At 52.2% G+C, this 60,250-nt stretch overlaps 1 protein-coding gene across 3 annotated transcripts; it reads right to left on the bottom strand.

Moving 5' to 3' along the window:
* Positions 1–25,541: 25,541 nt before the first annotated feature.
* LOC140207243 (uncharacterized) lies at positions 25,542–49,666 on the bottom strand. Of its 3 annotated transcripts, none has more exons than XM_072275678.1 (11): positions 49,596–49,666; positions 43,204–43,345; positions 40,005–40,147; positions 35,205–35,299; positions 34,441–34,512; positions 33,092–33,211; positions 30,045–30,161; positions 29,218–29,589; positions 27,272–27,414; positions 26,651–26,712; positions 25,542–26,345 (listed from the first exon to the last, which is right to left on the bottom strand). In XM_072275678.1, the coding sequence occupies exons 4-11, from the start codon at positions 35,269–35,271 to the stop codon at positions 26,147–26,149; spliced, it is 1,152 nt and encodes a 383-aa protein (XP_072131779.1). In that variant the 5' UTR covers positions 35,272–35,299; positions 40,005–40,147; positions 43,204–43,345; positions 49,596–49,666; the 3' UTR covers positions 25,542–26,146. The 3 variants fall into 3 exon arrangements, with proteins under 3 accessions (XP_072131779.1, XP_072131780.1, XP_072131781.1); XM_072275679.1 differs by having other exon boundaries at positions 35,205–35,294; XM_072275680.1 differs by lacking the exons at positions 40,005–40,147; positions 43,204–43,345; positions 49,596–49,666 and having other exon boundaries at positions 25,543–26,345; positions 35,205–36,822.
* Positions 49,667–60,250: the final 10,584 nt, after the last annotated feature.

Here is a 60,250-nt window from a genome sequence, read left to right as displayed (position 1 = left end):
GGGCAGAAGGGGGCCCTGGGACTGTTTGAAGTCGGTACGAGGTTGTCGGGAGTTGATGGCTCAATGGGAATATTTTGGGGAAGGGTAGAGGAAGTGTAGGGCAGTGGGAATATCCTGAGGTCTGGCAGGAAATCTGGGGAGAGATCAGTACCCTACGATTATTTTTTTCTGACTGACGCAGGGCTGAGGGAATGCAACATGCAGCGGAATTCCTTCAGAGAGTGGCACGAAGTTAAGGGAAGATGGAGGGAACGTGGAACTCAACTGATTTGTGAGAAAAAAAAATGGGCGGCGGGATTACCTTGGTAACTGACAGAGATCTAAGGGGAGAGAGTGGGAGAAATGAATTGGTTTGGAGACTGTGCGCCAAGATTGGGTCAGTGGGAATAGTTTGCGGACTGAAGCAGGCAAGTGGGAGCGCGTTTGCGAGTGGTACAAATTACCCAATTCTCCTCCTCTACTGGCATCTCCATTCACCCCCGCTACTCTCCCTTTCCCAATCTGGCCTACTCTTCTCCCCTCCCTGCCCCGCACTCCCCTCTCCCCCCCATTTATTCCCCCTTTCCACCCCTCTTCTCTGCCCTTCTTCTCCCCAACTCATCCCGCTTCTCCCCCTTCCTCTCCCCCTCGGACTCCATTCTCTGCCTCTCCTCTCTCGGTTCCCTCCACCCACTCTCGCCTCAGTTCTGTGCACACTGTCCCTCAGTTCACCAACCCGGGGGAAAAAGACTGTGCACATTTACCCAATCTGTGCCTCTGCTGGCTTCATACCTACGCTCCAAGGAACAAAGTCCCACCCTTCTTGCTTTCTCTCCAGAACTCAGAGCCACCAGAACTGAACACCGTACTCCCAGCGCGGCCTCACCGACCTTATGTAAAACCAGAACGTGTCTCAGTACGGTGCAAACATGTAAAATTGACGACAGTTGGGAAAATTAATAAATACTGCAAAAAAGATGAATACGGAGGGAGTGTTTAAGTGTTCAGGGAGCGTTCGCAATCTTATGGCGGAGGGGAAGTAACTGCTTGCAAATTGTTGAGTTCCCCGACTCCTGCACCCCCTCCCCGATGGTCCCGATGAGCACAGGGCATTTCCCAGCGGGAGAGGGCCCTCGCTGATGGATGCGGTCTTCCCGAGGCATTCCTTCTTGAACATGTCCTCGATGGAGGAGGGGGTTGTGCCCGTGATGGAGCTGGCTGAGTCTAGAACCTTCTATGGTCCATGGCGACCCTCTGCGTTGCAGCCTCCACACCAGGCGGCCATGCGACAAGACAGAATGATCGACACCCACCGTACATCCCTATATATCTGCGAGTCTGGTTTTGATGTTAAAACCACTATCTTTATTAGTAACCACGTATAACATAGTAACTTTAAAAAGATGAACAAAAGTTAACGGTTTTATGTGTAGATGTGTGTGTAAATATAACTATTGAGCTTGGAAAGGGGTGGGGCGGGGGAAGTCTTAGCGTCTTGAGATGGTAAAGCAGGAATATTCATGAATCTACGATATAAATCATGGGAGAGAGACATTTGTAATCCAAGGTAAAACGTAGAGAAAAGTTAAGTACAAAATATTCCACACGATCACGCTGGTAAAACGAGATGACAGTCGCCGTAGGTCTCGTCCGACCTGACGTTTCAAATGCACACACGAATTATCACCGAAAGTGACCTGTCACGGGAATATTGTCTTCCAGAGGTTACCACACAGCATATCCTGGCAACCTAAAATTCACCCCTATGGATCCTACGAAGTGACAGTCACACATTCGTTGTGCACCGTGTTCCGATGTTCAACCAACCTTTGTGGGCATAACAGAGTTCCAAGTCTTAGCTGCGACAAGCTGAAGTTATCCGTTTCCCCAGTCTCTCTCTCTCTCCCCTCCCTCTCTCTTTCTTTCTCTCTCTCACGCACACACACACACACACACACACACACACACACACACACACTTTGTTTATCCTGCAAAACCCACGGCAGCCAGCGACTGACGTCATGGTCCCGCCTCTCAGTCAAGCGCTCTTAAAGCGACAGTCCACAGTGAGCGAACCATTGGTTTCGCAAAAAGACCGACAGGGTTAGACACAGAGTGAAGCTCCCTCCACACCGACGCGTCACAGACGCCTTGAGTCAGACACAGAGCGAAGCTTCTTCCACAGTGTGGCATCATACAGTACCGGGGTCAGACACTGACTGAAGCTCCCTCCACACCGTCCCATCACACACTCGGGGGGTCAGACATCGAGTGAAGTTGTCTCCGCACCTTTGCATCACACAAGACTGTGGTCCGACACAGAGTGAAACTTCCTCCACCTCTTCTCATCACAGAGTCCCGCGGTGAGACACAGACGAAGCCTCCTCCAGGCCATCCTATCACACAATTTGGTGGTCAGACACAGAGTGCAGCTTCCTCCGCACTCTCCCTTCACGCACTCCTGATGTAATAATCCGAGAGAGGCTCCGTAGATAGTTTTCCATTCTAGGCATTGATGAAAGGAATTTAATTTCACGGAGTTTTGTTACCACGCTAATGCCACCCATATCCATTTCATAATGAATTGGAAAATGCGAAAAAAGGGTAAGATTTGGACTCATCTGTGGGGAGAGAATTCCGGTATGACACGGTACTGATGGAAGAAAATTGGATTAGTTTACGGACTGAAATAGGTTTGCGGGAAGACGGGGGCCATCGGGATTGTTTCAAGTCTGAACGAGGTTGTCGGGAGAGGATGGCACGATTCGGGGGAACGATTCGTGTCTGTCGAGGAAGTGTAGGGCCGTGGGAATATTTTGAGGTGTGACAGGAACTCCAGGGAGAGATCAGTACCCTGGGATTAGTCATTATTTTGCTGACTGACGCCGGGCTATGGGAAATGCAAGAAGTAGCGGAACTCGTTCAGAAAGTGACACGACGTTATGGGGAGATGGAGGGAACGTGGGACTGACATTGATCTGTGAGAAAAAAAATGTTGGGCAGCGCGATCACTTTGCGGACTGACAGAGATCTGAGAGGAGAGAGTGGGACAATTGAATTAGTTTGGAGACTGTGTGCAAAGAGTGGGTCAGTGGGATTAGTTTGCGGACTGAAGCAGGTCTGTGGGAGAGGGTTTGACAGTTGGACAAATTTTGCGGCGGACGCCTGTCTGTGAGTTGAGGGCGGTGTAGTGGGATTAGTTTGTAGGCTGACACGAAGCTGTTGGGAGAAGCTTAATTCGGGGAACGCCAAAGTTTTGCGGGTAGAGAGCAGGCCTGAGGGATTCATTTCGGGACTGTCCTAAGCCTGTGGGGAAAGGGTGGGACCGGGGATTTGTTTGGGGACTGAAACAGATTTGTAGGCGAGGTAGAGTTCGTCTGTTGGATTCGTATGGGGACTGATACAGGACTGTGAAGAGAGAGTGGGTCAGTGGGATTAGTCCGGCGACGGACCGGAGGTTGTAAGGGGTCGGTGGTGTCGTGGGATTAGTTTGGGGACTGACACAGAGCTGTTGAGACCGATTTGCTCAGTGTGATTAGTTTGGGGACGATCTACGGGCTGTGAGGAGAGGGGTGCTTAATAGATTAGTTGCGCGAGGGTCTCCGGTTGACGGCTGCGCTGTTTTGTCTGTGTTGAATTTAACCCTCTTTGAAAGCAAAATGGCCTCTGCTTTCCTGTACTATGTGTCCTACAGAACACCCGTCTATATTGATTGCCGACCGAAAGAAAGAGACTATCGTTGCAATAGTGATCGCTGTTTCATCTGCGAGAAGTCTGCACTTTTGTGCCCGGCTATTCCTGAAAACATCCAGAGTCTCTGTCAACTGCCCGTGGGGGCGACATGAATCACGTGACTGCCACCTCTTTCTCCTCCGCATCTCTTTTCCACTCTCCCTCCATCCATCATCCCAAATTTCCTCCCTTCAATCTCCACCGCTCCCTCCTGCTCCATTCTCCGTCTCATTTCGCACCCCCATTCTCTGGAGAACGACAAACCTCTCACTCATCTATCCCTTTATTTGTATTTATTCCCCCACCCCGCCCGCTCTTCCCTAATCATCCTTGCTCTCTCTCTCTCCACTCACTCGCACATTCTCTTCCCGATCTTTCGCCGCTCGCTCCACCCACCTCTTGCCCCTCTCTCCCGCTTTCTCCCCCCTATCCCACTCTGTCTCTTCCCTCTCGGTTCACTCACACCCTCTGTCTCCCTGATTCCTCTTTCTCTTTCTCCTTTTCACCCACTCTCACCTCCACCCTGAGCCGTCTGGTTGTTGATACCCCGACCCAGTGTAAAAGTCTGTGCGCGTGCACTCTGTCTCTGCCCCTCTTGGGTTTATGGAAATCTGTAAGATTACCACTATGTTCCCGGGAATAAAGGGTCAACCTTCCCTCCCTCTCTCCATGACTCAGTCCCTCGAGTCCCTGCAATTTTTCCGTAAATCTCCTTCTGGAATCTTTCCAGCTCTAAAGCATTTTTCCTGGAACAGGACGACCAAAACTGTGTGCGGCCTCACCGAACTCTTGTGCACTGCAATGTGACCTTCCGACTCCTGTATTCAGTGCCCTGACTGGTGAAGGCCAGCGTGCCAAGTATCCTGCCCACTCGTATCAGATGTTTCCCACCGGAATCGCTATTTCATTTATTATCTGAAACTTATACGGCCTGGATTTTGTTCTTTTGCAGCATCAGTGCGGTGCAAATATTTAAATACAGTGTAAATTACAAATATTAATAAATACCGCAAACACGTCGCTCCTTCGATCGAAGATGGCAATCAATGTAAAATAAAAAAATATTAATAAATACAGCAAAAACGTCGATTTAGTGCTCATTATTCAAATATGTGACGGCTCAGAGGAAGGAGCTGCTCCTGAATCGTAGTGTGTGGGTGTTCAGGCTCCTGTGACTCCTCCTTGTTAGCAGCAACGGGCAGATCTTCTCCGGGGTGATGGGGGTCCTGAGTGATGGATGCGGCCTTCTCGAGGCATCGCCTTGCGAAACTGTCCACGGTGGTGGGGAGGGGTGAGACTGTCAGAGTGTTGGCTGAGCTTAGAACCCTCTGCGGCCTCTTGCGATTCTGTGTGTTGCAGCCTCCACACCAGGAGGCGATCCGATTAGACAGAATGATCTCCATCGCGCATTCATTCAAGTTTCCTCATCTTCAATGAGAGCCCACATCTGCTCAAACTCCTAAAGTTGTGATCCGGTCTGTAACGAGACAGCTATGGATTCCGTTGTGCCCAAATGCAGAGTGAGGTCTAGAATTAACTCAGACTCAGTCTTGAAATAAACTAGGCGGCAAGAATCCAATCGAAAAACATCACGAGCAGTGGTGTAGGTAACGTAATTCTTACGATTGAGCACTGAGTGCTCAGCTAGTGCCTTTTAACGACAGACTGACATAGTATCGTCTCGAATTAACAAATGCATCGACTCAAAATAAACTCGACGGCATGAAACCAATCGAAAGACATCACAAACAGTCGGACTGGAATCGTAACTCTTACGGTTGAGCACTGAGTGCTCATCAACTCTTACGGTTGAGCACTGAGTGCTCATCAAGAGACCTTTAAGTACAGACTTCCACTGCAGGAAAGTGGCAGGGAATAATTGCAAGTCTGAGTCTTAAAAAGAAAGTGACTTCAGTGTACTCTAGGTAATGGAGTTGCAAAAACCCGCATGTCTGTCCTGTTCAGTCAGATACATGACACATTGATGTTTTCATGTACGTGTTGGGCCCACTATAGATCCACTGAGCTGCGGACAGCCAGGAACTCAGGAACTTCAAATAAGGCCATGAGACGTTGGAGCAGAATTAGGCCATCGCATCTGCTCCCCATTTCATCACGGCTGATCCGTTTCTCTTTCCCCCCCAAATATTCCGACTTCTCCCTGTCTCCTTCCACGCCCTGACGATTCAAGGATCTCTGCCTTAAATATACCCAAATGGCCGGAACTCCAAGGCTGCCTACGATTTTGAATTCGGCAGATTCCCCACGCTATGGCTGAGGAAATTCCTCCCGATCTCCTTTCCGAAGATATCCCTCTATTCTCAGGCTGTGTCCTCTGGTCCAGGAATCCCCTGCAATAGGGAACATTCTGTGCACATCCTCTCTGTCATAGCCTTTCACCATCCGAGAACTCTCGATAGCGTCTCCTCTCATTCTTCACAATTCCAGCGAGTAAAGGCCACAGAGATTACCATGCTGCAAATATGGCCTCAAAGTTCCGTAAATTTCCATCCTAGGTTTTACATTCTAGTCCTCTTGAAATGAATGGGTGGAGGGGAACTACACATAACGTCTGAACGTCGAGTGAGTGAGGGGACGGTGACGAAGAAGTTTCACTCTTTGTATGTACCAGGCAAATTCTGAAGAGACCGTGTAGGGGGAGCTTCGCACTGTGTCTGACCCGGGAGTGTGTGATGAGATGGTGTGGATGGAGCTTCACCTTGTGTCTGACCCCGGGAGTGTGTGACGGGACGGTGTGGAGGGAGATTCACTCTGTGTCTGACCCCGGGAGTGTGTGATGGGACGGTGCGGAGGGAGATTCACTCTGTGTCTGACCCCGGGTGTGTATGATGGGACGGTGTGGAGGGATATTCATTCTGTGTCTGTCCCCGGGGGTGTGTGAGGGTAAGCTGTGGACTGATTGAATCTATGCTAGACCCCGGGAGTGTTAGATTGTTATAGATATCTCTTCTCACGGTGTGAGACATACCTTTTCCTCTAACTAGGAACTAGGTGACAGTCAGGAGGATCGAAGGAGTTAAGCAGCCAGTCCCAGTGTAGAGTGGCCCCTGTGGTCAAAGCCTTCAATACCAGGTATACCACTTTTTATACTTCCGGGCCGGGGAGAGGGGTGCAAATGACCGGGTAGATCCAAGTCTGACAAATGCCGTCTCTGAAGTTGGCTCTGTGACTCAGAAGAGAAAGGGACGGACGAGATGAGGTCAGCTGTGATGACAGCGGATTCATTCTATAGGACAGAAAAGAGGTTCTGTTTGGTCGATTTTAAATATAGGCGACAACGCAGCTTGGGCTGTTCGTCCACTGACTGCCACTGAAATCCGCAGAAGACCAGAACAGAGCTTGTCATCTGCCGAGCGAACACTGGGGGGCAGCACATACTCCTGCCCGGAGACCACGTGACACCACCCCACATTGCGCAGTTCCTTCATTTTCTCTGCCCCGAGCAACTCTCTCAGTTTACACCTGAACTGGACGGGAACCAGTAACCCAGCGGGAAGTTTTCATATAAGAGGGGGAGTGAAACGGTTTAAACGAGAGATGCAGAGGGATGTAAAGCAGAATGCCAAAACTGACAGTGGAGTGGTTATTGGGACAGATGTTGTTAAGATCTCAGATCAAGTCAGGAAGTAAAAGGTTGAGCCTGTTGGGTCTCATGTTATGAGCTGAGTGCGTTTCAATGCTGAAAGTATTGTACGAAAGGCAGATGAGCTCAGTGCATGTTTCTATCCTGTAATTTCTAACTTGTAGCTGCCGACGAGTAAATCATGTTCTATCTCTAATCTATCCTGCCAAAAAACCGCTGTAATATTTTCTCTGACAAGCAAAGCAACACCTCCCCCTCTTGTCCCTCCGATTCTATCACACCTGAAGCAACGAAATCCAGGAATATTTAGTTGTCAATCACACCCCTTCTGCAACATGTTTCGCTAATAGCAACAACATCATATTTCCATGAATCAATCCAGCTCTAAACTATCCACCTTGTTCACAATGCTCCTAGCATTAAAATAGATGCATTTCAGAAACTCTCCACATGTTACTCTCAGTTTATCCCTAATAGTGCAAAACAACTTTGCTATCTTTTTGTTCCTCCTCCCCTACATCTTCGGTCTGTGTGTTCCCCTTCGCTCTCCCCTGTCTATCCTCCCTCACACACTGTCTACTAGTTTTCTCTAATTGTGAACTAACCTCCTCTATCCTAGTCTCTTCAATTAGACTCCTACCCCCTAACCATTCTATCTTAAAGTCTCCCCAGTAGCCTTCGCAAATCTCCCCGCCAGGATATTGGTCCCCCTAGGATTCAAGTGCAACTCGTCGTTTTGGTACAGGTCACACCTGCGCCAAAGAGGTCCCGCTGCCCAACGTTTTTCTCACAAATCAGTTCAGTGCCACGTTCCACCCATCTCCCCATAACTTCGTGTATCTCTCTAAACTAATTCCGCTGCGTCTTGCATTCCTACAGCCCTGCGTCAGTCAGCAAAATAATCCCAGGGTACTGATCCTCCCCAGAGTCCCTGCCAGTCCTCAAGATATTCCCACAGCCCTACCCTTCCTCGACAGACACGTATCGTTCCCCAAAATATTCCCATTGTGCCACCCGCTCCCGAGACCTCGTACGGTCTACAAACAATCCCGATGGACCACTTCTTCCCACAAACATATTTCAGTCCGTAAACTAATCCAATTTTCTCCCGTCAGTATTGTGTCATTCCCTAATTCTAACCCAACAGATCAGTCCAAATCTTACCCTTTTTCGCATTTTCCAATACAGTATGCATGGATAAGGATGAAATGAGCGTGCTAACAACACTCTGTGAAATTAAATTCCCTTGATTAATGCGAAAATGGAAAACAATTTACGGAGTCTCTCTCGGATTATTACAACAGGAGTGGGGGGAAGGGAGAGTGCGGAGGGAGCTGCACCCTTTGTGTTTGACCACCAAATTGTGTAAAAGGACGGTCTGGAGGAGGCTTCATTATGTGCTGAACGCGGGACTGTATGATGAGACGGGGTGGAGGAAGTTTCACCCTGTGTCTGACCCCGGTAGTGTGTGATGAGAAGGCGTGGAGGAGATTAACTTTGGGTCTGACGCCGGGTTTGTGCGATGGGACAGTGTGGAGGGAGATCAACTGTGTGTCTGTCCCCGGGAGAGTGTGATGGGACCGTGCGGAGGGAGATTCACTCTGTGTCTGACCCCGGGAGTGTGTGATGGGACGGTGTGGAGGGAGATTCACTCTGTGTCTGACCCCGGGAGTGTGTGATGGGACCGTGCGGAGGGAGATTCACTCTGTGTCTGACCCCGGGAGAGTGTGATGGGACCGTGCGGAGGGAAATTCACTCTGTGTCTGACCACGGGAGAGTGTGATGGGACGGTGTGGAGGCAGATTCACTTTGTGTCTGACCCCGGGAATGTGTGATGGGACGGTGTGGAGGGAGATTCACTGTGTGTCTGACCCCGGGAGTGTGTGATGGGACGGTGTGGAGGGAGATTCACTCTGTGTCTGAACCCGGGAGTGTATGATGGGACGGTGTGGAGGGAGATTCACTGTGTATCTGTCCCCGGGAGAGTGTGATGGGACAGTGCAGAGGGAGATTCACTCTGTGTCTGATCCCGGGAGTGTGTGATGGGACGGTGCGGAGGGAGATTCACTCTGTGTCTGACCCCGGGAGTGTGTGATGGGACCGTGCGGAGGGAGATTCACTCTGTGTCTGACCCCGGGAGTGTGTGATGGGACGGTGCGGAGGGAGAATAACTCTGTGTCTGACCCCGGGAGTGTGTGATGGGACCGTGCGGAGGGAGATTCCCTCTGTGTCTGACCCCGGGAGTGTGTGATAGGACGGTGTGGAGGGAGATTCACTCTGTGTCTGACCCCGGGAGTCTGTGATGGGACCGTGCGGAGGGAGAATTACTCTGTGTCTGACCCCGGGAGAGTGTGATGGGACCGTGCGGAGGGAAATTCACTCTGTGTCTAACCACGGGAGTGTGTGATGGGACGGTGTGGAGGGAGATTCACTCTGTGTCTGACCCCGGGAGTGTATGATGGGACGGTGTGGAGGGAGATTCACTCTGTGTCTGACCCCGGGAGAGTGTGATGGGACCATGCAGAGGGAAATTCACTCTGTGTCTGACCCCGGGAGAGTGTGATGGGACCGTGCGGAGGGAAATTCACTCTGTGTCTGACCACGGGAGAGTGTGATGGGACGGTGTGGAGGGAGATTCACTCTGTGTCTGACCCCGGGAGTGTGTGATGGGACAGTGTGGAGGGAGATTCACTCTGTGTCTGACCCCGGGAGTGTGTGATGGGACGGTGTGGAGGGAGATTCACTGTGTGTCTATCCCCGGAAGAGAGTGATGAGACCGTGCGGAGGGAGATTCACTGTGTGTCTGACCCCGGGAGTGTGTGATGGGACCGTGCGGAGGGAGATTCACTCTGTGTCTGACCCCGGGAGTCTGTGATGGGACCGTGCGGAGGGAGAATTACTCTGTGTCTGACCCCGGGAGAGTGTGATGGGACCGTGCGGAGGGAAATTCACTCTGTGTCTAACCACGGGAGTGTGTGATGGGACGGTGTGGAGGGAGATTCACTCTGTGTCTGACCCCGGGAGTGTATGATGGGACGGTGTGGAGGGAGATTCACTCTGTGTCTGACCCCGGGAGAGTGTGATGGGACCATGCAGAGGGAAATTCACTCTGTGTCTGACCCCGGGAGAGTGTGATGGGACCGTGCGGAGGGAAATTCACTCTGTGTCTGACCACGGGAGAGTGTGATGGGACGGTGTGGAGGGAGATTCACTCTGTGTCTGACCCCGGGAGTGTGTGATGGGACAGTGTGGAGGGAGATTCACTCTGTGTCTGACCCCGGGAGTGTGTGATGGGACGGTGTGGAGGGAGATTCACTGTGTGTCTATCCCCGGAAGAGAGTGATGAGACCGTGCGGAGGGAGATTCACTGTGTGTCTGACCCCGGGAGTGTGTGATGGGACCGTGCGGAGGGAGATTCACTCTGTGTCTGACCCCGGGAGTGTGTGATGGGACGGTGCGGAGGGAGATTCACTCTGTGTCTGACCCCGGGAGTGTGTGATGGGACCGTGCGGAGGGAGATTCCCTCTGTGTCTGACCCCGGGAGTGTGTGATAGGACGGTGTGGAGGGAAATTCACTCTGTGTCTGACCCCGGGAGTGTGTGATGGGACCGTGCGGAGGGAAATTCACTCTGTGTCTGACCACGGGAGAGTGTGATGGGACGGTGTGGAGGGAGATTCACTCTGTGTCTGACCCCGGGAGTGTGTGATGGGACGGTGTGGAAGGAGATTCACTCTGTGTCTGACCCCGGGAGTGTGTGATGGGACGGTGTGGAGGGAGATTCACTGTGTGTCTATCCCCGGGAGAGAGTGATGAGACCGTGCGGAGGGAGATTCACTGTGTGTCTGACCCCGGGAGTGTGTGATGGGACCGTGCGGAGGGAAATTCACTCTGTGTCTGACCCTGGGAGTGTGTGATGGGACGGTGTGGAGGGAGATTCACTCGTTGTCTGACCCCGGGAGTGTGTGATGGGACGGTGTGGAGGGAGATTCACTCTGTGTCTGTCCCCGGGAGAGTGTGATGGGACCGTGCGGAGGGAAATTCACTCTGTGTCTGACCACGGGAGAGTGTGATGGGACGGTGTGGAGGGAGATTCACTCTGTGTCTGACCCCGGGAGAGTGTGATGGGACCGTGCGGAGGGAAATTCACTCTGTGTCTGACCACGGCAGTTTGTGATGGGACGGTGTGGAGGGAGATTCACTCTGTGTCTGACCCCGGGAGAGTGTGATGGGACGGTGTGGAGGGAGATTCACTCTGTGTCTGACCCCGGGAGTGTGTGATGGGACGGTGTGGAGGGAGATAAACTGTGTGTCTGACCCCGGGAGTGTGTGATGGGACGGTGTGGAGGGAGATTCACTCTGTGTCTGACCCCGGGAGTGTGTGATGGGACGGTGCGGAGGGAGATTCACTTCGTGTCTGACCCCGGGAGTGTGTGATGGGACGGTGTGGGGGGAGATTCGCTCTGTGTCCGGACCACGGGAGAGTGTGATGGGACGGTGTGAAGGGAGATTCACTCTGTGTCTGACCCCGGGAGTGTGTGATGGGACGGTGTGGTGGGAGATTCACTCTGTGTCTGACCCCGGGAGTGTGTGATGGGACGGTGTGGAGGGAGATTCACTGTGTGTCTGTCCCCGGGAGAGTGTGATGGGTCGGTGTGGAGGGAGATCCACTCTGTGTCTGACCCCGGGAGTGTGTGATGGGACGGTGTGGAGGGAGATTCACTCTGTGTCTGACCCCGGGAGTGTGTGATGGGACGGTGTGGAGGGAGATTCACTGTGTGTCTGTCCCCGGGAGAGTGTGATGGGACCGTGCGGAGGGAGATTCACTCTGTGTCTGACCCCGGGAGTGTGTGATGGGACGGTGCGGAGGGAGATTCACTCTGTGTCTGACCCCGGGAGTGTGTGATGGGACGGTGCGGAGGGAGATTCACTGTGTGTCTGTCTCCGGGAGAGTGTGATGGGACCGTGCGGAGGGAGATTCACTCTGTGTCTGACCCCGGGAGTGTGTGATGGGACGGTGCGGAGGGAGATTCACTCTGTGTCTGACCCCGGGAGTGTGTGATAGGACGGTGTGGAGGGAGATTCACTGTGTGTCTGTCCCCGGGAGAGTGTGATGGGACCGTGCGGAGGGAGATTCACTCTGTGTCTGACCCCGGGTGTGTGTGATGGGACGGTGCGGAGGGAGATTCACTCTGTGTCTGACCCCGGGAGTGTGTGATGGGACCGTGCGGAGGGAGATTCACTCTGTGTCTGACCCCGGGAGTGTGTGATGGGACCGTGCGGAGGGAGAATTACTCTGTGTCCTACCCCGGGAGAGTGTGATGGGACCGTGCGGAGGGAAATTCACTCTGTGTCTAACCACGGGAGTGTGTGATGGGACGGTGTGGAGTGAGATTCACTCTGTGTCTGACCCCGGGAGTGTGTGATGGGACAGTGTGGAGGGAGCTTCACTCTGTGTCTGACCCCGGGAGTGTACGATGGGACGGTGTGGAGGGAGATTCACTCTGTGTCTGACCCCGGGAGTGTGTGATGGGACGGTGTGGAGGGAGATTCACTGTGTGTCTGTCCCCGGGAGCTTGTGATGGGACCGTGCGGAGGGAAATTCACTCTGCGTCTGACCCTGGGAGTGTGTGATGGGACGGTGTGGAGGGAGATTCACTCGTTGTCTGACCCCGGGAGTGTGTGATGGGACGGTGTGGAGGGAGATTCACTCTGTGTCTGTCCCCGGGAGAGTGTGATGGGACCGTGCGGAGGGAAATTCACTCTGTGTCTGACCACGGGAGAGTGTGATGGGACGGTGTGGAGGGAGATTCACTCTGTGTCTGACCCCGGGAGAGTGTGATGGGACCGTGCGGAGGGAAATTCACTCTGTGTCTGACCACGGCAGTTTGTGATGGGACGGTGTGGAGGGAGATTCACTCTGTGTCTGACCCCGGGAGAGTGTGATGGGACGGTGTGGAGGGAGATTCACTCTGTGTCTGACCCCGGGAGTGTGTGATGGGACGGTGTGGAGGGAGATAAACTGTGTGTCTGACCCCGGGAGTGTGTGATGGGACGGTGTGGAGGGAGATTCACTCTGTGTCTGACCCCGGGAGTGTGTGATGGGACGGTGCGGAGGGAGATTCACTTCGTGTCTGACCCCGGGAGTGTGTGATGGGACGGTGTGGGGGGAGATTCGCTCTGTGTCCGGACCACGGGAGAGTGTGATGGGACGGTGTGAAGGGAGATTCACTCTGTGTCTGACCCCGGGAGTGTGTGATGGGACGGTGTGGTGGGAGATTCACTCTGTGTCTGACCCCGGGAGTGTGTGATGGGACGGTGTGGAGGGAGATTCACTGTGTGTCTGTCCCCGGGAGAGTGTGATGGGTCGGTGTGGAGGGAGATCCACTCTGTGTCTGACCCCGGGAGTGTGTGATGGGACGGTGTGGAGGGAGATTCACTCTGTGTCTGACCCCGGGAGTGTGTGATGGGACGGTGTGGAGGGAGATTCACTGTGTGTCTGTCCCCGGGAGAGTGTGATGGGACCGTGCGGAGGGAGATTCACTCTGTGTCTGACCCCGGGAGTGTGTGATGGGACGGTGCGGAGGGAGATTCACTCTGTGTCTGACCCCGGGAGTGTGTGATGGGACGGTGCGGAGGGAGATTCACTGTGTGTCTGTCTCCGGGAGAGTGTGATGGGACCGTGCGGAGGGAGATTCACTCTGTGTCTGACCCCGGGAGTGTGTGATGGGACGGTGCGGAGGGAGATTCACTCTGTGTCTGACCCCGGGAGTGTGTGATAGGACGGTGTGGAGGGAGATTCACTGTGTGTCTGTCCCCGGGAGAGTGTGATGGGACCGTGCGGAGGGAGATTCACTCTGTGTCTGACCCCGGGTGTGTGTGATGGGACGGTGCGGAGGGAGATTCACTCTGTGTCTGACCCCGGGAGTGTGTGATGGGACCGTGCGGAGGGAGATTCACTCTGTGTCTGACCCCGGGAGTGTGTGATGGGACCGTGCGGAGGGAGAATTACTCTGTGTCCTACCCCGGGAGAGTGTGATGGGACCGTGCGGAGGGAAATTCACTCTGTGTCTAACCACGGGAGTGTGTGATGGGACGGTGTGGAGTGAGATTCACTCTGTGTCTGACCCCGGGAGTGTGTGATGGGACAGTGTGGAGGGAGCTTCACTCTGTGTCTGACCCCGGGAGTGTACGATGGGACGGTGTGGAGGGAGATTCACTCTGTGTCTGACCCCGGGAGTGTGTGATGGGACGGTGTGGAGGGAGATTCACTGTGTGTCTGTCCCCGGGAGCTTGTGATGGGACCGTGCGGAGGGAAATTCACTCTGCGTCTGACCACGGGAGAGTGTGATGGGACGGAGTGGAGGGAGATTCACTCTGTGTCTGACCCCGGGAGTGTGTGATGGGACGGTGTGGAGGGAGATTCACTGTGTGTCTGTCCCCGGGAGAGTGTGATGGGACCGTGCGGAGGGAGATTCACTGTGTATCTGACCCCGGGAGTGTGTGATGGGACCGTGCGGAGGGAGATTAACTCTGTGTCTGACCCCGGGAGTGTGTGATGGGACGGTGCGGAGGGAGATTCACTCTGTGTCTGACCCCGGGAGTGTGTGATGGGACGGTGTGGAGGGAGATTCACTGTGTGTCTGTCCCCGGGAGAGTGTGATGGGACCGTGCGGAGGGAGATTCACTCTGTGTCTGACCCCGGGAGTGTGTGATGGGACGGTGCGGAGGGAGATTCACTCTGTGTCTGACCCCGGGAGTGTGTGATGGGACGGTGTGGAGAGAGATTCACTCTGTGTCTGAACCCGGGAGTGTGTGATGGGACCGTGCGGAGGGAGATTCACTCTGTGTCTGACCCCGGGAGAGTGTGATGGGACCGTGCGGAGGGAAATTCACTCTGTGTCTGACCACGGCAGTTTGTGATGGGACGGTATGGAGGGAGATTCACTCTGTGTCTGACCCCGGGAGTGTGTGATGGGACGGTGCGGAGGGAGATTCACTTCGTGTCTGACCCCGGGAGTGTGTGATGGGACGGTGTGGAGGGAGAGTCACTCTGTGTCCGGACCACGGGAGAGTGTGATGGGACGGTGTGAAGGGAGATTCACTCTGTGTCTGACCCCGGGAGTGTGTGATGGGACGGTGTGGAGGGAGATTCACTCTGTGTCTGACCCCGGGAGTGTGTGATGGGACGGTGTGGAGGGAGATTCACTGTGTGTCTGTCCCCGGGAGAGTGTGATGGGACCGTGCGGAGGGAGATTCACTGTGTGTCTGACCCTGGGAGTGTGTGATGGGACGGTGCGGAGGGAGATTCACTCTGTGTCTGACCCCGGGAGTGTGTGATGGGACCGTGCGGAGGGAGATTCACTCTGTGTCTGACCCCGGGAGTGTGTGATGGGACGGTGTGGAGGGAGATTCACTGTGTGTCTGTCTCCGGGAGAGTGTGATGGGACCGTGCGGAGGGAGATTCACTCTGTGTCTGACCCCGGGAGTGTGTGATGGGACGGTGCGGAGGGAGATTCACTCTGTGTCTGACCCCGGGAGTGTGTGATGGGACGGTGTGGAGAGAGATTCACTCTGTGTCTGACCCCGGGAGTGTGTGATGGGACCGTGCGGAGGGAGATTCACTCTGTGTCTGACCCCGGGAGAGTGTGATGGGACCGTGCGGAGGAAAATTCACTCTGTGTCTGACCACGGCAGTTTGTGATGGGACGGTGTGGAGGGAGATTCACTCTGTGTCTGACCCCGGGAGTGTGTGATGGGACGGTGCGGAGGGAGATTCACTTCGTGTCTGACCCCGGGAGTGTGTGATGGGACGGTGTGGAGGGAGATTCACTCTGTGTCTGGACCACGGGAGTATGCGATGGGACGGTGAGGAGGGAGATTCACTCTGTGTCTGACCCCGGGAGCGCGTGATGGGACGGTGCGGAGGGAGATTCACTTTGTGTCTGACCCCGGGAGTGTGTGCTGGGACGGTGTGGAGGGATCTTTACTCTGTGCCTGACCCCGGGAGTGTGTGATGGGACGGTGTGCAGGGAGATTCACTCTGTGTCTGACCCCAGGATTGTGTAATGGGACGATGTGGAACGAGCTTCACTTTGTGTCTGTCCCCGGGAGTGTGTGATGGGACGGTGTGGAGGGAGATTCACTCTGTGTCTGACCCCGGGAGTGTGTGATGGGACGGTGCGGAGGGAGATTCACTCTGTGTCTGACCCCGGGAGTGTGTGATGGGACGGTGCGGAGGGAGATTCACTGTGTGTCTGTCTCCGGGAGACTGTGATGGGACCGTGCGGAGGGAGATTCACTCTGTGTCTGACCCCGGGAGTGTGTGATGGGACGGTGCGGAGGGAGATTCACTCTGTGTCTGACCCCGGGAGTGTGTGATGGGACGGTGTGGAGGGAGATTCACTGTGTGTCTGTCCCCGGGAGAGTGTGATGGGACCGTGCGGAGGGAGATTCACTCTGTGTCTGACCCCGGGTGTGTGTGATGGGACGGTGCGGAGGGAGATTCACTCTGTGTCTGACCCCGGGAGTGTGTGATAGGACGGTGTGGAGGGAGATTCACTCTGTGTCTGACCCCGGGAGTGTGTGATGGGACCGTGCGGAGGGAGAATTACTCTGTGTCTGACCCCAGGAGAGTGTGATGGGACCCTGCGGAGGGAAATTCACTCTGTGTCTAACCACGGGAGTGTGTGATGGGACGGTGTGGAGGGAGATTCACTCTGTGTCTGACCCCGGGAGTGTATGATGGGACGGTGTGGAGGGAGATTCACTCTGTGTCTGTCCCCGGGAGTGTGTGATGGGACGGTGCGGAGGGAGATTCACTCTGTGTCTGTCCCCGGGAGAGTGTGATGGGACGGTGTGGAGGGAGATTCACTCTGTGTCTGACCCCGGGAGTGTGTGATGGGACGGTGTGGAGGGAGATTCACTGTGTGTCTGTCCCCAGGAGCTTGTGATGGGACCGTGCGGAGGGAAATTCACTCTGCGTCTGACCACGGGAGAGTGTGATGGGACGGAGTGGAGGGAGATTCACTCTGTGTCTGACCCCGGGAGTGTGTGATGGGCGGTGTGGAGGGAGATTCACTCTGTGTCTGACCCCGGGAGTGTGTGATGGGACGGTGTGGAGGGAGATTCACTGTGTGTCTGTCCCCGGGAGAGTGTGATGGGACCGTGCGGAGGGAGATTCACTGTGTGTCTGACCCCGGGAGTGTGTGATGGGACCGTGCGGAGGGAGATTAACTCTGTGTCTGACCCCGGGAGTGTGTGATGGGACGGTGCGGAGGGAGATTCACTCTGTGTCTGACCCCGGGAGTGTGTGATGGGACGGTGTGGAGGGAGATTCACTGTGTGTCTGTCCCCGGGAGAGTGTGATGGGACCGTGCGGAGGGAGATTCACTCTGTGTCTGACCCCGGGAGTGTGTGATGGGACGGTGCGGAGTGAGATTCACTCTGTGTCTGACCCCGGGAGTGTGTGATGGGACGGTGTGGAGAGAGATTCACTCTGTGTCTGAACCCGGGAGTGTGTGATGGGACCGTGCGGAGGGAGATTCACTCTGTGTCTGACCCCGGGAGAGTGTGATGGGACCGTGCGGAGGGAAATTCACTCTGTGTCTGACCACGGCAGTTTGTGATGGGACGGTATGGAGGGAGATTCACTCTGTGTCTGACCCCGGGAGTGTGTGATGGGACGGTGTGGAGGGAGATTCACTCTGTGTCTGACCCCGGGAGTGTGTGATGGGACGGTGTGGAGGGAGATTCACTGTGTGTCTGTCCCCGGGAGAGTGTGATGGGACCGTGCGGAGGGAGATTCACTGTGTGTCTGACCCTGGGAGTGTGTGATGGGACGGTGCGGAGGGAGATTCACTCTGTGTCTGACCCCGGGAGTGTGTGATGGGACGGTGTGGAGGGAGATTCACTGTGTGTCTGTCTCCGGGAGAGTGTGATGGGACGGTGTGGAGGGAGATTCACTGTGTGTCTATCCCCGGGAGAGAGTGATGAGACCGTGCGGAGGGAGATTCACTGTGTGTCTGACCCCGGGAGTGTGTGATGGGACCGTGCGGAGGGAAATTCACTCTGTGTCTGACCCTGGGAGTGTGTGATGGGACGGTGTGGAGGGAGATTCACTCGTTGTCTGACCCCGGGAGTGTGTGATGGGACGGTGTGGAGGGAGATTCACTCTGTATCTGTCCCCGGGAGAGTGTGATGGGACCGTGCGGAGGGAAATTCACTCTGTGTCTGACCACGGGAGAGTGTGATGGGACGGTGTGGAGGGAGATTCACTCTGTGTCTGACCCCGGGAGAGTGTGATGGGACCGTGCGGAGGGAAATTCACTCTGTGTCTGACCACGGCAGTTTGTGATGGGACGGTGTGGAGGGAGATTCACTCTGTGTCTGACCCCGGGAGAGTGTGATGGGACGGTGTGGAGGGAGATTCACTCTGTGTCTGACCCCGGGAGTGTGTGATGGGACGGTGTGGAGGGAGATAAACTGTGTGTCTGACCCCGGGAGTGTGTGATGGGACGGTGTGGAGGGAGATTCACTCTGTGTCTGACCCCGGGAGTGTGTGATGGGACGGTGCGGAGGGAGATTCACTTCGTGTCTGACCCCGGGAGTGTGTGATGGGACGGTGTGGGGGGAGATTCGCTCTGTGTCCGGACCACGGGAGAGTGTGATGGGACGGTGTGAAGGGAGATTCACTCTGTGTCTGACCCCGGGAGTGTGTGATGGGACGGTGTGGTGGGAGATTCACTCTGTGTCTGACCCCGGGAGTGTGTGATGGGACGGTGTGGAGGGAGATTCACTGTGTGTCTGTCCCCGGGAGAGTGTGATGGGTCGGTGTGGAGGGAGATCCACTCTGTGTCTGACCCCGGGAGTGTGTGATGGGACGGTGTGGAGGGAGATTCACTCTGTGTCTGACCCCGGGAGTGTGTGATGGGACGGTGTGGAGGGAGATTCACTGTGTGTCTGTCCCCGGGAGAGTGTGATGGGACCGTGCGGAGGGAGATTCACTCTGTGTCTGACCCCGGGAGTGTGTGATGGGACGGTGCGGAGGGAGATTCACTCTGTGTCTGACCCCGGGAGTGTGTGATGGGACGGTGCGGAGGGAGATTCACTGTGTGTCTGTCTCCGGGAGAGTGTGATGGGACCGTGCGGAGGGAGATTCACTCTGTGTCTGACCCCGGGAGTGTGTGATGGGACGGTGCGGAGGGAGATTCACTCTGTGTCTGACCCCGGGAGTGTGTGATGGGACGGTGTGGAGGGAGATTCACTGTGTGTCTGTCCCCGGGAGAGTGTGATGGGACCGTGCGGAGGGAGATTCACTCTGTGTCTGACCCCGGGTGTGTGTGATGGGACGGTGCGGAGGGAGATTCACTCTGTGTCTGACCCCGGGAGTGTGTGATGGGACCGTGCGGAGGGAGATTCACTCTGTGTCTGACCCCGGGAGTGTGTGATGGGACCGTGCGGAGGGAGAATTACTCTGTGTCCTACCCCGGGAGAGTGTGATGGGACCGTGCGGAGGGAAATTCACTCTGTGTCTAACCACGGGAGTGTGTGATGGGACGGTGTGGAGGGAGATTCACTCTGTGTCTGACCCCGGGAGTGTGTGATGGGACAGTGTGGAGGGAGCTTCACTCTGTGTCTGACCCCGGGAGTGTACGATGGGACGGTGTGGAGGGAGATTCACTCTGTGTCTGACCCCGGGAGTGTGTGATGGGACGGTGTGGAGGGAGATTCACTGTGTGTCTGTCCCCGGGAGCTTGTGATGGGACCGTGCGGAGGGAAATTCACTCTGCGTCTGACCACGGGAGAGTGTGATGGGACGGAGTGGAGGGAGATTCACTCTGTGTCTGACCCCGGGAGTGTGTGATGGGACGGTGTGGAGGGAGATTCACTGTGTGTCTGTCCCCGGGAGAGTGTGATGGGACCGTGCGGAGGGAGATTCACTGTGTGTCTGACCCCGGGAGTGTGTGATGGGACCGTGCGGAGGGAGATTAACTCTGTGTCTGACCCCGGGAGTGTGTGATGGGACGGTGCGGAGGGAGATTCACTCTGTGTCTGACCCCGGGAGTGTGTGATGGGACGGTGTGGAGGGAGATTCACTGTGTGTCTGTCCCCGGGAGAGTGTGATGGGACCGTGCGGAGGGAGATTCACTCTGTGTCTGACCCCGGGAGTGTGTGATGGGACGGTGCGGAGGGAGATTCACTCTGTGTCTGACCCCGGGAGTGTGTGATGGGACGGTGTGGAGAGAGATTCACTCTGTGTCTGAACCCGGGAGTGTGTGATGGGACCGTGCGGAGGGAGATTCACTCTGTGTCTGACCCCGGGAGAGTGTGATGGGACCGTGCGGAGGGAAATTCACTCTGTGTCTGACCACGGCAGTTTGTGATGGGACGGTATGGAGGGAGATTCACTCTGTGTCTGACCCCGGGAGTGTGTGATGGGACGGTGCGGAGGGAGATTCACTTCGTGTCTGACCCCGGGAGTGTGTGATGGGACGGTGTGGAGGGAGAGTCACTCTGTGTCCGGACCACGGGAGAGTGTGATGGGACGGTGTGAAGGGAGATTCACTCTGTGTCTGACCCCGGGAGTGTGTGATGGGACGGTGTGGAGGGAGATTCACTCTGTGTCTGACCCCGGGAGTGTGTGATGGGACGGTGTGGAGGGAGATTCACTGTGTGTCTGTCCCCGGGAGAGTGTGATGGGACCGTGCGGAGGGAGATTCACTGTGTGTCTGACCCTGGGAGTGTGTGATGGGACGGTGCGGAGGGAGATTCACTCTGTGTCTGACCCCGGGAGTGTGTGATGGGACCGTGCGGAGGGAGATTCACTCTGTGTCTGACCCCGGGAGTGTGTGATGGGACGGTGTGGAGGGAGATTCACTGTGTGTCTGTCTCCGGGAGAGTGTGATGGGACCGTGCGGAGGGAGATTCACTCTGTGTCTGACCCCGGGAGTGTGTGATGGGACGGTGCGGAGGGAGATTCACTCTGTGTCTGACCCCGGGAGTGTGTGATGGGACGGTGTGGAGAGAGATTCACTCTGTGTCTGACCCCGGGAGTGTGTGATGGGACCGTGCGGAGGGAGATTCACTCTGTGTCTGACCCCGGGAGAGTGTGATGGGACCGTGCGGAGGAAAATTCACTCTGTGTCTGACCACGGCAGTTTGTGATGGGACGGTGTGGAGGGAGATTCACTCTGTGTCTGACCCCGGGAGTGTGTGATGGGACGGTGCGGAGGGAGATTCACTTCGTGTCTGACCCCGGGAGTGTGTGATGGGACGGTGTGGAGGGAGATTCACTCTGTGTCCGGACCACGGGAGTATGCGATGGGACGGTGAGGAGGGAGATTCACTCTGTGTCTGACCCCGGGAGCGCGTGATGGGACGGTGCGGAGGGAGATTCACTTTGTGTCTGACCCCGGGAGTGTGTGCTGGGACGGTGTGGAGGGATCTTTACTCTGTGCCTGACCCCGGGAGTGTGTGATGGGACAGTGTGCAGGGAGATTCACTCTGTGTCTGACCCCAGGATTGTGTAATGGGACGATGTGGAACGAGCTTCACTTTGTGTCTGTCCCCGGGAGTGTGTGATGGGACGGTGTGGAGGGAGATTCACTCTGTGTCTGACCCCGGGAGTGTGTGATGGGACGGTGCGGAGGGAGATTCACTCTGTGTCTGACCCCGGGAGTGTGTGATGGGACGGTGCGGAGGGAGATTCACTGTGTGTCTGTCTCCGGGAGACTGTGATGGGACCGTGCGGAGGGAGATTCACTCTGTGTCTGACCCCGGGAGTGTGTGATGGGACGGTGCGGAGGGAGATTCACTCTGTGTCTGACCCCGGGAGTGTGTGATGGGACGGTGTGGAGGGAGATTCACTGTGTGTCTGTCCCCGGGAGAGTGTGATGGGACCGTGCGGAGGGAGATTCACTCTGTGTCTGACCCCGGGTGTGTGTGATGGGACGGTGCGGAGGGAGATTCACTCTGTGTCTGACCCCGGGAGTGTGTGATAGGACGGTGTGGAGGGAGATTCACTCTGTGTCTGACCCCGGGAGTGTGTGATGGGACCGTGCGGAGGGAGAATTACTCTGTGTCTGACCCCGGGAGAGTGTGATGGGACCCTGCGGAGGGAAATTCACTCTGTGTCTAACCACGGGAGTGTGTGATGGGACGGTGTGGAGGGAGATTCACTCTGTGTCTGACCCCGGGAGTGTATGATGGGACGGTGTGGAGGGAGATTCACTCTGTGTCTGTCCCCGGGAGTGTGTGATGGGACGGTGCGGAGGGAGATTCACTCTGTGTCTGTCCCCGGGAGAGTGTGATGGGACGGTGTGGAGGGAGATTCACTCTGTGTCTGACCCCGGGAGTGTGTGATGGGACGGTGTGGAGGGAGATTCACTGTGTGTCTGTCCCCGGGAGCTTGTGATGGGACCGTGCGGAGGGAAATTCACTCTGCGTCTGACCACGGGAGAGTGTGATGGGACGGAGTGGAGGGAGATTCACTCTGTGTCTGACCCCGGGAGTGTGTGATGGGCGGTGTGGAGGGAGATTCACTCTGTGTCTGACCCCGGGAGTGTGTGATGGGACGGTGTGGAGGGAGATTCACTGTGTGTCTGTCCCCGGGAGAGTGTGATGGGACCGTGCGGAGGGAGATTCACTGTGTGTCTGACCCCGGGAGTGTGTGATGGGACCGTGCGGAGGGAGATTAACTCTGTGTCTGACCCCGGGAGTGTGTGATGGGACGGTGCGGAGGGAGATTCACTCTGTGTCTGACCCCGGGAGTGTGTGATGGGACGGTGTGGAGGGAGATTCACTGTGTGTCTGTCCCCGGGAGAGTGTGATGGGACCGTGCGGAGGGAGATTCACTCTGTGTCTGACCCCGGGAGTGTGTGATGGGACGGGGCGGAGGGAGATTCACTCTGTGTCTGACCCCGGGAGTGTGTGATGGGACGGTGTGGAGAGAGATTCACTCTGTGTCTGAACCCGGGAGTGTGTGATGGGACCGTGCGGAGGGAGATTCACTCTGTGTCTGACCCCGGGAGAGTGTGATGGGACCGTGCGGAGGGAAATTCACTCTGTGTCTGACCACGGCAGTTTGTGATGGGACGGTATGGAGGGAGATTCACTCTGTGTCTGACCCCGGGAGTGTGTGATGGGACGGTGTGGAGGGAGATTCACTCTGTGTCTGACCCCGGGAGTGTGTGATGGGACGGTGTGGAGGGAGATTCACTCTGTGTCTGTCCCCGGGAGAGTGTGATGGGACCGTGCGGAGGGAGATTCACTGTGTGTCTGACCCTGGGAGTGTGTGATGGGACGGTGCGGAGGGAGATTCACTCTGTGTCTGACCCCGGGAGTGTGTGATGGGACGGTGTGGAGGGAGATTCACTGTGTGTCTGTCTCCGGGAGAGTGTGATGGGACCGTGCGGATGGAGATTCACTCTGTGTCTGACCCCGGGAGTGTGTGATGGGACGGTGCGGAGGGAGATTCACTCTGTGTCTGACCCCGGAAGTGTGTGATGGGACGGTGTGGAGAGAGATTCACTCTGTGTCTGACCCCGGGAGTGTGTGATGGGACCGTGCGGAGGGAGATTCACTCTGTGTCTGACCCCGGGAGAGTGTGATGGGACCGTGCGGAGGGAAATTCACTCTGTGTCTGACCACGGCAGTTTGTGATGGGACGGTGTGGAGGGAGATTCACTCTGTGTCTGACCCCGGGAGTGTGTGATGGGACGGTGCGGAGGGAGATTCACTTCGTGTCTGACCCCGGGAGTGTGTGATGGGACGGTGTGGAGGGAGATTCACTCTGTGTCCGGACCACGGGAGTATGCGATGGGACGGTGAGGAGGGAGATTCACTCTGTGTCTGACCCCGGGAGCGCGTGATGGGACGGTGCGGAGGGATATTCACTTTGTGTCTGACCCCGGGAGTGTGTGATCGGACGGTGTGGAAGGATCTTTACTCTGTGCCTGACCCCGGGAGTGTGTGTTGGGACGGTGTGCAGGGAGATTCACTCTGTGTCTGACCCCAGGATTGTGTAATGGGACGATGTGGAACGAGCTTCGCTTTGTGTCTGACCAGGGAGTGTGTGATGGGACGGTGCGGAGGGAGATTCACTCTGTGTCTGACCCCGGGAGTGTGTGATGGGACGGTGTGGAGGGAGATTCACTCTGTGTCTGACCCCGGGAGTGTGTGATGGGACAGTGTGGCGGGAGCTTCGCTCTGTGTCTGACCCTATCAGTGTGTTATGGGTCGGTGTTGTTACGAACCCGCAGGTTTCATTGACTGTGTTTGTCGCTTTAAGAGCGCCTGAAGCAGGCGGGATTATGACGTCAGTCACTGGCTGCCGTGGTTTGTGCAGATTAAACACAGTGAGAGAGAGAGAGACCTTCAGTCGTAATAGAGAGAGGGAAAGGGTGGGGACCCCGGTACCTTCAACTTGTCGCAGCTGAGGCTTGGAAATCTCCTGTGCCCAGAAGGATGTTTTAAACATCGGCACACAGTGCACAATGAATGTATGATTGTCATTTCGTAGGATCTATAGCAGTGGATTTTAGGTTGCCTGGATATGCTGTGTGGTAACCGCTGGAAAACGATATCCCGTGACAGGTCACTATCGGTAATAATTCCTATGTGCATTTGGAAAGACACGTCGGAGAAGACCTACGGCGACTGTTATCTCGTTTTACCAGCGTGAACCCTGTGGAATATTTTGTACTTAACTTTTCTCTACGTTTTACCTTGGATTACAAATGTCTCTCCCCCATCATTTATTTCGTGGATTACTGAACATTCCTGTTTTTCCATCGAAAGACTCTAAGCCATTTCCCCCAAACTCAATAGTCATAATTACACACTTATCTACACATAACACCGTCAACTTTTGTTTATCTTGTTAAAGTTACTACATTATAAATAGTTACCAATAAAGATAGTGGTTTTAACATCATACCAGACTCGCACATTTCTGGGGATGTATGGTGTCGAGCATTCTGGCTTGTCGCATGGCCGCCTGGTGTGGACGCTGCAACGCAGAGGGTCGCCATGGACCATAGAAGGTTCTAGACTCAGCCAGCTCCATCACGGGCACAACCCTCTCCTCCATCGAGGACATGTTCAAGAACGAATGCCTCGGGAAGACCGCATCCATCAGTGAGGATCCCCTCCCGCCGGGAAATGCCCTGTGCTCATCGGTACCATCGGGGAGGGGTACAGGAGCCGGGAAACTCAACAATTTACAAGCAGTTCTTTCCCTTCCGCCATCAGATTGCGAACGCTCCCTGAACACTTAAACACCCTGTCGGTAATCACCGCTTTGCAGTATTTATTAATTTTCCCAATTTTGGAGATTTTTACATCTTTGCACCGCGCTGAAGCCACGTTGTGGTTGTACAAAAGGTCGGTTCGGCCGCGCTGGGAGTTTGGTGTTCAGTTCTGGTCGCCCCGCTGTAGGAAAGATGCCACTGAGCTGGAAAGAGTGCAGAGGGGGATTTAGGAGGATGTTTCCGGGACTCGAGGGTCTGAGTTCTGGAGAGAAGGCAAGAAGGATCGGACTTTGTTCCTTGGAGAGTAGGTATGAAGCCTACGGGGAGAAGCGGAATGAACTGGGAATAAGAAGGGCAGAGAGAGAAGAGGGGTGGAAAGGGGGAATAAATGGGGGAAGAGGGAGAAGCGGGGCAGGGAGGGGAGAAGAGTAGTTCAGATGGGGAGAGGGAGAGTAGTGGGGGACAAGTGGATGCGAGTTGAGGAGGAGAATAGGGTAGCAGGGAGGGGCAGAGAGGTGGGAGGGGATGAAATTATGAGTGTTTCAGAGTGGGGTAGATTGAATGGGGAGAAGAGGGGTGTAGTCACTTGATTGAAGTCGGCCCGACAGGCTGTTGACAGAGACCTTGGATCTCTTCAGGAATATCCGGGTATAAATATGCAGACTTCTCGCAGATGAATCTGTATTCACCTTTGCAATCGTAACTCCATGCGTACGAGTCGCACTTACTGCAGGTGGCCCATCCATACTTCACCTTGTACAGAAGATAAGAGGCGACGTTCCTATGAGAGGTTAAAACAATTTCAACGGAGTCAGCAGACAACCGATGACCGTCGCCAAACTAATCCAACTCATGTCCCCACAGCCCCATGTCAGTCTCTGAACTAATTCCATGATACCCTGCTCTCCCCACAGCCCCGAGTACATCGCCGTATGAATCCCACTGCACCGCTCTTTCCTAAAATCCCGAGTCAGTTCCCAAATTAATCTCACTGCACAGCCCTCTCCCGACAACGCTGTGTCAGTCAACCAACTAACCGCACCGACCCACTCACAGACCACAAGCCAGCAACAGTCCAAAGCTCACCCGTTTGCGCATTTTCCAATCCAGTAAGCTGTGTTTCGAATGACATCATTGGAAACAAAAGTCTGTGAAATTAAATCCCTTCATTAATGTTTAGAACCAGACTCTCGCAATGCCTGTCCATGTGAAGGGACGGTACAGAGGGGAAATCACCCAGTGCCTGCCCCGGGAGTGTGTGATGGGACGGTGTGGAGAGAGATTCACTTTGTGTGTCTGACCCCGGGAGTTTGTGATGGGACGGCGTGGAGAGAGCTTCACTCTGTGTTGACCCCGGGAGTGTGTGATGGGACGGTCAGGAAAGAGATTCACTCTGTGTCTCATCCCGGGAGTGTGTGATGGAACGGGGTTGAGTGAGCTTCACGGTGTCTGACCGCGGGAGTGTGTGATGGGACGGTGTGTAGGGAGCTTCACTTTGTCTCTGATCTCAGTAGTGTTTGATGCAACAGTGTTGAGAGAGATTCTCGGTCTCTGACCCCGGAAGTTTGTGACGGGACGCTGTGGAAGGAGCTTCACAATGTGTCTCATACCAGGAGTGTGTGGTGAGATGGTGTGAAGGAAACTCAACTGTGCGTCACACCACGGGATTTCTTTATTGTAGATCTCTCTTCCCACGGTAAAACATACCTTTTCCACGTTTGAATTTATTTCGAGGAGCCTTGCATCAAATTTTGAACAATGTTCCCTCGCTCCATCATAAGATTTTACGGACGTGGATATAAAATAACACCGGCTTTCCTTTTCAGTCCAGTCCGGGGGACACGTTTGCTCTGAAACTCAGGAACAGGAAACAGTGAATCTTCCTCCATTAATCCCGTTGCGCCGACTGGGATCAGAAAAAGTCAATCTCCCTCCACACCGTCCCATTGCACACTCCCCCGGTCAAACACAGAATGAATCTCCCTGCGCATCGTCCCATCACACACTTCCGTGGTGAGACACAAAGTGAATCTCCCTCCGCACCGTCTCATCACACAGTCCCGGGGTCAGAAATAGAGTGAGGCTCCCTCCACACCGTCCCATCACACACTCCCGGGGTCAGAAACAGTGTGAGTCTCCCTCCACACCGTCCCATCACACACTCTCGGGGTCAGACACAGAGTGAACCTCCCTCTACACCGTCCCATCACACACGTCTGGGGTCAGGCACAGATTGAGTCTCCCGCCGCAAAGCCCCATCACACACTCCCGGAGTCAGACACAGAGTGAAGCTCCCTCGCACCGTCCCATCACACACGTCTGTGGTCAGACACAGAATGAAGCTCCCTCCACACCGTCCCATCACACACTCCCCCGGTCAGACACAGACTGAATCTCCCTCCGCACCGTCCCATCACACACTACCGGGGTCAGGCACAGAGTGAATCTCCCTCCGCACCGTCCCATCACACACTACCGGGGTCAGGCACAGAGTGAAGCTCCCTCCCAACGGCTCATCACACACTCCCGGGGTCAGACACAGAGTGAATCTCCCTCCACACCGTCCAATCACACACGTCTGGGGTCAGGCACAGAGTGAAGCTCCCTCCCAACGGCTCATCATACACTTCTGGGATCAGACAGAGAGCGACGCCTGCTTCGTCCGAGCTATCACAGAGCTCTGATGTTAAACGCAGAGTGAAGTTCCTTATGCATGATCTCTTCACACAGTCAGGATCCGACGCAGAGTGGCATGAACATCGACTTCTCTAACTTTCGCTAATGCTCCACCTCCCCCTCGTACCCCATCTGTTACTTATTTTTATACACACATTCTTTCTCTCACTCTCCTTTTTCTCCCTCTGTCCCTCTGAATATACTCCTTGCCCATCGTCTGGGTCCCCCCTCCTTGTCTTTCTTCCCGGACCTCCTGTCCCATGATCCTCTCGTATCCCTTTTGCCTATCACTTGTCCAGCTCTTAGCTCCATCCCTCCTCCTCCTGTCTTCTCCTATCATATTTGATCTCCCCCTCCCCCTCCAACTTTCAAATCCCTTACTCACTCTTCCTTCAGTTGGTCCTGACGAAGGGTCTCGGCCTGAAACGACGACTGCACCTCTTCGTAGAGATGCTGCCTAGCCTGCTGCGTTCACCAGCAACTTTTATGCGTGTTGCTTGAATTTCCAGCATCTGCAGAATTCCTGTTCTTTGTGAAGTTCTATCCGACGTGCGCATCACGCACTCCCGGGGTCAGACAGTAGATGTCGCTCCCTCCAGACTGTCCCATGACACACTCCCGGGGTCAGACAGTAGATGTCGCTCCCTCCAGACTGTCCTATGACACACTCCCGGGGTCAGACACTAGATGTCGCTCCCTCCAGACTGTGCCATGACACACTCCCGGGGTCAGACACTAGATGTCGCTCCCTCCAGGCTGCCCCATCACATTTTATGCGGTCAGACACAGAGTGAATCTCCCTCCACACAGTCCCATCACACCATCCCAGGATCAGACACTGAATGAAATTCACTCCACACTGTCCCATCACACTCTCCCGGGGCAAGAGATGGAGGGAGGCTCTCCCTCTCGCCCCTTCGCTCACCCCCCCCCCCCGCCGTGATGAGGAGCAGGATTACGGGGGGATGTCGTCTCACCTCTTCTCCTGTTGAGGTACTGGCAAATCTGAGCTTTGTTTTCGGAGATGGTTCTGTCCTTCGTTTCGAGCTGATTGCATTCATGGCGGAGATCGGTGTGTGTTTGATTCAGCTCTGAGAGTTCGGAGTTGAGGACAGTAAAGTTGTTTTCGAGATTGGAGAGCTTGTTGCTGAGGACGGAAAGATTCTTTAGACAGTTTCTCTGGGAGAGATCCAAACGGGAGTTCTCAGATGTCCTGGATTGAAGGGTTGAGTTCAACTCACGGACTTGCTGTTGATATTGGTGCTGGGTCCTGTTCATCTCGTGATGTTGATCCCAAAGTCTCCGGTAATTTCCGTCACAGGTGATCAGAGACTGACGAGTCTGCGATACTGAGGGTGATAGCAAGGGGTGTGTCAGTGACACGGTGTGAGAAATGTCGGTGTCACAGTGAGGGTTATGTGCGTTACAGTGAGCGGTGTAACAGTGTGACGGAGAGGGTTGTGTCGGTGTCACAGTGAGTGAAGTGCCGGTGTCACGGTAAACGGAGTGTCATTGTTCCGGTGTGGGTTGTGTAAGTGTCACGGTGAAGAGAGCGGCGTTGTCACAATGACGTGGAGTGTCCGTTACACACTGAGGGGTGTGACGATGTTGCGGTGTGGGGCCTGTCGGTGTCACCGTGAAGGGCGTGACTGTGTCCCTGTGAGGGGAGAGTCAGTCTCATGATGTGGGGTGTGTCGGTGTCACTGTGGGGGTCGTGTCGGTGTCACGGTGAGGTTATGCGCTAACATTTCATCCCACTCTGTTTGTTTACAGTCTGACTCCACCCGGACCCCGTTCGACTCACCATGGATCGAGAGCCCGGCCACTATCGCGACGAGGATGGATGTAACGAGGCAGAGTAGGCAGATCTTACGGTACGGTCTATTTCCGATGTTTTCGTTCGACTCTTGTTTATGCGGACCTGTAGAGAGACCATTCAGTGTGCGTGTGAATTCAGCCGTGATTCCCACTGGGATTCCCTTCCACCAACCATACGCGCTCTTTCCTTCCACCGCGATCACCCCCTCCCTCTGTCAGTTTCATCTACTGTCAGCCGTCATCGCTCAGTGTCCAAATTCCTTGACTTGGGAAAGGCTGACAGGCGTCTAACGGATTCCAGAGATCAGTCAGATCTACCCTGAGCCTCCTCTGCTCTAGAGAAAGCAACCCAGGTGTCCGACCTCTCGTTGTAACACATGGCATCGAATCCAGGCAGCGTCCTGTTGATTCTTTCTGGAGGCTTCCCGACGTCTTGACATCCTTCCGATAATATGGTGAACCAGAGCTGCATACAAAACGCCTGATTCTAACTAACTACTGATTTTTATAAAGTTGCAACAGAATTCCCTGACATTTGTATTCAATGCCCCGACTAATAAAGACAAGAATGCCTTAGGCCTTCTAGAAGGGCAGATCGTATCTAACAAGCCTGATAGAGTTCTTTGAGAAAGTGGCCGGTCATATAGATGAGGGTATCGATGTGGAGGTGATCTACATGGATTTTAGTAAGACATTCGACAAGGTTCCACACAGCAGGCTTATTGAGAAAGTCAGAAGGCATGGGATCCAGGGAGTTTTGGCCAGGTGGATGGTCAATTGGCGTGTCTACAGAAGGCAGAGGGTCGTGGTGGAGGGAGTACATTCAGATTGGAGGGTTGTGACTAGTGGTGTCCCACAAGGATCGGTTCTGGGACCCCTAGTTTTCGTGACTTTTATTAACCAACTGGATGTGGGTGTAGAAGCGTGGGCTGGCAAGTTTGCAGACGGGACAAAGGTTGGTGGTGTTCTGGGGAGTGTAGAGGCATTGTCGAAGATTGCAGAGAGGGAGACATTGATAGGATGCAGACGTGGGCTGAGAAGTGGCAGATGGAGTTCTACCGGGAGAAGTGTGAGGTGGTACACTCTGGAAGGACAAACTCGAAGGCAGTGTAAAAAGTAAATGGCAGGATACTTGGTAGTCTGGAGGAGCAGAGGAATATGGGGGTACATGTCCATAGATCCCTGAAAGTTGCCTCACTGGCAGATAGGTAATTAAGAAAGCTTATGGCGTGTTAGCTTTCATAAGTCGAGGGATAGAGTTTAAGAGACGCGATGTAATGATACAGCTCTATAAAACTCTGGTTAGGCCACACTTGGGGAACTGTGTCCAGTTCTGGTTGTCTCACAATAGGACGGATGTGGAAGCATTGGAAAGGGTACAGAGGAGATTTATCAGGAATCTGCCTGGTTTAGAGAGTTTGCATTAAGATCAGAGATTAATGGCTTTACTCTTTGGAGAGAAAGAGAATGAGAGGAGACATGATAGAGGTAAACAAGATATTAAGAGGAATGGATAGAGTGGACAGTCAGCGCCTCTTCCCCAGGGCACCACTGCTCAATACAAGAGGACATGGCTTTAAGGTGAGGGGTGGGAAGTTCAAGGGGGATATTAGAGGAAGGTTTTTTACTCAGAGAGTGGTTGGTGCGTGGAATGCACTGCCTGAGTCAGTGGTGGAGGCAGATACACTAGTGAAATTTAAGAGACTACTGGAAAGGTATATGGAGGAATTTAAGGTGGGGGTTTATAAGGGAAACAGGGTTTGAGGGTCGGCACAAAATTGTGGGCCGAAGGGCCTGTACTGTGTTGTGCTATTCTATGTTCTATGTTCTATCACCATCTCGTCAAACTGTGCATCCGCGTTCTGGGAGCTATGAACATGAACCTCAAGATCCTCTGCCCATCTAGAGTAAGACACAGCATTGTGGGCCAAAGGGCCTGTATTGTGCTGAGGTTTTCTATGTTTCAACACTGTTTATTGTCTTGGCTTTGATCGTGTGCCATTTCTTTCATTTGACTTATCAAGTTGCAACATTTTAGGTTTGCCAGGGTTAAACTCCATCTGCCTGGTCTCCAAAACATATCTGTAACTAATCTACATCCGAATGAATTTTTCTGCCAGTCTTCTCCGCTCTCCACAGCACCGCCTCTCGCCGTATCATCTGCAAACCTACTAACCCACGCATCTAAAATTTCATCCAGATCATTTATATCCATTTAAGACCCGAGTGGTTATGCTGCAGCTACATAGGACCATGGTCAGACCCCACTTGGAGTACTGTGCTCAATTCTCCTCGCCTCACTATAGGAAGGACGTGGAAACCATAGAAAGGGTGCAGAGGAGATTTACAAGGATGTTGCCTGGATTGGGGAGAATGCCTTATGAGAATAAGTTGAGTGAACTCGCCTTTTTCTCCTTGGAGCGACGGAGGATGAGTGGTAACTTGATAGCGGTGTCCAAGATAATGAGAGGTCATTGATCGTGTGGATAGTCAGAGGATTTCTCCCAGGGCTGAAATGGCTAACACGAGAGCGCACAGTTTTAAAGTGCTTGGAAGTAGGTACAGAGGAGATGTCAGGGGCGAGTTTTTTTTTTACACAGAGAGTGGTGAGTGGATGAATGGGGGACAGGCGGCGGTGGTGGCGGCGGAACCGATAGGGTCTTTGAAGAGACTCCTGGATGACAACATGGAACTTAGAAAAATAGAGGGCTATGGGTAAAGCCTAGGTAGTTCTAATGGAGGGACATGTTCGGCACAGCTTTGTGGGCCGAAGGGCCTGTATTGTGATGCATGCTTTCTATGTTTCTATGTTTCTAACCTACCCACTTACAATTTCGTCCAGATCAGTTTTGCACATCACAGACAGGGATTTAACTGGGGAGCCGAGTGACAACCTTTTATTGCCCAGATGGTGCTCAGTCTGTGGAACGAGCTGACAGAGGAAGTGGTCGAGGCAGATGTATTAGAAACTTGATCACGTGGGAGTATGACACGTGTCCTCTCCAAAATGACGTCATTTCTGCGAACTCTGACCTGTTTGTGCAGTGGTTGGCAGCCCGGCGGGTCCCGAGGGAATGGGAGGATCTTCGTCGTCATCGATGCGGGGTTCCTCTTTCGGAAAGTTCAGCTCTGAGTAGGTGGAGGTCAGATCGTCTGGGGGAGAGAGTCGGACAGGCAGATGAGGAAGAGAGTGAGCGCGGTAGAGAATGGAGGAGGGTCTCGGGGAGAGAGAGAGGAGAGAGAGGGGCAAGGGAGGGGAAGAGAGGGGATGAGACAGCGAGAAAGAGGGTGAGGGAGAGGGGACAGAGAGGAGAGACACAGTGAGGCAGAAATGGAGAGCGATGGGCAGAGAGGGGGAGACAGCGATAGTGGTGTTGGGCGGGAGATGAGAGAGAAAGAATGGGGAGGGAGAACGGTGTGAGAGAGACGGAGACATGGAGAGGACAGGGAGAGGTGTGAGAGAGAGCGAAAGAGAGGGGGATTGAGACTGGAGAGGAGGGGAGAAGAAAAGTGAGAGAGGGATGTTGAAGAAAATTTAAGAGAGAGAGAAAAGGGCGAGGGGGGAGAGAGGGTCGCGGAATGGAACAGAGGCGTGGATAGAGAGGAAGAGAAGGCGCAAGGGTGATGTCCGGCAAAGTTGGGGACAGAGAGAGGTGGGGAGACCGGGAGGAGCGAACGGGGAAGGATGAGAGGGAGAGAAGAGAGAGGGAAATGGCGCGAGGGGGAAACCGAGAGTGGTAGACACGGTGACTCTGATAGAGGAAAGATGGGAGGCAGTGGGGACATTGAGAGAGGGCGAAAAGAAGGGCAGAGTGGGAGACAGTAGGTAAAACAGGAACAGAGAGCAGGGGAGAGAGGGAGAGAGGAGAGGGTGGGAGGAGGCCAGGGAGGGGAGAGAGGGGGTAAGAGGGAAAAGAGAGTGGGGTTAAGAAAAGGGAGGAGGGGAGAGAGTGGTTAAGGCTTTAGACTGCGCTCCCTCCTCACAGTATCTTCAACTGTGTCCCTCCTCACCACCACTACACGAAGCTCACTCATCTCCGCCTGCCCCCAACCCCCCACCCAAGAGCGCTTTCTCCTCATTGCTTCTTCCACAACACGGCACATCCCATGCTATCTCTCCTCACCGACCCTTCCAGCAGCACTCTTTCCTCAAACCATCCCACGGCTCTCCCTCTATAGCGCCCCTCCCAGAGCGCTCACTGGTCACGGCAGCCTCCAACCGTCTCTCCCACAAAGATCCCCACCCTACCTCTCCCATCGTCTCTCCCACGTTTTCCCTCCGTCTTATGCTCAAACAGGGAATCATTCGTGTTAACTGAGAACTCTTGACAGGAAAGGACACATCAGCTGAACACAGTCAAATCAAGAAAGATGAAACTGACCTCCACCTGTCCGGACCCGGGGCGCCGAGAGGGTCTTGACATTAAGTTCCGTGTATGATACATCAGGCTCGTCTGGGGACAAAACAGTGAGATTCAGAAACAGGGTGATGCTCCCTCCACACCGTCCCATCACACACTCTCGGGGTCACACACAGAGTGAATCACCATCCACACCGTCCCATCACACACTCCCGGGATCACACACAGAGTGAATCTCCCTCCACACAGTTCCTTCACGCACTTCCAAGGTCAGGCTTAGAGTCAAGCTCCCTCCATACCGTCCCATCACGCACTCCCAAGTTCAGGCTGAGAGTGAATCTCCCTCCACACTGTCCCATCACACTCCCGGGGTCAGACACAGAGTGAATCTCCATCCCCACCGTCCCATCACACACTCCCATGGTCAGACACAGAGTGAATATCCCTCCACGGCGAACCATCACGCACTCCCAAGGTCCGGTTCAGAGTGAAGCTCCCTGAACTCATTCCCATCACACAGAGCCGGGGTTAGACAGAGAGTGAAGCTCCCTCCACACCATCCCATCACACCCTCCCGGGGACAGACAGAGGGTGAATCTCCCTCCACACTGTCCCATCACGCACTCCCAAGTTCAGGCTGAGAGTGAATCTCCCTCCACACTGTCCCATCAGACACTCCCGGGGTCAGACACAAAGTGAAGCTTCCTCTACACAGACCCATCACACACTCTCAGGGTCAGACACAGGGTGAATCTCCCTCCACACCGTCTCTCTGACCCTCTCACCTGGGGAAGGAGACCGTGCGTCCGTTTTTGTGAACTTCACATTCATGTAAGTCTCGCTGTCGCCCATCCTGTCGAGGATTCTCTGCGTCTCTGAGCTCAAAAGGGGAAGCGACCGTTGTCAGAGGAAGCCCGTGTTGACAACGGAGTCAAACAGACACCAACAAACAACAGATGAGCAGTTGATAAGGAGAGGAAGCGAGAACAAGTGGAGGAAGTGCGGGGAGGAGAGAGGATGAGGGCTTTGGGGAAAGTGTTTAGAGTGGTGGGGAAGAGTAGTAAAAGTGGGGAGAAAGTGGGGGGACGAAGAGAGAGAGGGGAAGTTTGCTGTTTAGCGGAGAGAGTGAAGCGGGTGACAGGGAGTCTTAGGAGAGAGGGAACTGAGAGCGATAGAGATGGGGAAAGGAGGGAAGGAGAAAGCGGTGAATAGAGAGTGGGAGTTTTGGAGACATTGGGAGGAAGAGGGAGAAAAGAGAGGGCGAGCGAACGGGGTGAAGAGAGCTTGACAGAGATGGAATCAGAGGGAGCGGAGACGAGGATAGGGAGGAGAAAGTGAGCGATGTACAAAGGAAAGGAGTGCAGGAAGGGGAGGGATGAGGGAGAAGGAATGCTGATGATGGAAGCAGAGAGGCATCGGAAGGGGAGGGGGGAAAGGAAAGGAAGGAGGGAAGTCGAGAAGGAGGGCAGGAATGAGGAAGGAGGGAATGTCGGAGGGATTTGTGTCACTCATAAAAGCCTCTCTTGTCCTGGAGATTTGCACCCCGTGATTGGGCACTGATTTGCGCGTCGGACGCTCACACAGCTCCGGACTATCGCCGGGGCTTCAGACGCTCTGCCTGGGAGAAACCACGGCCCCGGGACAAAGCCCCAGCATCCACCGAGCTGAATGAGCCCCCTCCCTCGGAGTGAGGTGAGCAGCTCCCCTCGAAACTCGGTCCTCGACTTCCTCGTCCAGTGACGCACTCTTTCTTTCGCACTCTCTCTTTCCTTCCTTATTCCGTGACATTCTCCCCCTCCCCTCTCTCTATCTCTCTTTTCTGTCACCCACAAACACACACACTCTTTCTCTCTCAGCTCTTCCTCTTTCCCCATCACTCTCTCCATCTCCCCATCTGTCTCTCCCATTTTCTCCTACCGTCCTCCCTTCTCTCCGCCTCATCCCGTCTCTACCTTCTCTCCACTTCATTCTCTCCCACCTTCCCCATTACCTTTCCCTACTCTGTCACCCACCTGCCCCGCACCGATTCTCCTCTCTAACACACCCACCCCCATCACACCCGTCGCAGTGACCCAGAGATATCCCGACCCGCCCAGCCATTTCACCCCAACCAGGATCCTCACTGCATTTTCGGTCCCGTCCCTTCCGCGTTTCCGGCGATGGGGGTGGGGGCGAGATTAGACACCGTTTTGCCCGGGGCATCCCTGTACTGCACACTCCCCTCTCCAAATCTCCTGTTAACCGCCATCACCGCTCCTTCGGTCGTGTCTTCTCTCTTCCCCGCAACCAAACCCTCCACACCAGCGGATCACACACTCCCGGGGACAGGCACAGAGTGAATCTCCCTCCACACCGTCACACCAAAAACTCCAGGGGTCAGACACAGAGTGAAGCTCCCTCCACACCGTCCCATCACGCATTCTCGGGGTCAGACACAGAGTGAATCTCCCTCCACACCGTCCCATCACACACTCCCTGGGTCAGACACAGAGTGAATCTCCCTCCACACCGTCCCATCGCAGACTCCCGAGGTCAGACACAGAGTGAAGCTCCCTCCACATCGTCCCACCACAAGCTCCCGGGGTCAGGCACAGAGTTATGCTCCCTCCACACCGTCCCATTACACACTCCCGGGGTCAGACACAGAGTGAAGCTCCCTCCACACCGTCCCATCACACACTCCCGGGGTCAGACACAGAGTGAAGCTTCCTCCACACCGTCCCGTTGTTTCATGTTCTTTGTCAATGAAAAGTATTATTTTCTCGGGGTGTAGGGTCATAGTTTTAAGATGCTTGGAAGATGGTAGAAGGGGTTGTCGGAGGTATTTTTTCACACAGAGTGTGGTGGGTTGCCACAGAGCGAGAGTACACTTCGATCGCTGGTGGTCGATGCGGAATCAATGGGGTCTTTTAAGACACTCTTAGATGGGAACTTTTTTCTATGATTTTGTTAATGGACTTGACCCCGACTCCTACTTTCCACACAGCCATCTGTACCACAAAATCATTGACAAGCAATGTGATAAGTTGCAGTCCCAATACTGACTCCGTGACGAACACCACTAGTCACTGGCAGCCAACTAGAGAACGCCCCTTACATTCCCATTGGCTGCCTCCTGCCTGCCAGTCATTCCTTTAGACATGCCGGTGTCATTCCTGTAACGCCATCGGGTTTTAGCTTGTTAAGCAGCCTCAGGTATGGCACTTTATCAAATGCCTTCTGGATTGCCAGTCAATGATATCAGCTGCCTCTGCTTTGTCCAATCTGCTGGTTACTTCCTCAAAGAAGATGTGTCAGGCAAGATTTCCCTCGACAGGAACCAAGCTGACTTCGACTTATTTTATCATTAGTCACCAAGTGCCTCACAACCTCAAATTTATTAATAGACTCCGACACTCCCTCAAACACTGACTTCAGGCTAACTGGCTAATAATTTCCTTTCTTTGGCCTTCCTCATTTCTTAAAGTGTGCAGTGACATTTGCAATCTTCCAGTCCTCCGGACCATGCCAGAATCAAGTGATTTTTGAAAGATCGTGACCAATGAATCCGTTATCTCTTCAGCAACCTCTCTCAGTACTCTGGGATGCAGTCCATCTGGCCCAGGTGACTTATCCACCTGAAGACCTTTGAGTTTGCCAGGTACTTTTTTCCGTTGTAATCGCAACGGCACTCACTCCTGCACCCTGACACTCACGGACCACTGGTATAGTGCTAGTGTCTTCCATAGTGAAGACTGATGGAAAGTACCCATTAAGTTCATCTGTCATTTCTTTGTCGCCCATTACTACCTCACCACTCTCATTTTCCAGTGATTCAATATTAACTCGGAACTCCCCATTACTCTTCATACATTTTGTTTTAAGTGTTAGTATCCTGCTTTATGTTATTGGCTTGTTTGCCCTCATATTCCATCTTTTTCCTTCTTATCGTTTTTTAGTTGCCTTTTGTTGGATTTTAAAAGTGCAACAATCATCCACCTTCCCACTTACTTATGCTACCTTCTATGCCTTTTCCTTGGCTTTTATGCAGTCCTTAATTTCCTTTGTCAGCCACGGTTGCCTACACCAGCCGTCTGAGAACAACTGCTTCTGTGGGACATATCTATCCTGCGCCTTATGAAATATTCCCGAAATTCAGCCATCTCTGCTCTGCCGTCATCCCCGCCAGTATCCTCCTGCAATCCGCCTGGGCAGGCTCCTCTCTCATGCCTCTGACGGACACCACACTAAGCGCAGTCTCCCATTCTTTTCCCGCAGCGTAGTGTAGGTCACCATACTAGTCCCACTGTCCCACTCTCCACCTCACACCCTGTATCAGTCAGAAGAATAATCGCACTGCTGCACTATCTCCCCGCAGCCCCATCTCAGTCCCAAAAGAAATGACATCGTCCCGCTCTCTCCCCAGAGCCCTGTATCAGTCCCCATACTAATCACCTTGCCCACTCTCCCGGTCGAGCCCCAAGTCAGTCCCCAAACTACTCGCACTGCCCACGCCCTCACCACAGCACCTTGTAAGACTCCAAACTGAACCCACTGCCCCCCACTCCACACAGCCGTCAGTCACTGACAACCTCACATGCATAGGCATTTTCCAATCCAGTAACGTCCGCTCCATCTAAGTTTTGGAAACAAAATCCTGGTAAATACATTTTCTTTCGTTACCACTCTGCATGGAACGTTATCGTTGGACCCTAGAAGTGTATAACGCAATAGGGCGGAGGGAATTTCGCACAGTTACTACCCGGCTGTGTGTGATGGGGCGGTGTGGAGGGAGATTCACTCTGTGTCTGACCCCGGGAGTGTGTGATGGGACGCTGTGGAGGGAGATTCACTCTGTGTCTGAACCCGGGAGTGTGTGATGGGACGGTGTGGAGGGAGTTTCAATCTATGTCTCTCCCGGGAGTGTACGATGAGGCCGTCTGTAGCGAGCATCACTCTGTGTATGACCCCGGGAGCTTGTAGTGCGACGGTGTAGAGGGCGATTCACTCTGCGTCTGAGCCCAGGGTTGTGTCATGGAATGGAGTGTGGGAGCTTCACTCTGCATGACCCCTTGAGTGCCTAATGGGACGGTGTGGAGGGAGATTCGCTCCGTGCCTGATCCTGCGAGTGTGTGATGGGACGCTGTGGAGGGAGCTTTACTCTTTGTCTGATCCCGGGAGTGTGTGATGGGACGCTGTGGAGGGAGCTTTACTATTTGTGTTATCCCGGGAGTGTGTGATGGGAAGCTGTGGAGGGAGCGTTACTATTTATCTGACAGCGCAAGTGTGTGATGGGAAAGTGTGGAGGGAGTTTCTCTGTCACACCTCATGGGTGTGTGATGGGACGATATGGAGGGAGCTTTACTATTTGTCTTATCCCGGGAGTGTGTGGAGGGAGATTCTCTGTCACGCCTCGTGGGTGTGCGATGGGACGATATGGAGGGAACGTGACTCTATATGAACCATGAAGTTTATGATGGGACGGTGTGGAGCGAGTGTCACTTTCTGTCTCACTCCGGGAGTGTGTGATGGGACGGTGTGGAGGGAGGATCGCTCTGTCAGGCCCCGGGCAGTTTGCGGACATCCTCACGTGGTATGGCACATACCTTTTCCTCGATTGAGTTCATTTCCAGTAGCTTTCAACCACACTTCGAATATTTTTGCTTCGCTCCAGCGTGAGATTTTGCCACCGTCGATATGAAATAACAAGCGCCTCTCCTGTTGACCCACCCCTGGAAACACATCTGTTCTGTAAATGGGGAACAGAGAACAGTGAGTGACGATATTGGGTTTTGCTGACCGAGAAACTTTGAACCCAGAGGGAGTCTTCATGTTGTTTCTGATATAAATAGTCGCGAGTACACTCACGAAAGGGAGATTACCCTGTAGCCATCCAGTTTTCGCAGAATCGCTCACTATAGACAACTGGCCTAATGATTTACACACTAAGTTCAGGAACAGCTTTTACCCCTCAACCATCAGGAAGGAGGTCAGGAGCCTCAGGACTCACAACACCATGCTCAGGAACTGTTACTGGGGGAGATTCAGAAGGCAGTTCTCGGAAGTCCTGGATTTCAGGGTTGAGTTCACCTCATGAATCTGTTGACGATATAGGTGCTGGGTCCTGTTCGCCTCCTGACGTTGTTCGCAAAGTTTCATTCACAGATGATCATAGACTGACGAGTCTGTAGCACTGAGAGTGACGGTCAGGGGGCGTGTCAGTGGCACCGTGTTGGTGGGGGCGGGCGTTTCAGATTGTGGTGTGTTATCTACCCCTAGGGTTCATATTGTCTGTGGACTGTCACTTTCAGGAGAAAGAGGGAACCGAGACTGACTGTTTGGCTCTGTGTTAATTTCTACTGTCTGCAGAATTACCTCGTTGCTGTGGTGACCAGCTCGTGTTATGTTTTCTCTGCAGCGTGTTTACTTTTTTACAAGGACAGTTACAGACAGAGAGAAACACACGCTCAGACTCAAGATGGGTTCGATCAATTAAAGACAGCAGTGAGGATCTTCCGGTGACGTCATCGTCCAAAATGGCAGCTTGAATGAACAGCTACTCCGGAAAAAAAAACGCATATATTGCCGCGTTCATTCATCAAATATAAGATCTTCCGAAAATATCTGAATTGATAAGGGGGGCAAGAACGGAGAAAAAGAATGGAGATAAAAAAGGAATCAGTGCGGAGCCTATGGACGGGAGAGGTACAACACGTGTCTCTACTACTCGAACGCGTGCTCGCCAGGCTGACGATGGGCCTCGTTCAGGTGAAGCGGCGAACATGATAAAACCTCTGGAAGAGATACGGGGATTACAAAGAGATATAAACGAGCAACTCAATGATATCAAGTCACAGCTTGACACCGTCAATCAAAAAATAGCGGTGCCCGAGACTCGAATTGAGAAGGTGATGTGATGGTGTGCAGGGAGCTTCACTCTGCGGCTGAGTCCGGCGATGTGTCATGAGACGGCGTGGAGGGAGCTTCACTCCGTATGACCCGGTGAGTGTGTAATGGGACGGTGGGGAGGGAGCTTCACTCACTTCTGACACCGGCAGTATGTGATGGGGCGATGTGGAGCAACTTCACTCTGAGTCTGATCCAGGTATGTGTGATGGGACGGTGTGGAGGAAGCTTCACTCTGTATGACACCGGGAGGGTGTGATGGGACGGTGTAGAAGGAGCTTCGCTCTGCGTTTCACCCCGGGAGTGTGTGATGGGACGGTGTGGAGGGAGCGTCACGTTGTGTCTGACCCCGGGAGTGTGTGATGGCACGGTGTGGAGGAAGCTTCACTCTGTATGACACCGGGAGGGTGTGTTGGGACGGTGTGGAGGGAGCGTCACGTTGTGTCTGACCCCGGGAGTGTGTGATGGGACGGTGTGGAGGAAGCTTCACTCTGTATGACACCGGGAGTGTGTGATGAGACGGTGTAGAGGGAGCTTCACTCTGCGTTTCACTCCGGGAGTGTGTGATGGGACGGTGTGGAGGGGGCTTCACTCTGTGTCTGATCCCGTAATATTGCGATGGGACAGTGTGGAGGGATTTCCACTCTGTGTCTTTTTCCCGGGATGGTGTGATGCGACAGTGGGGAGGGAGCTTGACTAGTTGTCCGTCCCCGGGAGTATGTTACAGGACGGTGTAGAGGGAACTCATTCACTGTCTGATCCGGCAGTGTTTGATGGGACGACGTGCAGTAGCTTCATTCTGTGTCTGATCCCAGGATGTGTGATGGGACGGTGTGGGCGGAGTTTCACTCTTTATAACACCGGGAGTGTGTGATGGGATGGTGTGGAGGGAGATTCACTCTGTGTCTGACCCCGCGAGTGTGTGATGGGACGGTGTGGGCGGAATTTCACTCTTTATGACACTGGGAGTGTGTGATGTGACGGTGTGGAGGGAGCTTCAGTCTGTATTGCCACGGGAATGTGTGATGGAGCGGTGTTCAGGGAGCTTCACTCTGTGTCTGACCACGGGGGTTTGCGATAGGACAGTGTGGAGGGATTTCCACTCTGTGTCTTTTTTTTTTTTTCCCGGGATGTTGTGGTGGGACGGTGTGAAGGGAGCTTCACAATTTGTCTGACCCCTGGAGTGTGTGATGCGTTGGTGTGGGGCACCTTCACTCTGTTTTTGACCCTGTGATTGTGCGATCGGACTGTGTGGAAAAAAAAAAAAGCTTCACTCTGTGTCTGTCCCTGGCAGTGTGTGATGGGTGAGTGTGTGGGGAGATATAATCTGTGTCTGACCTCGGCAGTCTCCGGTGGGACGGAATAGTGGGAGCTTCACTCTGTGTCTGATCCTGTGATTGTGCGATGGAACTGTGTGGAAAAAAAAAAGTTTCACTCTGTGTCTGTCCCTGGCAGTGTGTGGTGGGTGAGTGTGTGGGGAGATATACTCTGTGTCTGACCCCGGCAGTCTCTGCTGGGACGGAATAGTGGGAGCTTCACTCTGTGTCTGATCCCAGAAGTGTGTAATGGGTCGGTGTAGAGGGGGCTTAACTCTGTGTCTGATCCCGTGATTGTGCGAAGGGACAGTGTGGAGGGAGCTTCCCTCTCTGTTTGACCCTGGGAGGGTGTGATGGGACGGTGTAGAGGGAGCTTTACTCTGTGTCCGACCCCGGGTGTATGCAATGGACGGTATGGCGGGAGCTTCACTCTGAGTGACCCCTGAAGCGTGTGATAGGACGTTGTGGAGGGAGCTGCACTAGTGTCTGGCTCCGGGAGCGTGTGAAGGGACGTTTTGGAGGGAACTTCACTCTGTCAGGCCCCGGGCAGATTGTGGCCATCCTCACGTGGTCTGTCACATACCTCTTCCTCGATTGAGCTAATTTCCAGCAGTTTTGAGCCACCCTTCGAACAATTTATCTTCGCTCCAGCGTGAGATTTTGCCACCGTGATATGAAATAACAAGCGCCTCTCCTGCTGACCCATCCCTGTCAGCACGTCTGTTCTGTAAATGGGGAGCAGAGAACAGTGAGTGACGATATTGGGTTTTGCTGACAGTGAAACTGTGTCCCCACAGGGAGCCTTCATGTCGTATCCGATATAAATAGTTACGAATATATTCAGGGAAGGCAAATTACCCTGCAACTATCCATTTTTCGCAGACTTGTTCACTATAGATAACTGGCCTCATGATTTACACTCAATGTTATGGAACAGCTATTGCCCCTCAACCATCAGAAAGAAGGTCCCGGAGCCTCAGGAGTCTCATAACCAGGTTCAAGAAGATATACTATCCCTCAACGATCTGAAAGGAGGTACAGGAGCCTCAGGCTCACACCACCGGGTTCAGGGACAGTTATTAACCTTAACCATACAGAAAGGCTGTCTAGGAGCATCAGGACTCACACCACCGGGTTCAGGGACAGTTATTAACCCTCAACAAGCAGGAAGGAGGTACAGGAGCTCCAGGAACCACACCACCGGGTTCAGGGACAGTTATTAACCCTCAACCAACAGAAAGGCTGTATACGAGCCTTAGGACTCACACCACCAGGTTCAGGAACAGTTATTACCCAACAAAAGTCTTGAAGAAGGTACAGGGGCCTCAGGACCAACACCACCAAGTTCAGGGACAGTTATTACCCATCGAAAATCAGGAAGAAGGTACAGGAGCCTTAGGACCCACACTACCAGGTTTTGGAAAATTATTACCACTCAAACATCAGGATGGGTGCCTAGGAGCCTCAGGACTCACACATCCAGGTTTCTTAACGGTTACTACCCCTGAACCATCATGAAGGAGGTAAAAAAGACTGATGTCTTTGGCGGTCACCCATCCAAGTACTGACCAGGCCTGAGCCTGCTTAGCTTCGGAGCAGAGGGAGCTGGGGTTACATGTCCACTTACTTTTATGGGTACTGTAATGGGGGCCCCCAACTCACAGGGAGGAAGGGCTATCCCCCACGGACTGATGTTTCCTCTAGCTGAACCCAGGTTCATCTAGAGACCCCAGCCTTGGAATCACACCTTCGTGGCATTTTGTATTATTATTCGCGATTCTTGGTTCTAATTTGTTCAGGCAGTAGATCGATTAAGCTTTATTCTGCTAATTTCAATGATATATTTACAGAAAAATACACATGGCTGATGACAAAGTACAATTCATTTCTTTTAATGTCACTGGACTGATAAATCCAATCAAACGCTGCAAAATTCTATCTAAAATTAATAAAAAAAAGAACACGCCCATGTACTGTATTTACAGGAAGCTCACTTCAGTGATAAATAGCATGGAAAACGAAAGAGAATGGGCTTCACTAATTTGTTTTTCTCCTCATATAAATCAGGACATGAGAGAGGAGTTGTTATTCTTATTTCAAGCAAGCTAAATTTCGAAAAAGTATCCGAAATGGGATATAAGGAGGTCAGATATATTCTGGTAAAGGGGAATATAGATGGAAATTCAGATACCCCGTTGAATACAAAAGCGCACCCAGGAAGTGATAATTAGTTTCTTTCATAAAATTACTAATATATTGGAACGGAAACAGAGGGTCTCCTGATATGTGGAGGAGACTTAAATCTACAATTACAACCAAAGTTAGATTCTTCCGATATAAAACCCTATGAAACAAAATTGTTACATAGGAGAGTTAATACACTTTTTGAGAAAGTTGATTTAATAGATATATGGAGGGACCCTTTCCCCGACAAAAGGGATTACATTCATTATTCTGTCCCACTTTTTGTATACACAAGTACAGACTACTTAATGTGTCAGTGCGTGGCCAAGTGGTTGAGGCGTCGGTCTAGTGAACTGAAGGTCGCTGGTTCGAGCCTCAGCTGTGGCAGCGTGTTGCATCCTTGAGCAAGGCACTTAACCACACTGTGCTCTGCGACGACACCGGTGCCAAGCTGTATCGGCCCTATTGCCCTTCCCTTGGACAACATCGGTGGCGTGGAGAGCGGAGGCTTGCAGCATGGACAACTGCCGGTTGTCTTTGTTAGGAGAAAATTAGAATTCGAACTTTTGACCCGCAATTTGACTGTAAGAAAAGGTGGGGCCCGTTACTATGATTTGATTTGAGTTAATTAAGATGGTACCCTTCTGTTTCTTGTGTAATCGGATTCTGTTGGTGGATTGATTTTATTTTCTTTTGTGGAAGTGTGTATGGCGTACAGCTCCGGGACTGTGATACCAAAGATTTTTTTTAATGTTTTTTTCGGTCAGTGTTTTTTTTTTTTATTTTTGGTTTAGTTAGCAGGGGTTCCAAAAAATATATTATTAGCATTTTTTCCCTCTTATTATTGGTATACTGTTTAGCTTGGTTAATTAGTTATCTGATAGTTTAACTGTTATTGTATATATTGATATGTTGATTTGACTATTGTAATGTGTTTTTGTTGATTTTAAATAATAATTAATCAAAAGACTTATAAATAAATAAATAAACAATTAGAGAGTAAGAGCATGTATTTGGGGTGTGTACCTTAAGAGTAGGAAAATAGATAAATATTTAATGAATATACTGCTGGTGGTTGGGGGGGGGGGGGGAAAGACCATTAACAGGAAATGGTTATCACAGGAAGCCCAACTTTAAATGTATTGATGGAAATTACAATGGACATTTACAAAATGGGGAAGCATCTGTTAATCATAAGTTGGAACAATATGATACATACTGGGGAAAATGGTTTAACTACATAACACCTCATAGGCCTGATTTTATTCTCAGAAGTGAATTAATATGTTGTAATAAAAATGATCACTCCGTACTTGCAGTTAGCTTTCTTCTTTCACTTGTTCTTTCTCTCTTTTCCTTTCGGTAAGTGTATACCTCAGATAAATATTATTTGGAGATTTATGACAAATATGATTGTTGTTGTTGTTCGCCCATCGTACGTCGATGAGGACCTCGACACCATTATTGATGAAGTCGAGACTAGCTCGTCACTTTGATTTAAGTGAGGGAGAGTTGCGCAGCGTCAGCCACACTCTCGCTTCCCAATTCCCATCTGGATCCAGTGGCAAGACAGAGTCGAGACGGCTGGAGATGGGACTAGGCGCAGTGGATGACCAGGACGTCTTCTGTGTCTTGTCCTGCTCTACACGTTCCACGACCCTTGCAGAGACCGGCTTCTTGACCGTTGGACCTTCCATTGGTCTCGTCCGCTCAATCCACCGGAGTCTGTCTTCACATGCTGGGATAGACAGCTCCCTATCTCACCGAGGGTTTGAGACCCGTCGGCTACCCTCACCTGGTTTAGCCAGCTTGTCGAAGCCCGGGGTGTGGCTGTTGTCGCATGCAAACAGCTACGGGGAGCCACAGGTGAGAGCTGAGTGCCAGGTGGGGACCAAAGTTGGACTAACCGCCTTGAAAAGGACGCGACATGTTTCCCCACCGGAGGTGCTACCCCTCCCTGACACCCCATACACCCCACAAATATGATTACATGATATACAAACCCCATTTCCAGAAAAGTTGGGATATTTTCCAAAATGCAATAAGAAACAAAAATCTGTGATATGTTAATTCACGCGAACCTTTATTTAACTAAAAAAAAGTACAAAGAAAAGATTTTCAATAGTTTTACTGACCAACTTACTTGTAATTTGTAAACATACACAAATTTAGAATTTAATGACTGCAACAAACTCAACAAAAGTTGGGACAGAGGCATGGTTACCATTGTGTTACAACACTTTTTCCTTTTAATAACACTGTTTAATCGTTTTGGAACTGATGATACTAATTGTTGTAGATTTGCATTTGGAAATTTTGTCCATTTTTGCTTGACATAAGACTTCAGCGGCTCAATAGTCCATGGTCTCCGTTGTCTGATTCTCCTCTTCATGATGCGCCATACATTTTCAAGAGGAGATAGATCTGGACTGACAGCAGGCCGGTCAAGCACACGCACTCTTGTCTACAAAGCCACGCTGTTATAGCCCGTGCCGAATGTGGTCTGGCATTGTCCTGGTGAAATAAGCATGGACGTCCCGGATGATACGTCGCCTTGATGGCAACATATGTCTCTAAAATCCATATATACGCCTCAGACTCAATTGTAGCTTCACATACATGCAACTCACCCATGCCGTGGGCACTGATGCACCCCATTCCATCACAGATGCTGGCTTTTGCGCATTTCGCTGATAATAATCTGGATGGTTGTTTTCAACTTTGGCACGGAGAACTCGACGCCCGTTTTTTCCGAAAACGAGCTGAAATGTTACTCATCTGACAACAGCACATGGTTCCACAGTCTTTTGGTCCATCTGAGATGAGCTCGGGCCTAGAGTACTCGCCGGCATTTCTGCATAGAGTTGATGTTTGGCTTCCTCCTTGTGTAATACAGTTTCAAGTTGCATTTCTGGATGCAGCGACGGACTGTGTTGAGTGACAATTGTTTTCCGAAGTACTCCCGAGCCCAGGTGGCTATAATTGTCACAGTAGCATGACGGTTTCTTAGGCAGTGCCGCCTGAGGGCTCGAAGATCACGCGCATTCAACAGTGGTTTCCGACCTTGCCCTTTACACACTGAGATGTCTCTGAATTCTGAATCTTTTCACAATATTATGTACTGTAGATGTTGAAAGACCAAAATTCTCTTCAAAATTGCGTTGAGAAATGTTCCTTTTGAACTGACTAACAAGTCTCTCAGGAATTTTGGCACAAAGGGGTGAGCCACGACCCATCCTTGCTTGCAAAGACTGAGCCTTTGATGGACGCTACTTTTATACCCAGTCATGATACCTCACCTGCTACCAATTAACCTGCTTAATGTGGAGTCCTCCAATCCGGTGTTACTTGAATATTCTGTGCACTTTTCAATCTTATTTTGACTCTGTCCCAACTTCTGTTGAGTGTGTTGCAGACATCAAATTCTAAATTTGTGTATATTTACAAAATACAATTAAGCTGGTCAGTAAAACGATTAACAATTTTTCCTTTGTACTTTTGTCAGTTAAATAAAGGTTCACGTGAATTAACATATCACAGATGTTTGTTTTTATTGCATTTTGGAATTATCCAAACTTTTCAGGAAATAGAGTTTGTATATGTACAGTATTTGAAATACATCTTATGGAAATGTTTGATGATGAAGTTCTATAAAAAAATACAAGAAATGCTGAAGATGAAAAAAAAATGGTTTCTACAACAGGAGGATGATCCTAAACACACCTCAAATCCGGAACGGACTACTTCAAGAAGCGCACGATGAAGGATTTACCATGGCTTTCACAGTCCACCGAACTAAACATCATCCAAAATCTGTGGAAATACCTCAAAAGAGCAATGCATGCAAGACGGCCCAAGGATGTCACAGAACTAGAAACATTTTGCAGTTAGAATGTGCGAAAATCCCCCAAACAAGAATTGAAAGACTTTTAGCTGCCTGCAGAATACATTTACACGCTACCACACTCGCTAAAGCGCCTGTTACAAAGTACTGACCATACAGGGTGCCCAAACGTTTGCTTCGGGCCCTCTTCCTTTCTGTTATTTTGAAACATTAAAATATGGAATTAAAAAAGTAATCTTGCTTAAAATATTAAAGAAATGTGGCATCTTTAACATGATGCCTTTTGGAAATCAGGTCATCTTTTACTCGCTTATCTATTCACAGTAACAGGAATTTTGAGCAGGGGTGCCCAAACTTTTGCATGCCGCTGTATATGCATCAGGACCTCCGGCTGCTCACTCACCCACTTAAGAATCATTGAGAAGGAATGGTGTGCTGAGAGAAGAGGAAGGAAGGGGAGGAGAGTGGAGGCGACAGAACGGGTGTTCAGCTTGCAGCCGTTGGAGCAGAACGTGTGAGTCGCCATTTTCTTCCACCCTATTTCTGACTGGAAGCTGTTTAAACACCAAAATCCCCTAACCTATGACGTTGAATCAGACACCGAGTATATCTCCCTCCACACCGACCCATTGCACACACCCGGGGTAAGGCACAGAATTAAGCTCCCTCCACACCGTCCCATCACACACTCCCGGGGTCAGACACAATGTGAAGCTCCCTCCACAGTGTACCATCACACACTCCCAGTGGTCGGACACAGAATGCAGCTCCCTCCTCACCGTCCCAAAACCCACTCCCTTGTTTAGACAAACTGTGAAACTCACAACATATTATCCCATCCTTCACCCGCGGTCAGATATTTGAAGTACACCCGCACCATCGCGGAAAACTCTACTGAAGTCAGAAAATGTGCACAGTCCCCACCCTCTGCCGCTCTCCTCACTCACCAATACCCAGCACTTCGGCGTTCCAGTAGTCTCGAACTGTGTGAGTCTCGGAGATGGTGTCTGTGTGTGTGGGACCGGATGGTGTGCTGCGTGAAGGGGAAGGGGAAGGAAGGGGAGGAGAGAGGAGGCCAGGGAAGGGGTTGTGAGATTGCACATGCTGATGCAAATGGTGTGGAACCACCTGACCGGCCTGTGCATGCAGAGCTTGGAGAGGCTCAGAGCCTGGCTATAGATATTCGGTGGAAGGGGGAAGTGTATCACCACACGTCATTTCTCCCTCAGACTTCCCACAATTGCCGCTGAACACAGAGAGGCAGGCGCGAGGGGCGGTGGCCGAGATTTGAAGAGTTTTACTGGATGGAGCTTGTCACGGTGAAGGGCTGGGCGGTAAGGAAGTTAGGGAATGTGTGCAGGTGAGGCAATGGGTCACGAAGAATGGTAGGGTGAAAGGAAGGGAGGCGTGACGGAGACGAAAGAGGTGTAGTGGAGGGAGTATGTGACGGGGACGAGGAGTAGTGCAGGAGAGGGAGAGTTTGACGGATTCGGGGAGGGATTTTAGCGAGGGAGGGTACAGTGCATACAGGAAGGGGTGTTTCCGTGTTACTGTGAAAGGCCTGACTCTGCGTCGCTGTCTTTTGGTGGTGAGGTTCTGCTACGGAACAACGTCTCGTTGTATCGGTGTCACGATGCGGGGCGTGTTCCTGTCACGACAGGGGTTGTGTCAGTGATCTCAGAGCTTGGATACATAGATGGAATTGTGATTTAGAGGCTATTACCGAGACTTGGCTGGCACCAGGGCAGGAATGGATTCTCAATATTCCAGGATTTCAGTGCTCGAAAAAGAATGGGGGTGGGAAAAGATGGAGAGGGGTAGCTTTACTGGTTGTGGATACTATTACAGCTACAGAAAGGGTTGGTGATGTAGCAGAATCAGCATTTGAGTCAGTATGGGACGAATTCAGGAACAGGAAAGGAGCAGTTACTCCATTTGGTTAATTCTATAGCACCTCTGCTCGCAGCAGAGATACCGAGGAGCAGATTGGGAGGCATATTTTGGAAAGGTGCAAAAATAATAAGGCTGTTACCTTGGGAGACTTTAAATTCGCGAATATTGTTTGGCACATGGTAAGTTCCAATGGTTCAGACGGGACAGAGTCTGTTAAGTGTATCCAGGACGGATTCCTGTAACAGTATGTCGACCGGCCGACGAGGGTGAATGACATATTAGATCTAGAAGTAAGTGACGAACCGGATTTGCTCACAGATCTCTCAGTGGGTGTGCATCTGGCGGACAGCGACCATCGGTCCGAGGCCTTTAAAGTTATCGTGGAAAGGGATAGAATCAGAGAGGACAAAAATGTTTTTAATTGGGGAAGGGCAAAATATGAGGCTATAAGGCTAGAGATGTGGATGTGAATTGGGAAATGTACTATGGACATTTGGTCGATGATTAGGGATACCTTTCAGGATGTTAGCGACAAATTTGTCCCGGTGAGGAAGATAAAGAATGGTAGGGTGAAGGAACCATGGGTGACAAGTGAGATGGAGAATCTAGTCAGGTGGAAGAAGGCAGCATACATGAGGTTTAGGAAGCAAAGAGCAGATGGGTCTATTGAGGAATATAGGGATAGCAAGAACGGAGCTTCAGAAGGGGCTGAGGAGAGCAAGAAGGGGGCATGAAAAGGCCTTGGCGAGTAAGGTAAATGAAAACTCCAAGCCATTCTTCCATTATGTGAAGAACAAAAGGATGACAGGAGTGCAGACAGGACCGATTAGAGATAAAAGTGGGAAGATATGCCTGGAGGCTGTGGAAGTGAGCGAGGTCCTCAATGAATACTTCTCTTCGGTATTCACCAACGAGAGGGAAGTTGATGATGGTGAGGACAATATGACTGAGGTTTATGTTCTGGAACATGCTGATATTAAGGGAGAGGAGGTGTTGGAGTTGTTAAAATACATTAGGACAGCTAAGTCCCCGGGGCCTGACGGAATATTCCCCAGTCTGCTCCAGGAGGTGAGAGAGGAGATTGCTGAGCCTAGGATCTTCATGTCCTCGTTGTCCACGGGAATGATACCGGAGGATTGGAGGGAGGCGAATATGGTCCCCTTGTTCAAAAAAGGTAGTAGGGAGAGTACGGGTAATTATAGACCAGTGAGCCTTACGTCTGTGGTGGGAAAGCTGTTGGAAAATATTCTTAGAAATAGGATCAATAGGCATTTAGAGAATCATGGTCTGATCAGAGACAGTCAGCATGGCTTTCTGAAGGGCAGATCGTGTCTAACAAGCCTGATAGACTTCTTTGAGGAGGTGACCAGGCATGTAGATGAGCGTAGTGCTGTGGATGTGATATATATGGATTTTAGGAAAGCATTTGACAGGTTTCCACACAGTAGGCTTATTCAGAAAGTCAGAAGGCATGGGCTCCAGGGCTGTTTGGCCAGATGAATTCAGATTTGGCTCAGCTGCAGAAAGCAGAGAGTCATGGTGGAGGAAGCGCATTTGGATTGGAGGATTATGACTAGTGTTGTCCCACAAGGATAGTTTTTGGGACCTCTACTTTTCGTGATTTTTATTAATGACCTGGATGTCTCGGTAGAAGGTGGGTTGGCAAGCTTACAGACTACACAAAGTTTGGTGGTGCTGTGGATAGTGCAGAGGATTGTCTAACATTGCAAACGACATTAATACAATGCAGAATTTGGCTGAGAAGTGACAGATGGAGTTCAACCCGGAGAAGTGTGAGGTGGTACACTTTGGAAGGACAAACTCCAAGGCAGAGTACAAAGTAAATGACAGGATACTTGGTAGTGTGGAGGAGCAGAGGGATCTCGGGGTACATGTCCACAGATCCCTGAAAGTTGCCTCACAGGTGGAAAGGGTAGTTAAGAAAGCTTATGGCGTGTTAGCTTTCATAAGTGGAGGGATAGAGTTTAAGAGTTGCGATGTGATGATGCAGCTCTATAAAGCTCAGGTTAGGCCACACTTGGAGTACTGTGTCCAGTTCTGGTCGCCTCACTATCGGAAGGATGTGGAAGCATCGGAAAAGGAACAGAGGAGATTTACCAGGATGCTGCCTGGTTTAGACAATATGCATTATGATCAGAGATTAAGCGAGCGAGGGCTTTACTCTTTGGAGAGAAGGAGGATGACAGGAGATATGATCGATGTATACAAGCTGTTAAGAGGAATAGATAGAGTGGATAGCCAGCGCCTCTTCCCCAGGGCACCACTGCTTAATACAGGAGGACATGGCTTTAAGGTGAGGGCTGGGAAGTTCAAGAGGTATATTAGAGGAAGGTTTTTTACTCAGAGAGTGGTTGGTGCGTGGAATGCACTGCCTGAGTCAGTGGTGGAGGCAGATACACTAGTGAAAATTAAGAGACTATTAGACCGGTATATGGAGGAATTCAAGATGAGGCGGGGTATATGGGAAGCAAGGTTCAAGGGTCGGCACGACATTGTGGTCCGAAGGGCCTGTACTGTGCTACACTATTCCATGTTCTATGTTCTATGAAAACGAAACACTGTGAGGGGTCTTTCAGCATCACCCTGAAGTCGGTGACCGTGCCACAGTGAGGTCCGTGTGTCTCATTCACAGCCTTTGCCGTCTGTGAAGTGGTACGTCCCTCTGCTTGACAATGCATCGTCAATTTCCCTGATCTCCCCAACCGCCTGCTTTTCCCGTCAGGTGAGCGCAAATCTTTTATGCAGAGCAGAAAACCTTAATCACAGTACAGAACAGAACCTTAGGCCCAAAGATTGTGATATACCAATTTAACTGAATTCCTTCTGTTGACACAACGTCCGTCTCCCTCCAATCCCTGCATACCAACGTGACCGTTAAAGAGCCAATTAAACGCCTCTATGAATCTCCCTCCACCACCAGGGCTGGGAGTACTTTCCAATCACCAACCCATCTCTCCGAAAAAAAAAAACTTATCAAACTCATCTCCATTGAGCATACCCTCTCTCGCCTTAACCCGGGCCCTCTGGCATTAGACATTTCCACCCTAGAGTTAAGAGATACACGCCTTCTGGTCTATTTGCATCCGATTGTGATGTAAACCTCAGTAAGAAACTAAACCCAAGGTAATACCTATGCTTTTCTGTAATAACCTCGTATCCAATGGTATTACCATCACTAGATGCAACGCGGTCCCCTGCACAAACACTCAAACCTCTCCTCGCTAACGTATGGAATCGATAAATCATCGAATGACCAGTCAGGCAGTGCCCAGTCCAACAATGGCCGCTCCGCTTGCTACTACTTTGTTTTTTTGAACATGCTAATGATTCCGGCTCCGTGATTGGTTGCTGATCAAACGCCGTAAACTTTAGTGAAGTATTGCATTTTAATGCACAGTCGCCAAACGTGTGAAATACCATTTTCTCTCTCCCGACCTCTGATTGGAGTCTTTTCAAAACCCGAAATCATCTGACCACTGACTGCGAGTCAGAGACAGAGCAAGGCTTGCTCCATGTAATCCGATCTCGCACTACTGGAAACAGACACTGAGTGACGCTCCCTCCACAACAATCCAAAACATAATTTAAGGTTTCGATAAGAGAGAAGCTTCCTGCACATCGATCACTCCAGTGTGAGATCAGGAGTGAAACACACACAACAGCAACAAAAATAAACACCTAGGGTCACGCAATCAGTGATGCTCCGTACACATCATCGAATAATGCACTCCATAAGGGCAATACACAGTGAAACTCCCTCGTCACCGTCCAATCACAAACTCGCGGGGTCGGACGCAGACTGAACTCCCTCCGCACAGTCGCATCACACGTTCCTGGGGTCAGACACAGAGTGAAGCTCCCTCCCCACCTTCCCATCACACACACCCGGGGTCAGTCACATAGTGAACGTCCCTCCTCACCGTCCTATTACACACTCCCGGGGTCAGGCACAGAGTGAAACTCCCTCCACACCGTCCCATCACACACTCCCGGGGTCAGACACAGAGTGAATCTCCCTCTACACCGTCCCATCACACACACCCGGGGTCACACACAGAGTGAATCTCCCTCCACACCGTCCCATCACACACACCCGGGGTCACACACAGAGTGAATCTCCCTCCTCACCGTCCTATCACACACACTCGGGGTCAGACACAGAGTGAATCTCCCTCCACACCGTCCTATTACACACACTCGGGGTCAGACACAGAGTGGGTTTTCCTCCACACCATCCCATCACACACTCCCGGGGTCAGGCACAGAGTGAAACTCCCTCCACACCGTACCATCACAGACTCCCGGGGTCAGACACAGAGTGAATCTCCCTCCACACCGTCCCATCACACACACCTGGGGTCACACACAGAGTGAATCACCCTCCACGCCGTCCCATCACACACACACCCTGGGTCGGACACAGAGTAACGCTCCCCCACACTGTCCCATCACACACTCCCGGTAACAGATACAGAAGCAAGTTCCCTCCACACAGTCGCATCATACCTACACGGAGTCAGACACTAATTGAAGCTCCTTCCACACCGTCCCGTCACACACTCGCTGAGGGAAACCCTGGGCGAAACAACCTCCAGACCTCCTCAAAACACACACGCTTAGTCAGTCAACCAAGGATGCTCACTATAGGTTATCCCATCACTCATTCCCGGAGTTTGTTATCTGAATTATCCCCAGCCCCGCAGTACTGAACGACACTCCACCTGAGTGTGAAGCTCCTTCCGTCCCCCACTCCCCATTCTCACCAATACCGAGCACTTCGGTGCCCAGGAGTCTCAGGTCGTGCGCTTCTCCCGGAGATGGTGTGTGTGCAACCGGATGGTGTGCTGAGGGAAGAGGAAGGAAGAAGAGGAAAGTCGTGGCCAGGGAACGGGTGGGACGGTTCCAGCCATTGGGAGCAACTGCTGTGGCCTCACATAACCGGCCTGAGAACTCACGGCTGTGGAGAGGCTTTGAAGCGAAAGATGGATAACTTGTGGAAAGGGGCAGTTGTAAACACTACCTCATTCTCTGCACAATTCCCTCAGAACACCGGAAGAGAGATTTGACGGGTGCGGGGAAGCGACGGAGAAGTTGGGGGTGGGGGTGGAGGTGCGTCGGGGATCGAGACGCTGACGGAGCCGGGAGGGGCTTCGGGGGTTCAGGAGATGACAGATACGGTGAGGTGTGCATGGGAGCGAAAGGGTCACGGAAATGGAGAGGGGCGGTGGAGGTGGAGATGACGGAGATGAGAAGTGCGTAGAAGAGGGAGTGCGTCACGGACACGGGGTAGCTTGTAAGGGAACGGGGTGACGGAGACGGGAGTGGTGAAGTGGAGAGAGAAGGCGGATTGCAGGAGAGTGACGGGTTGGCGGAAACGGGGACGTGTTTTAGAGTGGGGGTAAGTTATGGAGACAAGGAGGAGCGTGTCCGTATTAAAGAGCAAGGCGTGTCGTTATGTCGGTATCGTTGAGGTGCGAGTCCGTGTTACTGTGCAGGCCGTACCGGTATGTTGTTATTGCTGAGCTGTGTGGTTTTGTTACAGTGCGGCTCCTGTCCGTGTACAGACGCCACGATGAACACGGCGTCTTGTCACGGCGGACGATGTGTCGGGGTCACGGTGAGATGCCTGTCGGTGTCACGGTACTTGGTTGATCAGTGTCCGTTCGAGAGTTATGTGGTGTAATGGTGAGGCTTATGTCAGTGTCATGGTGACAATGTGTCGGTGTCACGGTGAGGGTTGTGTCGGTGTCACGGTGAGGGGTGTGTCGTTGTCACGGTGAGGGTTGTGTCGTTGTCACGGTGAGGGTTGTGTCGGTGTCACGGTGAGGGGTGTGTCGTTGTCACGGTGAGGGTTGTGTCGGTGTCACGGTGAGGGGTGTGTCGTTGTCACGGTGAGGGGTGTGTCGTTGTCACGGTGAGGGTTGTGTCGGTGTCACGGTGAGGGGTGTGTCGTTGTCACGGTGAGGGTTGTGTCGGTGTCACGGTGAGGGGTGTGTCGTTGTCACGGTGAGAGTTGTGTCGGTGTCATAGTGACAATGTGTCGGTGTCACGGTGAGGGGTGTGTCGTTGTCACGGTGAGAGTTGTGTCAGTGTCATGGTGACAATGTGTCGGTGTCACGGTGAGTGGTGGGTCGGTGTCACGGTGAGGGCTGTGTGGATCGCTCACTGCCTATGCAGTCTGCAGTGTCGTTCCCTGTGTTTCACAAAACGTCGTTACATTCCTTCATCTACTCAATCCCTACTCTTCCCACCTGATGAGTTGAAGTCTGTGTTTTTGAACCTACTGCAGAGTAGTGAACGTAAATCACCAAACCGAACAGACCCTTCGGTCCACAATGTTGTGATATACCAATTGAGCAAAATCGCTTCTGACTGCGCAACAATCATCTCCCTGTATTCCCTGCACATTAACATCTCTGGCAAAGAGCCACTTGCATCCCTCTCTCCATCAGTCTGTCAATGAATCGAAAGTGACTAACAGAGCCGATTCTCAACTTTGAATTCTTCCCGCTGCATCACGACGAATAAATCCAAAACCGGGAATGTTGAGCTGACGGTCATGCTCGCCCTGCGCCGACGTCTCACTGATATCTACAATATCATAATTCCAGCCTTGATCCCTGCTCTGAGCTCATCTGTCTTTCGTACAATACTTCCTGCATTGAAATGTAGGCATCTCAGAACACAAGTCCCAGCAGGCTCAAACTTTTGCCTCCTGACTTTGTCTCTGGTCTTTCCAACATCTGTCCCAACAACCGCTCCACTATCTGTTTGGCATTCTGTTTTTCATCCCCCTCCATCTCTAGTTCAAACCCCACCCCTCCTCCTTTTTTAATGCCAAAACCACCCGCTGGGATGTTAGTTCCAGTCCAGTTCAGGTGGAAACTGTGAGATTTGCTCGGTGACGGAGTAAATGAAAGGGCGGCGCAATGTGGGTCGGTGTGGCGCGGCCTCCAGGCCTCCTCCCAATATGTCCTCCCTATCACCCCTCAGTTTACCGAATGATCCAATTCCAGCTCCAACTCCCGAACGCCCGGTGTTAGACGCTACAGCCGGATGACATACTTACAGGTGAAGTTGTCAGACACTCTGGAGGACTCCCTCCCGTCCCAAGTCCTGCAAGAGGAGCACTCAACTCTCCTGCCAGGCATGTCTACTGCTCTAACTATCCGAAGCCCTCAATCCTACCTCGAACACTTAACCACCTCTTAATGGGTGCTGCCTATCTATTTCTGGCCACACCTGCACGTGTCACACTTTGCCTGCTCACCCTCCCACTTAAGATGGTTGAGGACCCGATCCGAGTGGTAGCGTCCCTGACACCCGGGAGGCAAAATACATCCTGTAATCTCTCGCTCACAGAACCTCTTTTCTGTTCCCCGAATAAATAATCGTCTATCACCACAGCTCGCCTCAGCTGGCCCTCCACTCCCCTTCTGAAACCACAGAGCCGAAATCATTGCTAGAGACCTGACCTGGGAGATTGTCCTCCTCTTGGTCATTAAAACCCTCCCCCACCCCACCCAGACGTACGCAAAGTGTTGTACCTGTTATTGAGGGGGTTGGCCACAGGGGGCACTCTGCAATGGGCCGGGCTGTTTAACCCCTTTGATCCCCCTGACTGTCACCAAGTTTCCTGTAAACTGCACATTGGGTCTAACTTCCTCCTGATATGTCTTCCCTATCACCCCTCAGCTTCCCGAATGATCCAGTTCCAGCTCCAACTCCTTAATGCCCAGTGTTAGGAGCTGCAGCCGGATGACCTTCTCACAGGTGAGGTTGTCAGAGACTCTGGAGGACACCCTCCCGTCCCACGTCCTCCAAGAGGAGTATTCAACTCTCCTTCCAGGCATGTCTACTGCTCTAACTGTGCAATTGTAAAGAAGAAAACAACACATAAACTGAAAACAAATCCACCAGCAGTAACTCCTGTCTTATCTTAATTTTCCCTTGCTGATGAACCAGCCTTGCTGATTGGATGTTGTTCAAACAGACCCGAGATGCTGCTTTCAAATTAACACTTTTTTCCCGCTCCCGATCTCTGGTTGGAAGTTGTGCCAAAGCCTTAATTATGTGGATCTATGACTCCGTCAGTCAGCCACACAGTGAGGCAACATACAAACCATCCCATCGCACGCTCCTGGAGTGAGACACTGAGTGACACTTCCTAAGCAACGATAATCATGCAAAGTCGGGGAAAGAAAAGGTGTGAAGTTCCCTCCGCGCTCTCATCCCACACAGTAAGTTTCGCAGAAGGTGTTAGGCACGCATTTCGGGAGTAAGACACTGACTGAAACTCCCTTCACACTGTCCCATCACATGCTATCGCGGTCAGATAGAGATTGAAGCTCCCAATACATCTTCCCATCACACAATACCGCGATCAGACACAGAGTGAAGCTCCCTCCAGACCGTCCCATTACAAAATCCCATAGTCAAATACAGAGTGAATTTCCCTCCCCAAAGTCCCATCACACACACCCAGGGTCAGACACTGAGTGAACCTCCCTGCACACCGTCCCATCACACACTTTCGGGGTCAGACACAGAGTGAATCTTCCTTCAACACCGTCTCAGTACACACTCCTGCGATCAGACACAGAGTGAACCTCCCTGCACACCGTCCCATGAAACAATCCTGGGGACGGGCATGGAGTGAATTCCCTCTTGTCCGTCCAATCACACAATCCCGGTTCAGATATTATCTGTATTCTCCACACCCCGTCCCCCTCCACCACGAGGCCCAAGCGCATGACAGGCTACCCTCGTCAAAATCAGAGCAAAACCCTCTCCCTCCCCGGCTCTCCGCTGTCACCAATCCTCAGCACGATTTTTGCCTCAATATTTTGTGTGCGTGGACTGGATGTGATTACTCAGCACACACATGCTCTCAGTCCTAATCACCAACTCCAAATCCTGGGATATCACATCTTTCAACACATTTCTAGCTATTTATTATTTTTAGTAAAGCACCTTAATTTTACATATTTGCGCCATACTGATGCTGTAAAAGAACGCATTTCAGGCCGTATAAATCAAGGATAATAAATCGGATCGTGATTCCGGTAGAAAACATGCGACAAGGGGGATCGTACATCGACTCGCTGGCCTACATCAGTCAGGACACTGAGCACGGGAGCCGGGAGGTCACGTTGCAGTTGTACGAGACGTCGGTGCGGCCACACTTTGGAGTTCGTTCAGTTTTGGTCGCCCTGCTGTGTGAAAGAGGCCACTGAGCTGGAAAGAGTGCAGAGGGAGATTTACGAGGATGTTGCCGGGACTCCGGGGACTGAGGTATAAAGAGAGAGAAGGAAGTTTGGGACTGAACCCCCTGTGATGGAATGAAGGGATAAGTAAATAGGGGGGAAAAACAGAGGACAACGATTAACTTATAATCGATCAACTTGTAAGCGTCTTAGCTTACTGCTTTGGACAAGTTTGGACAAGTCAGAACGATGCTTCACTCTGCAACGGGTGACGTACCAGTCATTATTGTCTAAAGCTCGGCAAGGGCTCAAATAAGGAACTATCCTCTCTTCAGAAGCAGCTCACGGTGTAGCTAAATATGGGAAGTATACTGTAAGGGCTGGAATGTTCTGGAGAACAGGGGAAGGGTCCGAATGAGGAACTGATGAGCAAGCTTTGGCTTAGAATAATTATAACTAACTGACCAATGATTATTTCACAT

This window comes from Mobula birostris, chromosome 13 (genome assembly GCF_030028105.1).
Source record: "Mobula birostris isolate sMobBir1 chromosome 13, sMobBir1.hap1, whole genome shotgun sequence".
In the NCBI taxonomy this organism is placed as follows: domain Eukaryota; kingdom Metazoa; phylum Chordata; class Chondrichthyes; order Myliobatiformes; family Myliobatidae; genus Mobula; species Mobula birostris.
This window is presented reverse-complemented; position numbering and strand designations above follow the sequence as displayed.

Coding starts and splice junctions, on each gene's coding strand:
- LOC140207243 (XM_072275678.1), bottom strand. CDS start 35,271: ATGGGCGACAGCGAGACTTACATGAATGTGAAGTTCACAAAAACGGAC. Junction 30,162..33,091: donor GCCAACCACTGCACAAACAG/GTCAGAGTTCGC, acceptor GTCTCTCTACAG/GTCCGCATAAACAAGAGTCG. Junction 27,415..29,217: donor GTACCTCAACAGGAGAAGAG/GTGAGACGACAT, acceptor CCTGAGTTTCAG/AGCAAACGTGTCCCCCGGAC.